General features: G+C 38.4%; 3 protein-coding genes across 3 annotated transcripts; 2 read left to right on the forward strand and 1 right to left on the reverse strand.

The window, feature by feature from the left end:
• Positions 1–23,577: 23,577 nt before the first annotated feature.
• Positions 23,578–39,559, forward strand: LOC139724731 (ubiquitin-conjugating enzyme E2 D4-like). The gene is made up of 6 exons (XM_071635853.1): positions 23,578–23,689; positions 31,717–31,780; positions 34,245–34,276; positions 36,070–36,147; positions 37,856–37,961; positions 38,763–39,559. Exons 1-6 carry the CDS (start codon positions 23,666–23,668, stop codon positions 38,900–38,902), a joined length of 444 nt encoding a protein of 147 aa, XP_071491954.1. The 5' UTR covers positions 23,578–23,665; the 3' UTR covers positions 38,903–39,559.
• An 8,460-nt stretch (positions 39,560–48,019) lies between these two features.
• Positions 48,020–52,392, reverse strand: LOC139724656 (UPF0561 protein C2orf68-like). Its single transcript, XM_071635786.1, has 4 exons — positions 52,286–52,392; positions 51,560–51,699; positions 50,667–50,770; positions 48,020–48,148 (listed from the first exon to the last, which is right to left on the reverse strand). The coding sequence occupies exons 1-4, from the start codon at positions 52,375–52,377 to the stop codon at positions 48,020–48,022; spliced, it is 465 nt and encodes a 154-aa protein (XP_071491887.1). The 5' UTR covers positions 52,378–52,392.
• Positions 52,393–52,752: 360 nt separating this feature from the next.
• On the forward strand, positions 52,753–60,719 carry LOC139724657 (uncharacterized). Its single transcript, XM_071635787.1, has 5 exons — positions 52,753–52,875; positions 55,184–57,316; positions 58,374–58,526; positions 59,350–59,436; positions 60,404–60,719. The coding sequence occupies exons 1-5, from the start codon at positions 52,771–52,773 to the stop codon at positions 60,560–60,562; spliced, it is 2,637 nt and encodes an 878-aa protein (XP_071491888.1). The 5' UTR covers positions 52,753–52,770; the 3' UTR covers positions 60,563–60,719.
• Positions 60,720–62,416: the final 1,697 nt, after the last annotated feature.

The raw sequence follows: 62,416 nt of genomic DNA on the forward strand, positions 1-62,416 counted from the left end.
TGGAGCTAACTTTGTAGCCATGACAGGTGCAAGAAAAAATCTCGATGAAAAAAACAAAACCCTATGATGGGCCTACAGATTTATACAATCATCAAAAAGTGTATATAATACGTCCGATTGGACTTTCTTGTTTGCATGAAAATACAAAGTGACATGAAACCTGGATGAACAGGCCTATTATACATGAACTGGCATTGACGCAACGCGGACATGATACACACGTGCTCGCCTCACACACTGTTCATATCGTACTAACACAAATCTCAGATAGAATGTATATCAAATGAACAAACTATGCCTACACAGGCAATTAAAGTACGGAAAATATCCAAAAACCTTAACCATGAACAGGTTCACTGATGAATTATAATATAGGAATTGCTACAGGACATCTATAAGCAAAATTCACAGTTGAAGAAGTGTCATGTAATTATGAGAATTAAAGCACGTCAGATTTGACACACCATGTCACTTTCCTCGCCTAGTAAGAACGCCAATTTATTGAAAAGTCTGCCGCCGCGGATACATCAAAGCTTTGCACGTAGTTATTGTCTAGCAGACTACAAACTTTCCTCCCTTTGTCTGGCATGGGAGCGCGCAAGTCAAATAAAAGAGCGAGCCCTTTTGTCGTCCTTTGAATGAAAGAGCGGGAAAAGCGCTGCACCACGCGCGTGTCAGCGTGCACAGCGTTGAAAGTGTCTGCTAACGACAGGAAGCGTGGGCTCAATGGTGGCATGATGTTAGGCTTTGTTTCACATTCAGTGCACAAAATCACAATCTGGTGATGGTTGTCATGACAGCCCTGATTTCACTGACAAAACTTCAAAGCAAACAGTCAGAGTCTTCATCAACTTAAAAATAGTAATAGTGGTAGTAGTATAGTAGTAGTAGTAGTTGTTGTTGTAGTAGTAGTAATAGTAGAAGTAGGAGTAGTAGTAGTAGTAGCTGTTGTTGTTTTTTTATATTACATTCTATCACTCTAGATGAACTCGAATTAAACATTTTCTGCCTATAGTAGTCTTTTTTAAAATAATATTTCAAACACCATGGGAAGGACACTGATACTATCAAGATGTTCCCATGAATATGACTTGTGTTTTAGTTTAGATTTCTTACTTTTCTACTAGTATTGTTATCAATGGGTGTTTCTTGCTGTTGCAGAACTAAAAAGTTTTTCAGTGCGGAATTAAAAACTGATTCTTTTGATTTTATTACCTTGGCAACACATTTCAGAACAAATAAAGTTACTGTTTTTAAAAAAATGTCTTTCTCAAATTGCCACATTATTGTAATTTTCTCTTTGCTGGCTGATTTTACACAAATTGAATGATTTGAACGTTTCCACTTAACTAATTCTCCAATAAAAAGATATGCAGTAAAATTCAGATATGTCATTTCAAGTGGTGACAAAAATAATGATATGAACGTTCTGCAGCGCAACTCCGTGAAATATGCCACTATATTTGTTTGAGTTGACTTTAATCAATATCATAAACTCAAACAAATGGAATGCCCGAGGTTTCATCCAAATGGGGATTGTCAAAAACAACAACAACAGACCTTGATGTCGGACTTTATATGACTTTTTTCTCGAAACAGTGATATTAGTCAGACACATATAAATGGTACTACAGGCAATGATGTATAATCATGTCCCTATTCTGTACTCACAGTTTTACGTAAAATAATCTTCGCTCATTTTCTTATATTATTTTGTTTTGAATCAACTGCGACAAATTATAAGTTAAAAGTCAGTTGCATAATGATGCAGAGCTGCAATAACTGAGTATTTCCATGAGAATTGGTTTGTAACTGCATGATTGTCAGTGTAAATAATTATCATTTTTGATGACATTTTCTTTTTTGCATATATATAAAATTGAATGTTAAACTCACGTACAGCAAAGAACAGAAGTTCTTCTGTGTCTAATGCTAGCGTATGACTCTTGTTGGCAATTGCAAATCTGCTTTTACGTTGCTTTGTTCTTCTAATTTCAGTTTGAACTTGGAATGGATGTTTGTGCATGAGATTTCGCAAGATGTTACGAAAGTTGCAAAGTTGTTATATCTTTTCACCGAATTGCCATTAAAATCATACACCGTATCCACCTTGTCTTGATTAATTACCCCCCCCCCCCCTTCCCGTCTTGGCGATGTCAGCAATAAGTGTGTTAAAAGAGTAGGCAAGATTCATCTTTTCTTTCTTTCAAACCGTCAACACATTATCTGATTTGCCAAAAGCAATTGTAACTTTATTTGACCCTGTCTTTTAGCTAAGGTCATATTCATACCAACATAATGATAATATGTACACATTTCTTTTGCTCTCAAATGAAAAGACAGTGCTGAAAAGGTGCTTTTCTTTTCTTTTTCTTTTTTTTCCACCATGCGTTTCTTCCAATAATTTACACGATAGCTATTATTTAAGAACTTAAAGAGGCTACTTTTACAAGACGTCCAAAATTAGACAATATAGTCGGCGTGAAGTAAGAACGGTTTGTATACTCAGTATGAAAACAAAGCCTACCACGCACGTGCCTCCCCGCAGTGGAGAACAATGATCATTGTGCCTCGATGACTCAAAGTTTTCGCTCACCGATATCTACAGAAAAATATTTTCTATAGAGATCAGCGTCTTAATTAGCCGAGTCATCTTTTGATTCTGAGTGTCAGTTGTGAAGAGAGAGTTGTCATTGTTCCCCGGAAGTAGTCAAAGAATAGGTCACTGCGCGTGCGTCTAGTAGCTTTCTATTGTGAGTGTTAGGCACTGATCTCTGTGTAGGAAGTCCTATATCCAATGGTGTAAGAGCAATGCCAATACTTCTTCTTTTTTGACATCGTATGTGTATCCCGTACAACATACTGTACAATCTAACATTTCTGTACACAAATACAAGCGCGTGTGCATCCCTGTATATAACACATTGTGCGGTAGCATTCTTTGATACAGTCTTGTGGAGTTGTGTAATTATGATTTGACTATGCTTATCTGGCAAAAGGTTTATAGGACAGAGTCAAACGTGTGTTATATTATTTTTTCTTCATCCATTATTCCAAACCACTCCAAAACTGATCACTAACTATCTGTGACATGAAAAGCATCATTCTTTCTCAAGACCAAGAATAACCTAAAAGAAAATGGAGTTCCTCGTTTTCTCGGAATTGAACCAACAAAATACCGTTATGATTTCACTCTTGCAAAACCTGAAGTTCTTATCACACACTATTGTTTCAAATAATTTAAAATGACGGAACAATTTCAATTTCACAGATATGGTAATAAAGTGAAATGTAGGCCTAATCTTCCTTTAAATGCAATGAGTGAAGCTATCTCAGTGTGATGTTCGGAAGTCAACATGCGAAAATCGGTGACGCATAATTTTCCGAGAATGCGAGAGCGTGCAATTAACTCTATCCTGAACATGTATTTTAAAAAAATGAGGGTGAGGTTTATATTATGGAGTTATCATACTGTTATACCAAAAAGGTGCTATCTAAAGGCGAGCCAAGCACATCATTGATTGTACATAAAAGAGCCAAAACGAAATACCCAAGAATATGATACCTGGAGTTAGCACAATTGTAATTCTTGTACTCACACGAGTCTTCTGTTTTGGCAACCCGTTATATACTATTGTATAGTAGCCATGATATCCTTTAATAATAAGTAAACACTCTTTCGTCAAGTTTACAATTCTATGACGCTATATTGCCATGTATCCAATGTGTATTTATAACAATAATGTTCATGTAACTTATCGAGATTCAAGAGATGTTTGGGTTTATCTTACAACGGCTCCCTCCCAAGGGAAACCCATATATCCTTTGTTCTTGTTAAGATATCATTGTAATTGATGTGAGTTACTACAGTATTAAAAGTTGATCGGTAATGCTATCTAATCTTTCAAACTAATGACTAATTGTAAATTTTCATCTATTTTCTATCAACCCGTTTTTTCCTTCTTTAATCTTTGCTTTCTTAACTTTGCTTTTTTATTCATGAAATCTCTTTGCAAATTGACCTGCTGATATATATATGAAACGAATCATTTGTTTCCCTCGTGTATAGTGTTCAAGTTTTTTTTTTAATCTTTTTTGTTTAAAGTGGGGTCCCTATCAATATGAGCACATTTTCTCTTGAGGTACCCTCACGACCTTATCCTTTCTTTTTTTGGGTAAATCTTTTTTTTTTCTTTGTGTAAATCTTCTTTTTAATTAACGGTGAACAAGATTTCAATCTAAAGATGTATATATATATATATATATATATATATATATATATATACAGAGAGAGAGAGAGAGAGAGAGTTAGAGTTATGAATGTTTATCAATTCATGTATGCCATGAAAATAATCGTTTGGCATAAACTCACTTAGAATGACTGAAGAGCATAAAAGGTGTCATTCAACAACAACGAAATCATGCTTCAGATGAGTTGATGTAGATTGTGCTGTGAAACGCGGGTAAACTCTGGTAATTTTTCTTTAGAGAAAGTAACACAGTATATGTGTGTGTGTGTGTGTGTCCGTGTGTATGTCATAGAAATTCAGGTAATAAGCCGTAATTCATACAAAGGTTTCCGCGCACGCGCCGGTGCTATCAAGGAAGTTTGCAGAGACAATAGGCTGATTTGAAGCGTTTAACCTTTGTAGCTGGAAAGCGCGCCAATCAAAAGGCGAGTTGCAAGCTTTTAGTGTCGTTCCATCAAAAACCCGGAAACGGCGGCGCCACGAGCGCGAGCGTTGACAACGTTTTGTTCTTGCAACAACAAAGAAACTTTTCGCACAACTATAAGTGAGAGTGAAAATCACTATACGCCTAATCTGTCAAGCGAGCGATGTTCAAGCTTAAAGTTTGAAGATCACTGAAAATGTTGTTCTCATATTTGTGTCCAGGGCCCTGTTGCATAAAACCCTTACCGCTGGACTTACCGCTCCTTTTTAGCGGTAAGTCTTCAAATTAGCGGTAAATTTTATAATCTGTGATGCTGATTGGCTGTGATGCCTAATTTTGACGGTAGTTACCATTGAAATTCAATGGTAAGTTTTATGCAACGGGCCCCAGGTGTGCATCATTTCATAATGGCAAATACTGATATTCTGGAAATGATTGTTATACGGTTCACCGTACAGGAGACGGGTCTTCAAAATTTCGTTTGTTTATGTTGTTTTGTGTCATTTTACTTGTCTGTTTCTGTTTGACATTAAAGGGACTGTACAGTACTGGTTGAGGTAGGGATTCATGTTTTAAACATTCCTAAGTGAGATAATGAAAAGCCTCTTATGAAATATGAAAGAGCATGTAATTTTAAGAAGGATTCAACGTTTTTCTGATGAAAATTGGTTTTCAAATGGCTGAGATATCCAAAAAAGTGCTAATAATAAAAGGCGACATGCCCCAACTTTATTAGTATCTCTTTGTTTCACTTTGTTTGTGGATATCTCAGCCATTTCAAACCGATTTTCATCGAATAAACTTTTGATACCCCCTAGATCTGCATGCTCTTTGACATCTCATAGAGTGGTTTCTGAATATCTCACAAAACGTTAAAAGCTAAATCTTCACCTCGACCGGAACTGTACACACCCTTTAAACCAGCCATGGGTGGTTCAGGTAGAATATATTTATTATACGAGTATAATGCCAAGTATATTTAGTCATAGATTTCCGAATAAAAAATCAATTGTAAAGATTACCTCATCGTATATTCTTGCTTGAAATTTCTAATACAGGAAAAACATGCCTCCAGGAGAAAATAATGAACTCTCCCTACCCTCAACTAGTACAAAATACAATGAAACGAAAAACTCGCAAATTCGAAATGCCTGGTATGTATTCCTGTATAGTCAAAGGAAAAAGGGGCTGTTGTATTTTATGTCGATCTTAATATCCAGCATCTTTCAGCAGGTATTCTCTTTCTGTCTGACCATTGAGAGAGAGAGAGAGAATATATATATATATATATATATATATATATATATATATATATATACACCTTATATCTATTTCCCATCTTTTTGTGGAGTCTTCATGGTTGTTTGAAACTTTTAAGGAGAACGGGATACAGAACCTCGATGTTGAACCAATAGTGAATAATTTGAAAAACATCGCCCAGACAATCGGGAATATTTTTTCTTTCAATGCCTTCTCAAATTATCTTTCTTTGAATTCGTTTCAATTTGTTCATTAAATTACCCTAGCTGTTCCACTTTGTGTACAGCACTCAACAAGATACAACAACATGAAGATTATCAATATTGGACATAGCGTATTTTGATAGTAAAGCGTCAGCGATGAAACAGAACAAAATAAACAGAAACACAGGAAAACAAAAACACGAAAATAAACAAAACAAACAAAAACAATTCGTGATGCCGCTACACAGGAAGAGACAATGAAGCACGCTAAGAAACCCTAATAAAAGCAGTGGTTGTTGAAAGTAATGATAATATAATGATAATAATAAGGTCTTATTTACCCAGGGTAGCCTCTTCAGTGTTACCACTGCTCTACCAGAGGGCCCTGCCATTATTATTACCCTAGCGTTGCCAGGTACCCATTTATACACCTGGGTCGAGAGGGACATGGTGGGTAAAAGCATCTTGTCCAAGGACGTAAGCACTGGGCGGGATTCGAACTCGGGTCCTCCGATCGGGAGTCGGGAGTCTTATCCACTATGCCACTAGTAAAGGATCCTTTGGGAAATTATTGGGCCCCATTGTTTGAAATATTTCAATTGCATAGTAAGATATGGGATATAAAAAAAGAGAAGTTTTGCGAGAGAACCAACTAAAGACGCATTAAGGATGAAATATAACATGACTGTCATGCAAAATCGCGTAAACGATTGAATATAGATTGTATATACAATAATTACTATAAGGATGGGTGAGTACTCGAATCTTCTTCCGAGCCATTGGTATGCGAAGTCCATGTTTGATCTGTTACGCATGTGCACTCCGACAATGCAAGTACACTGTACTGAACAACAGAGAACCTAAAATGCACCCTCTACTGATCATCTTGGAAACTATTAAACAACAGTGGTTTTTGCTCACGTTTAAAAACGTATAGGTAGGAGAACCTGTAATATCCCATTACATTTGGCTCAAGAGCGCTTTCTTGGGGCCAAAGTTGGTAAGAACTTTGATGTCATTCGACGTAGGTGGCGGCATCACATTCTGGGCGCGAATGCGTTTGCGATGGCTTTTGGGGAAGTTGTACGCCACAAGGCTAAAAATAGCTTCCGCCTTAACCCTGCCGGTTTGTTGTTATTATGGTTTGTTGTCAAGTGATGTTAATCTTGCCCATGTTAGGAGTAATGATGCATGTATGATGTTCTGCTATGTGCTGCGAATTAATGCTTTGATACCGCCCGCAGCCAGTCAGCAGTCCAGAGTGTGTGTGTGTGTGTGTGTGGGGGGGGGGGGGGGGGGGGAGTAGAAAGGTGCGTGTAGACGTTTTGTGTACTGCATTATTATGTAGTGCGCCCGTATACAAGATCACGCAGCTATGCCTGGCGGCAACAGATAATGAGCATGACTAATGACGCATTGCCAACCTGTGACAGTGACACGCAAATGCGTGACTGCAGACTTCAGAGGGTGTGACCGCCGCGAGAGTTCAACCACGTCACGTGGTATATTAATGGGGATCTGGGCCCATTAATGAGAATAGCTCTGTACATCAGGCTTTTCCCATCTTCATCTGAGCAGACCTATTTTTATGAATGTACTGTATTCATTCATTTGATTTCTGGAATCATTACGTTTACCCGATGTCGGCTTTTGGATTGAGTTGGCAGCGGGTTATCTGAGAATAATGTAGGATCGGACATGAACGGAGTGAGGCTCTTGACTAAAGGTTGTTTTGTTTCTATTGTCGAGAAGCGTAGACCTTCTGCCGCCCCACCCCCAAAAAACACACAACAACAAAAACAAACAAACATACAAACAAACTTATGTTTGCAATTACATTGTACAGACGAGATTCCAAAGACGTCACCAAGAGATGGATCAACTTGCTGAAGGGCAGAAACTGCGCATGCGTGGCAAACACGTAAGCGGACATTGTCCTACTCAGAGTTTGTTTTTGCCCGTCAGGCAAGTTTTTGACGTCACGAAACCTCGTCTATACACAATATAGCTCTTTCTCTTTTATTCCGTTATGTTTATGCATACTATATATATATTCAAAAATACATCTAAACACATTATATGCATTGTTATACTCAATTTTGGCGGTTCTTCGTATGTCACTGAAGGTCAACTTTAAATTTGTATAGTGACGTCATGGCCTTGTGAATCTACTAGTACTTTGGCGAATGTGTGTCGTCATTGATGTGAAATGGGAATGTATTGTATAGTACCTATCACATATGATTAAAGAGAATGATGAATGAAAATAACATTTCTAGAGGAAATAAATTTCTTCACTGAGCAGTCGATGTCAATATCAATTCTCATACATAGTACTGTATATGTTTTACATTGTAGGATTTCCCGCCAATTTCTTAAAAATGTGATCAATTGTCATTTTATTTCCATGTTCATTCTGATATTCGAATATTCGAAACTTTGGTCAAACGATTGCACGTTTGGTGCTTTCAAATTCGGATGTAAGCACTCAATTCGTATTTGGACATGAAATTCCAAATTTGTACATCTGATAATTAGTGCTATAGCATTAGTTTTGAGTGATCGATTTTCACAAATGAGCATTTTATTTCGTAATACACATAATATATAGGCAAGAGTGAATATCACTTCTTAAATTTCATCATCCTGTTCAGCGGATGTTTATCTGAACACTCCGATTTTTTTTTTCGTTTGCATAATATTTCATGTAAACTTGAATACAAATTCTTCTTTTCATGATCATCACATGTTTTTTTTCATATCATAAATTTACATCTTTATTTTCATTGAGACCGTTACATTGTTTTTAATCTTAATTTTGCATAATTGTTTTCATCATCGTGCACGTGTGATCGACATAGATGTAAATACACGTTTCAATTTTCAATTTCAATTCATTTATTTTCATTCTTCTTCTTTTTTCTTTTTCAACAAAAACATAACACAAGATAAATCAGGTTTTACATCATAAACAAAGAACATTTGTCTTGATTAATAAATGGTATCAATAAACATAGGAGCGCATACTGGCAAAAAAAAAATAATACAAAGTCATGCTTCAGTTGAAAAAAAAAGGAAGAAAGAATAGAGAGGTCCACTAAAAAGCAAAGCTTGTAGATTGTGAACCACTCATAAAACCTATAAATTACTTATTTACAAACACTTGTGACGAATATAATATACGACACGACGGGACAAAACAGAAGAAACGCAACAACATGACACAACTTGCCAGAATAGATGAAAAGTATGGAAGGAAAGAAAGAAGAAAAGAGAGAATGAGAGAATACCTACACGCTGAAAAAGGGAAATGGAACAGAGGATGGTAGAGAATGTGCTTCATAGAGATGGTGCTGCATGCAGCTGAGCAAGGATTGTAATGGCTACTTTTTTACGTAATAATAAATTCAGTGTTTGAATGATTGGTGGGTGGATGATGAACTCTGAGGTTAACAAATACTATAGCTGTTAATGAAAAAAAAACATGTCAGGGAGGATTTAATAAAAAAAGTTTCAACTTGCGCTTAAAAGAATACAAAGATGGGGAATTTTTTATTTCACAGCTCAGTGAGTTCCAAAATCTAGGACCAGTGTATATAAATGTATTCTGAGCCAATAAAGTTCTCAGGAGGGGTAAATGAAACTCATTAGATTGTCTAGTGGGATAATCATGAAAAGACTGGTTTCGTGGGAACATTGAATTAAAAATACTGGGAAGTGCATTTACATTGTAATTAAACATAAACTGACCAAGTTGAAAAAAATACAAATCTTTAATTTTCAAAATCTCATGTTTAATAAATAATGGCTCTGTATGGGAACGTGGCGGGACGCCACAAATACTACGAATAACCTTTTTTTGTAACAAAAGTAATTTATCTAGTAAGTTTTGATGGGCACTACCCCACGCTAGGAGTCCGTAATTAAGATAAGGTAAAATTAGAGAAAAATACAACGTCAACAAAGAGGACAATGGAATATGAAACTTGAGTCTATTAATAATACCAATATTGCGTGAAATTATTGTACTAATGTTAGTAATATGCGGCCTCCACGAAAGTTTATCATCCACTGTGATACCAAGGAATTTTATATGAGGAACTCGTTCTAACAAAGTGTTATCAAGAACAATACCTGTGTCTAAATCTTCTAAAGAATTACTAAAAAACATATACTTAGTTTTCTGAAGATTAAGAGATAGTTTATTAGCTCTTATCCACTGAGTTACTTTTTTCAATTCGGAATTAACTATGCGTACAAGAGTATCTGGATTTTGGTGAGAAAAGAAAATATTTGAATCGTCAGCAAAAAGTATAAATGAGAGTATGTCAGATGATCTACAAAAGTCATTAATATAAATGATAAAAAGTAAAGGTCCTAATAAACTACCCTGTGGGACGCCACATTTAATGAATTCTAAACTCGAGCTGTACTCGTTCAGAGATACATATTGTTTTCGGTTTTGTAGGTAACTCCTGAACCACTCCAAGGCCTTCCCGCGTATTCCATAATGAGACAGTTTATAAAGTAATATTTCATGATTAATTGTATCGAAGGCCTTGGAGAAGTCCAGGAAGATACCAATAAGATGAGAATGATTATCAATAGTGTGCGCAGCGTGGTCAATAAACTTTAAAAGAGCATGAATGGTGCTATGTTTCTGACGGAACCCAAATTGAGAATTTGTAAAAACATTATGCAAATTCAAAAAATTAATTGTTCTTGTAAATATCAATTTTTCCAATATTTTAGATAAAGATGAAAGCAAAGAAATAGGTCTATAATTACATATATCAGAATCATCTCCTTTTTTAAATAAAGGGAAAACCTTAGCTATTTTCAGAAAATCAGGAAAAACACCACTTGATAAGGATTTATTGAAAATATATGAAAGTGGGTCAGCAATTGAAGATATAATCCCCTTTAAAATAAAATTACTGATGTCGTCATAACCGGCACTTCGCTTGTTATTCATTGCGGTAACAATATCTATTATTTCATATTTTGTTGTTGGAACAAAAAAAATAGAACTGGAATTGGATTGACCTAAAAATTCAGAAAAATGTATATTTGACTGTGGTATTTTTTCTGCCAAATTCTCTCCAATCATTGAAAAATAAGAGTTAAAAATATTGACTATATCATTAGGATCTTCAAAAACTTTATTATCATGTCTTATTTTTATAATTTCTGATTTCTTTTTTGATATATTCATAGCCTGCTTCAACACCTTCCATGTATTTTTCATATCATGTTTATATTTTTCTAACTGAATCATATAATATTTTCTCTTTTCCAACCGTATAATCTTCGTTAAAATATTTTTATACGAAGTGTATTTATATTTTAACTTCTCAGTTTTTTTCATTTTAAATTTATAATATAACCTATTTTTCCTATTTATTGAACGAAGAAGAGATTTTGTAATCCATGGTAATTTGGGGGACGTTTTATAATTAACTGACTTTTCTTTTAATCTGGGAATATATTCATCTAAATGTCTATTAATTATCCCTGAAAAATTCTCAAACGATACATTTATATCATCATTATCATAAACACTAGACCAATCAGCCCTGTCTAGGTTAGCACCAAGACTAGCCAAATTTTCTGGTGTAGCTCTACGTCTGGATGAAAAAGAATGAAACTTATCAACACAATGTTTAAGGTCAAAACATGCTATAATGGGGAAATGATCAGTAATATCAGATAAAATTATGGAAGAATTTAAAATCTGCACAGAATTAGTAAAAATATTATCAAGGAGGGTGGCGGAATGATTTGTAACACGAGTTGGCTTCGAAATTAATGGCAAAAAAGAAGCTGACAAAAACATTTCAAGAAATTCTTGAGATGTATTATCATCATTCTTAACCAAATCAATGTTAAAATCACCCATTATGAAAATATCTTTATTAATAAAATGGGGTTTTTTTAATAAGTTTGATATACAATCCAGAAAATCTTTAGGACTTGAACTTGGGGGTCTATAAACAATACCAATCATAATATTTTTACTTTGCGGAATGATTATTTCCACAAACAGGGACTCTAAAATATCATTCATGATATTGAATTCATCACAAACACCATATTCAAATTTTTGAGATAAATATAACGCAACTCCACCACCCGTCCTGTTCCCTCTGTTATTAACAATAAAATCATAACCATTTAATGCATACGGCAAATTATCATCAGATGATAACCATGTTTCAGATAAGCCTATCACTGAAATTTGATGTTTATTTTGGTTATCTAATAATATCTGTAATTCATCAAAATGTTTATTAATACTCCTTATATTCAGATGTAACATAGAAAAAGTGCATTGTGAAAAACTCTTTGTAAAATCTTTGAATTGATCAACAGTGACATACTTAGAAGGAGTTGGAGTTAAGTCATGTTCAAAATCAAAAGCATTATATAAATCTTTTGAAGATGCGTTAACATTGTTGGCAATAAAATTATCAAAAAAAGCAGACGAATGTAACTGAGTACGACTTAATTCCGAAGTGAAGCGTCTAAACAAATCAAAGAGTTCATCATCATCAAGGGAATCAAATGCTGCATTGAGTCGATTAGCCATAAGGAGAGTCATAAAGTATATGAAGGCATGTCAACTGATGAGTTTGTAAAGGAATGAAATATAATGGCACAAGGGAAGCACTAACAGCCCCGGGTTCACGGATAGTACAGCGAGTAGGCAAATTCACATGGAGATAGATTTCTGGCAACATAAACAAAAACATAAAATACATAAACAGCATAGGAAAAGAACATAAATTACATAAACAATACAGGTAGAAAGCGTACACACAATCAGTCAAAGTCTGTAGAAGAACTTTGACTGGACCAGTACAAAGCATGTAAACGGACATAGAAATAGCTCCCGAATTTGAACAGATTTGCTGTTTGTAGGAAATAGTTATGAATATTGTCTAAAAAATTATTGATTTGTAGGATGAAAAAAAAAACATCTGTAAATTCATTCTGTATATCTCACCCTCGCTCCCGATTCCACCCCCTCCCGGTGTTCAACGCACTGATTGCATGTGTACAAAAACTACAGTTTAATTTGTAATGATTGACAAGATGGGAAAAATAGTGGAATTAAACGCACTCGCGTGTAAAAGGAGCAAAAAATAATCAAACAAACAGAGTGTTTTGATGAGGAGGGTGAAGAAGGCGAAGGTGGGACAGACAAGTATTTCATAGGCATGTGTTGAAAAAATCAGCAAGAAAAATGCTAAGGCTGTTTAAGCACACATACAATTCAGTTTTTACTGGGTGGTTGAATTTTCGTGCAACCAAGGCAGGCTAACGACCGTCAAGTTACACCCGGCATTGACTTACAGAATAAGAGAGAAAACAAATGCGTCATGTTACATGACAGGCAGAAAAATGAGGGGAAAAAATGTGAAAACAGTCCACGTGCACTGTTACAAAACAAGGAGGAGTATAATATACACAGGGATATACACGGGGGTATACAGGACTGGTCGGATCAGAATGTAGACTGAAATTGTAGCTAATCTGAAGGACTGGTAAGTAGCTGAGGTGACTGCCCTCGATTGGACATTGGACATTGTGAAAAAGAATACCACTGAAAACATTATGAGTATAACGACAAGTTGAATTCAAATTGGGATACACATGTATACCTATATATCATTAAATGTGTCTTATATTATGTGAATACCAATACGTGAGTGGAACAGGTTCACGTTAATTTGCTGACATTACGCATGTCGGACAACACTGCTGAAATGAGTAAACATGAACGTGCTATAATGATGATAATGATAACCCTCGCAGGGGCAGACGGGGCAACAGTTGTATGCGAACTGAATGCCAGACTTACAAAAGGTGATAAGAAACAACAACAACAGATCATTCCATAGTCTCAGGAAAAGCGTTATTCGTACATTACTGGATGCATAAATAAATAAACCGGTCTATTATTCGGAAAAAGATGTACTGTATGTCCCACCTCCGCTCCCGATTCAACCGTCCTGGGGTTAAACGTACCGATTGCATATATAACTTGTATTATTTGACAAAGTGGGGAAAAACAATCGAATACTAGGCGCTCACTTATGAAAAAAGAGCAAAAAAACAAGAGCAAAAAACAATCAAACAAACAAAAACCAAAGTGTTTGATGAGGAGCGTGAAGAGGGCGGAGGTGGGACAGACAATTATTTCATAGGCATGAGTTGTTCAGTCAATGTGAAACGCTGAGACTGTTTAAACACACATACAATTCAGCTCTTAAAAGACAGGGAAAATGAACTTGCGAACAACCAGAACAGACAAACGACATTCTCGGCCAAGTTTTACAAGACAATGTCTTACAAAAGAATAGAAAAAACGTGAAAACAGTTCACGCGTCATGTTATATAACAAGTAGAAAAATGTGAATACAGTTCATGCGCAGAGCGCAATGTTACATAACAGGGAGGGGTATACAGGACGGATCAATATGAAGATTGAACTTAGTTGATCTGGTTATAAAGGTAAGTGGCTGAGGTGACTGCCCTCAATTGGTGAGGGGGGGGGGGGGGTGTAAGGAATGAGTAAAAAGAGGATACACATAATGACCCTCTGGTTTTATCATAGCTCTGGTTGAAACTGGATTATACACATGATTAAAAAATCCATGGGCATTTTGAAAACGAATACCTCTGAAAACATTGTAAGTATTGGGATGACGACAAGTTGAATCCAAATTGGGGTACATTATCATCCAATGTACATAGAATATTAATAGCAAAGTCTTGCAACGTGTGAATACCAGTGCACGAATGAAACAGATTTAAGTTAATTTGCTGACATAACGCATGTCGGACAACTGCTGAAATGAGTGAACATGTCCGTACTATACTGATAACCCTCGCAGGGGCAGACAGGGCAACAGCTGTATGCGAGCTGAATATAATACTTACAAAAGGTGACACGGAACAAAAACAACAACAGATCATTCGAAAGTCTCAGGGGAAGCGTCAAATACCTTTGGATGCATGAATAAACCGGCCTATTGTTCGGAAAAGGATGTACTGTATATCCTGCACCTCCGCTCCCGATTCAATCGTCCCGGAGTTAAACGCACTGATTGCATGTGTAACTTATATTGTTTGGCAAGGTGTGGAAAAACAGTGGACTTCTAAGCACTCACGTATATAAAAAAAAAAAGGAGAGAAGAAGAATAAAAGTGTTTGATGAGGAGGGGGAAAAGGGCGGAGGTGGGATAGACAAATATTTCTTAGGCATGTGATGAAAAATCAGCATGTAAAACGCCAAGGCTGTTTAAACACTCATACAAATTCAGCTTTTAAAAGAGAGGGTAAGTGAACTTGCGAACAACCAGAGCAGACAAACGACATTCTCGGCCAAGTTTTACCGGGTTTTGTCTAGCAAAGGAAAGGAAAATATGTGCATGAAAACAGTTCACGCGTCATGTTACACAACAAGTAGAAAAAATGTGAAAACAATTCATACGCAAAGCACAATGTTACATAACAGGGAGGGGTATACACGATGGATCAAAATGGAGATTGAAGTTCGCTGATCTGGCTATAAGGTAAGTGGTTGAGATGACTGCCCTCATATAATGTGGGGGTGTAAGGGATGAACAAAGAGAGCGTACACGTAATGGCCCTCTGGTCTTATTCTAGTTTGGGTTGAAATAAGTACTATATGATAAAGAAAAATTAATGGCATTGTGGAAACAAATACAACTGAAAACATTATGAGTATTTGGAAAATTAAAAGTTGAATCAAATTGGGGGTACACATGTACATCCATAAAATAGACGAGTCTTATAGTGTGTGAATACCCGTGGGGGAGTGGAATGGGTTTCAAAAAAACACCTTGACCTTCAATGGAAGGGTACAGACCCTGAAAAGCTGTACAAAGAATGAGTGTTATTTGGATTCCATAACGTCTTGACAAGAGTATGTTTAACACATTATGAGTAATAGGGCAAACGAAACGATCTAAGGAATACACACAGGTGATATCGGTGAAGAGTGTATATTATGGACGAGTTCTATGCACTCTGTAAGCAATTTGGGACAAGAAAAAGAAATGCTGTACATCAAATACATGACTTTAGTTTCCGTTTTGGGGGAAAATTCACAACAGGAGTAATCATACTAGCCCGAAATTCAACTAGCATGAAATTGAACCTTTCAAGGACAGTTGATATACAGTACATACATTTCTATTTAATCATTTGCTAAACACGTTGGGTAAAAAGCCAGTTGGCAGTTGATTCGAAATGAGTATAAAATGATAATGGGTCATTAGAGCAAAATTCAGGGGTTTTTTTTTAATACTTCAGATTAAAAAAAAGCAAACATACACCACTCGGTATTTGTTTGCATGGGGTAATTATAACTCTGAGCATAAGGATTTCAGACAAAATACGAAATTGGAGGAGTGTGACGGACATGCTACGTATCACATCAGTGACTTTAGTGACAGTTTTGGAGTGAAACTTTAAACAACAATTTATTGAATTCTTAATACAGTCGATTTTGTAACTGACAGCAATAGCATTTAATGCTAATACGAGATGATTCAGTGTAAACAAAAGGTGGCTTTTCATTGTACCTTGCTATGTAATTTAAGGGTAATTGGTATATAATTTAGGGGTAATTTAAGGGTAAGCCACATGGCAACTGATTAGAAGTGAAAGAATGGGTCATTGAAACAAACATTCAAAATCACCAACTACTTCGGCGGGAAACCAAAAGCAACAAGCATACAGATACATGTAGCACTTATTGTACTGTTTGAAGTAATTATCAATTTCAACATGAGATAGGAAAAATGTGAATGGAGCGGAAATATCATCAATTCATATTAAAGAGTAAAACAAATTCGAATAATACTAATCTTACATGTTATTCCTTCCAGTCAGTCCAACGGTCGGCGTTCCCTCCATTTCGTGCACTTTTCCTGGTTTGGAGGATGACTTTGGTTCCAGCTACCTTTATCCTGGTCGATAGGTCATTGTTTTTCCTGATGTTGTATGCCATTGCTGCCAGTCTCCCTCTCTCGCGCTTCATCTTCGGGGGAAGATCAGTACGGATGGAGACTCGACTGAAGGGATTCGGGGCTGGAGACGCGTCACTTCCAGGAGGAGGGGGTTGCTGGCCTTGGTCACGGCGTTGGCGGGGGCGATGCTCGTAGGCGTTCAAGAGCCGGTCTCTATCCGTCATGCATGCGAATCTTATGATGAGAGCCGGTGGCTGGCGTCCAGAGTCATGGGGTCCACGATTAGCTGGGGGCAAGCGATGAGCATTGATGATGGGTATCGACGAGGCCTCCGTTGTAGAGATGTTCAGGAAGTTGGTAAGTACTTCAGTGACAACTTCATGAATGTTTTCGTTCTGTTTAGGTGGTACGCCATAGACAAGGAGATTTTGCTTCCTGTCATGTATTTCGCTCAGGATAAGTTTTTCATTCAATTCCTCGATTTTGTTGTCGATATAGCTACGCAGCTGAGGAAGGGTATCCCTCTCCACTGTGCACAGCCGATCAGAAGCATCAGTTAGACCCGTTTCCAGGTCAGAAACCGTCTTTTTCGTGCTTGCAAGGTCGTTCTTGAGCGAAGCTATTTCGTTCACTACAGAGTCGAGTTTTGTGTTTACCTGACTCGTGAAGGAGCGAAACATGTCCTTAATATCCCTCATGAATGAAAGAAGTTCAGGAGGCGCGGCAGCTGTAGCGACCGGCTGGTCGCTGGACTCGAGCAGAGACACATTGCTAGCCGTAGACGTAGTTGAAGTGTTGGCGGGCGAGGCTCCGCCCATGGTGCTGCTCGTGGCGCCACCAATAGATCCGCTGGTCCGCATAGCTTCCTGTGTGCTTGAATTTCTAGCTGCACAACCACTGAGATTTGACGGTTCCTTTCTCGTATTAGATGACGGTTGTTTAGGTTTTCCACTTGTCTGAGAGCGGAAATTATATTCCCTTCTCCTTACATCCATAATGTGGAGAAATATGATCCAAATATCGCGTATTTCCACCAAAATTCGGAATATGAGTGGGAGCTCTCTACAAAAGCGTTGCTGCTACGCCGACATCACGTGCTTACGTTTTTAACGTTCAATTCAAAATACAGTACAAGTATCATAATACACTAAATTCTTAATGGACATTGTAAAGGTTTGATTCGAATGTTCCTTTTCTGAACTTGTTTGCCTATAATGAATATGAGAATTTGAATATTCGGAATGAGCTGGCGACAGGTTGAGACGAGATTGAATAATCATTGCCGAAAATGTATATGAGCATTCAATGGTTAATGCACAAATGCAATTTTGGCTGCTACGTTAGTGATTTTGAAAGACGAGAAACGTTTCTGAATGACGATATTTCGGTGCCTTTATAGCGTGAATACTGAATGAAAATGAATGCTTCTAACAATTATCAACGTGAACTGAATGACAAAACAATGAATAAATTCGCCATTAGGAAAACCTTTAATATTCATGATTATAGTTCATTCCGATTTCTACTATGTTAGCATAATTACGCATGGCATAATATATATTTGGTTACTGTGTATTTTGTTGAATTTGAATGCTCCTTTTATTAACTTGTTTGCCCATATGCGAATTTAAATACCACTATGTACCTGGAAAGAGCTGGCGACAGATGGAGACGAAGTTGAATAACCTTTGCCGAAAATGTGTGCGCATTCAATGATTTGGAATGCGCAAATGCGAAATCGGTAGTTGAATTTGCCAATTTGAACGCAGAAAAACGATTATGAATGACGGTATTTCGATGATTCAGCAAATTTGACGAAAATGAATGCTTTCAATATAAAATTGAATGACAAAACAATAACACTGGCAGAGAAAACCTACAAAAATGCTTTCGTCTTCCTTCAGGGATGAGTAGCGTATAGTTGCTGTTTTTTCTTTTTTTCCTGAATGACAACGGGAAATGTGATATCCGTGTATAAATACGGATTATCAATATCTAGAATATCAATTCCTCCTTAAGACTGCAAAGAGATTCTTACAGTGTACCTCTCTTTCTCTCATTCTCCACAAAAATACAAGCTTATAGCTTTTTCTGTAGGTTTCTCCCACTAAAAGGAGTAAGATTTAGCTAATTGCATAATAGACACTTTTTTTTTCGTTCTCCCGAAGTTAATGTCATATATCTTAAGTTTTATATCTACACCAGGTTGTACTGTTTGCTTACTCTAGAATTAGTAATCTCTCTGATTTAAAATTGTCTGGTTTAAAACTGTTCATATATTGTATATGATTATCAGTCATTACGTTCCAAACGACAATTATGTTTTGTGTCATGTTATAAGTGAAAGTGGCACTAAATGTTAATGTCAATTCATGTTAAAGTCAATGTGGAAATGGAAAGAATATCGAGGATTCCGTGATTGAAGTGAGTGTAGCTGTGGGATATAATGATATCTGCAGATTCTTTAGGAGTTTTTGTTATATAACAGATAGCACCTTCTAACCACGCTGTGGTTCTCAAGTCCGCTGTCGCTGATATTCATACTGTGACGTTTTCATGCAAATGCTGTAAGGCGTATAAGATTAAAGGTATTAGCCCACTTGTAAACCTGCAGCAATTGGTCTCATAGTTAGCATGGAGTTTGGGTATGATTGCAGTAACACCTGTGCAAAATTTCGTTCCAATTAGTCCATTACTTTCATAAAAATAAATGAAAATGCACCGTATGCATGCGTATAACGCTCGCTAGCTCCGGTCCACGTACGTACTACATGCATGCGATACATGTGTAAGTTACATGTACGTAGCTAGCCCGCGCTCGTAATTCGATTTTGGGTCGGGTTGACCCGGTTTGAAAATTGATTTTAAAACGATGATTTTCTCTCTTTTATCGAATGGTATAGACAAAGAGCAACAGGTGAGGTATGTTACTGTTATAACTTGTACTTGAAGTCATATTGGACCTATTTTATGCAGTTTTGATTTTCGTGGGTTTGCAAATGTGGGCTAATACCTTTAAGCGTCCCATATACCTTGTTTTGCTATAGGCCCTATGTCATGATTAAAATTGTGTAAAAAGTTATTTTACACAAAGTACAATGTATATTTGTATAGCGCACCCCAGCCAGTATCCATAACATACACTGTACTGAGACTGTATACACATTTTAACAGTTGTAGACGAATATTCACTGCCAGTCATTATTATCAATATGGTAACATTGCCACTCACTGAGGAAGGTGGGAAGATTTCACCCATGCAGTGGCGAATCTCGTGTGAAGTATTATCACCTCTTTGCATTCAGCCTATGTAAAAATGAACGCACGCATCGCATTGGAGGATGAATCACAAAATAATGCAATGGTTCATGGCCTGTGATTGTGACGTCATACCAAGTCATTTCTTTTTTTCTCGGTGAAGTTCCGGGTTCTTCCCTCCGTGCGGCGTGAGCCTTATGGGATAGCTGTGTATGAGTCCCCGTCACGTAATGCCATTGTAATGCCATAAAGCACACTTCTTACCATTATGAAGCAGAATATCATCTATAACGTTGATACGTTGATATATCGACAACAACGTTGAATATACTGATGGCATAAACGTTTTTCTTTTTTTCCGAATTAATACGATTACGTATTTCGCTTCTTCTACTGCACCCCTCCTGTTTGATATATTCGATGGCAATAATGGAATACAAAAGTCTCAATTACGAATTTCAGAGATACAGTTAAACCATCCGTTACATAATTATCTCCGTTGGCTTGCAAGCAAATTTTCGCTGTATCTCTTCATTATCAAAGTCGAATAAAAAAGGAGAAATTAATTTCTTCCTTAGCATCAAAATATTCGAAATTTGCACAGATTCAACATTGGTTCAAGGAGGAATTATGGGGTACATTACAGGGGCCGGGGTGGAGGTGGGGAGGGTATACATCATTGACCCTGACCCCTCACCTGACCCCTCCCCCCCCCCCCCCCCGGCCAGCTGTATAATAGGTAATGTGAAAGAAACTATAAAATGCTATTTATAGACTTTATCCGTTTGAATGTGCATTAGATTTATGTCTGTTTACCATATGGAACAGCTAAAAAAATATAAATACACACTGTAAATAAATAAAAATACTATGAGATTAGAAGATGAAAAGCATGTAGGACTGGCTTCTTTTCGTTTTCTTATATTGTTCCGTTTGCACTTGGAGTATTTCAGTTATTTTAGCTATTTCAGTTTGATCTTGTTTCTGTATTTTCCATTCATTAATCCATGAATTTCTTCCATCTCCAACAAAAAGATATAAGTATTTTACAGAAATCAAATACATCACAATGCATGATAAAAGATAAATTTACAGAATATTGTGAGTATACGGTTCATTAATCCATTAATTTCTTCTATCTCCAACAGAAAGATATAAATATTTTACAGAAATTGAATGCATCAAAATGCATAATAAAAGATAACTTTACAGAATATTGTGAGTATACGGAAATGCTGGAAATGGTACAAAACTTACTGCAACCGTGTACAGTCCATTGTAGAAAATGTACATAATAAATTCACAGTACGTGTAATATAAATCACGATAATCTTTAAAGCGTTTGAACAGATGCACTAAGTGAAATCAAAGAAATCATAACAGCAATCCACCTATTTCCAATTCGAGAGAAAAGAGAAAAATAGCAGGAGTCCAACTGTCATTTTAAACAAGCAGGAGTCATAAAAACAGACAAAAGAAACATAATCATGTCAGATATTGGCTATTTGTCATTGAAAGTTGTATTGTATAATACTTAGGCCTACACACTGATGATTAATCTGCGACTGAAACTTGCGTTCGCACTAACTTATAACCAATTTGCAATAGAAACTTTTATTGTACTAACTTATAATCAATTCACCAAAATAGATCGTCGGGTCCCACAAACACAAGATTATTATTGTTACTTCCGAGATTCTATTTCATGTCGCTATATAGCTGGTAATGGTCACCACGTAATGGACCGGATACCGTCACCGCAAGATTGGGTCGAGATGTGTGAAAGAATACAGAGCGACAATACATGCCATTTTACACTACCTTCTTTGAGATGTTATTTTGACTGATGATATTCGACTCTCGACTATCTAAATACACTTGTAGTGACCCGCACATTTTTATGTCTTCTCAAGTATGATAGATTCGGAGCGCTTGGCGAGACCGAAAAGGTAGGGATCCTTTCGGGAAAATTCATTAGCTCTCCTTGGCAGCAACCCATCATAATATTGGCGGACGAAACGAGGAGTTGGTAACCTAAAAAAAAAGTATTTATGATAGAATCAGTATTAGAATAAATTGGTAAATCTTAATTCTGCTTTTGACAGCACATTTGACTTTTGTCGGAAGTATCTTATATTTCAAATATAAAAATTGTAACTTAAAAACATTGAAAATGTTTGTATCTCCTCGGTGTAGGCCCCTAGCTGCCGTCTTTTTTTAGAACAGTGCGGGATGTCGATGTTTTATTGTCAGCCAAATAGCGACGAATATCATTCTGATATATAATAATTCTATCTCAGCTTGGTAAAGAAAACAAAGGACTGAATACAGTTGTACCACCAACGCAAACACGGCAAAAACGAAACACACATCAAACAAGTTTTTCACATTTGAATAGACAAAGTAAACTAACAATCTCGTATAGAAGATACACGTATTACGATAGATTCGAAAAGTGCCATTTCATTCCTTTTGGGTTATCTAAAAATAGTATCCTCGACCTGATGCAGTTGAAGCGAGCCCTTTTAGCCCTTACGGAATATGTTTATAAAAAGTGTCTTATGAATTTATTGATTATGCTTTCCGAGACCTCCCTGAATAAAAAAAAAAAAAAAAAAAAAAAAAAAAATGTGTTAAACGTCAATCCTTGCAATGATCTCAGTGCCATGGAATTATACCGGTATTGACGGAATTGATGCAGCATCAGTGTACTTATAATGTTTGTGTATGCGACACCGATCAGGGAGGTGGGAAGAGATTGAGGGGGGCAGTTCCACTAAGATGTGATGATGTCATCGCGCGACCTAATTAACGATATTTATCAATAGCGCCATCTACGATTAAGTTTCCTTGGTGTCAAATCGTACATTACACTTGCTTGATAGTGTAGTCACGGTATCTCTACCCTCCTGTGTAATAAAAATGAGAGACTATTGTTACGTAGAGCTGCTGCACCTACACATTCACGGAGTAGCCGTACCAGATGTGTGGAATGGATGGCTGTGAAGTGCGCACGCTCGGGATTTACGTACGTGTAAACGTGTACTGAACGGTGCTATACGTAGGCGCGTTCGTCAATGCAATGCTTACGAGCGCGGTTTTCCCCACTGGTTGTATGCGTTGTGCGTGTGTCTATGAGAGATTGATGTGCACGCTTTATACATGAAGTAAGTGTTTCACGAAGATACGATTGTTACTGGCTCTACGCCCAGAAAGTGTGAGGAAAATCCACATTTCCAACTCCTTACAAACACAAATCTCACAAATATGGCGTTAAAAAGAATAGCAAAGGTAAGAAAATTTTAATTTCACTACCATATGCCTCTATTGTTGATTTGAAAGTGACTTTTCCCCCCATATTTTGGGGCATAACGTGGTCTTGTTCCGTGGGGAAGTGGACGACGGTGTGTGTTGCGCAGTAGACCATAAGCCATGCAATGCAATGGTAGGGTAGGTGGCACTGCACAGCACAGTTTACAGACTGGCTGCTATGTTGGGTGCTATTGTGAAAATCACAAGATGTACGGTGTATTAAAATTGCCATAGCCTACTCGTGCTGTGCGCTGAGGGTAATGACGACAGAGTGGGAGATACTAGATAGTCGTCAGGGAAGCTCCTAAAAAGCACAGATAATGCAAAGATAAAATAACGTGAAGTGATTGTAACAGTCAATAATTGTAGGTCTAACATATTCTTATCTGAGGATCTGATAAGACCAACTCAAACTGCAGATGGGGCCCATCATGGCCATGTTATGCAGAGAGAGACGTGCTGTGTCATTCCAATTCCATTCATTTTGAACTATAATTCTGTGTGAATGAAGAGAGTAGACATTTGTGACTACAGTTGAACCTCTCATATCCGGACAAGTCGGGACCGGGGCTCATCCGGATATGGGATTTGGCCGGATACGGGAGACTCAATGCTTTATACATGTACATATACATACACAAGTTTTAGCCCATTGTAGTACCACATGTAGTAATGTGTATACTGCAACCTTTTCATTGTTACATTTGGGGATGTTTGGGGATGTTCAAATGTCTGAGGGTAAGCAATTTGGAAGGAAATTTGATGTAATGTATGTTAATCATGTTGGAAGTAATATGTAATTCATGTGTGTTTGTGTAGGAGTTCTCAAGGAGTTGGGAATCCCCCTTTCCTCCCGTAATTATAAAAAAAAAAAAAATCACGGCGAGATTGCGTCCGTATAATAGAGAGATCCAGATAAAGGGAGGCCGGATAATAGAGGTTCAACTGTATTTGAAATTTCTATGGTCTTGCAGAACATGCCTAAAATTACTGTCACTGACTTGTATATAAACTACACCGAGATTGCGCTACGTTTAAAGAAAAAAGAATATCAGTTCATATGAGTTAACGTTGACAAAAAAGGAAACAAGATCCTACTTTTTCTTATAAACTTTACTCAGTACAGATCTGTTCATGATCATAATGATGACATAAATTGTATCCCGGGGTACCAAATAGAAATCAGCCATTTTGTTGAATTATTTATTTTGTATTTAAAGGTTTTACTTATACCCTGGGTTGCCAAAAAGTGGAAATTACTTTGGTGCTGGACCTAGCGCGCGCTAGCCACTGCACTGCACTGCAGTGCACCTTGAAGCACATGCTATTGCTAGCACAGCGTACCATGCATGCATAGTAATTGTAGTATCGAACATGCAGTAGCATGGGAATGACTAGTCTATGGACGCTCACACAGTGCATGCATTTCTCTGCGGCTGTCCTCGAGTGGACGTGCGGTGGCGCTACACAAGTCAAGGTGGTACCCCGGGGTACTGTGGTACCCCGGGGTAACGTGTGATGCATCATATTACACTACACACAGCCACAGGGAGTGTAGTTCATTGTAACGATGTACAAGTTTGTGGATTAGCCATTGTTGATGTTGATGTTGGAGTGGATATGGATAAATGTCACACAGGCGTAAATGTACCGTTGTATTATTTGATAGGACTGATGTCCAATGGAGCTTTGAACGATGCTATTCATGATCAGAAATCCCACACAGTCGGTTAGAATCCACATCGTCTGCATGATCAATGTGCAGACTCAACTGAATATTGTGAAGGATATTATGAGGCTGCAATGTACAATGTACAAAGTGTATGAATACTCTGGTTATGGGGGGGGGGGGGGGAAGCTGCACCGAAAGTCAACATTATACTAAACAGTAAATTGGATAAAATCATGATATGAGGCAAACCACTGTCTTTTTCATGTAGTGATTTATTTTATTGAGGTAATCTTATAGCAAATCCATCCATATATAAAATTTATAGTGTTATAAGCTCATCAGTCAAAAAAGCTGTGAAACAAACAAAAAAAAAGAATAGTGTTCAACTTCTCATTTATAGAGGTAATAAAGTGTTCTGTTTTTGTATTTCAAATTAAAGGAGGAAATAGGTAATCAAAAGTAGGTTTTATATTTTGATATTCTTGAGATACAGTGAATTGTGCGCACAAAATATTAGATTCAATACATACAGTGTAAGCAGGTGCTTCGCAAGTTTTATCACATCCAAAGAGCCTTTCAAACATCGAGAGGATAATATTAATTTTTCTTGAACTTTTCTTATGTGAAAAGCCACTCGGTCGTGATTTTGGTTGGCCCTTTTAGATTTGGGGGATACTACAAGTGAAATTTCCCTTTGAGTCTACATGTTACCCATCTGCCAATATTAAATGTTTGTAATGTGGTCAAGGTTTCACTCTGGGCCAACTCAGCTGTCCCTCTGAAGACCAGCCAATATTTTATTTTCTGATATTCTTCCTTGACCTGCGTTATAGGCAAGTTGCTACATACTGTAAAAGTGGAAATTTTCGTGGTGTTGAAATTCTCGCGCATTTCGCTCAACCAGCCAAGCTAGCGCAAAAATAAAAGCATGTAAATATTTTTGCGTGCCATTTGTTCCAGTACTTGATGTCTTGATTCCGTGGAATTAAAAGCATGTGAAACTCTTCTTACATGGCCAAGCGCGAAAAATTAGTTGCGCAAAAATATCAACTTTTACAGTAAGTCCTTGCCGGATCGCCTGGGGCAAGTGCAAATCAAAGTTGGGCAAGTGTTTTGGAACAATGAGAAAAAATGCTTGCCCAAAATGGGCAAGCAAAACGTTCTGAAGCCCCATTTTTTTTTTTTACTTTCCCCCTTCAAGTCCACAAAGTCAATCATACAGATGTCCAAAGATGACTGTTTAGTGATAGAACGCACTTTAATTTCATTTCAGCAACTTTCCAACATTTACATGAAGAAGCCCCAATGCAATGCATTACCAACACTTGATCGAACTAAGTTTGTCACTCCAATGTGTTAAAGTGTATGAATCAACGTATGCTGCTTATTCAAATGAGTGTGTTATATCAAGCCCTTTACTTACAAGCGATTTGTACATCATTTTCTGATATTTTTGGACTTTTTAGGGGGCACGTAAAATTCATTTTGAGGAAAGTGTTTTGCAACAATATGAAAATCTGCTTGCCCGACCAGACAAGTGGTAAATAAAAAAGTTATGTACAGCTGTACATGTACACATGTAGCACTCTGCTACAAGAAGTAAGAACTTCTCTTTTATTGTCTATAAATCTTGGTTGTACTGTGCCCAAATGATACCCATGATAATACTCAAATTCCTACAACATTTGGTCAGTAAATAAATAGATGTTATCCTCTCAAAATAAAGATCTTCTTTCCTAGAGTCAATTTATTTGCAATGCAACCAACAACTGTTTTTCGTGGAAAACTCGAGAACACAGAATAGGGGAAGTTGTCTATTTTGCTACAGATGCTGTATTCAAGGGCATGAAAGTTGCACACGCATTAATCGGATGTCATAGAAGTTGAAGTATCAGATGCCAACTTTTTCAGGGCCGCATTATGAAGGCTTCTCTGATAGCCTTTCACATTTAATGATCGAAAAGGGGGAAAAGTGTAACTGAGTGTAAGGACTAAATTTGATTGCTTCTGATCAAGTGATTCAATCCACACATTGTTTGGGCAGAAGCAGTTACCAATAGCAACGAATCAGTGCCAATGAAAGCATAATTAAGACTAAGAAGAAAAATGACACAAGTACACCTGTATGAATCATGCAATATGGTTCCCTGGAGGCATAGCAAAGTGGTGAACCATCTTGGATTACAGATGTATGTTTGACTTTTGCATAGATGTACATGTAGTAAGAAAGAAAATGAAAGTAGGATCTACAGCATGTCTCCTATCCCAGTGATTGTAGAAGAACATGTTTGCTATACCGTACACTGTAGTTTGAGGGGATTCGTGTAGATTCAAATTAATGATTGTCAATTGCGTCAAGTTGTTTTTCTATTGCAACTGATTGACAAATTGCCCACATCCATGTAAATAAACACAAATTATTCAGTGTTTTACCTGTACTAGCAGTAACCATCATTAAAAAAAGTAACAAATCATGTGCATGCACTTTCGTGGTGTATATGCCCATTATGCCATGATTTTTTATCATGGCTCTTACTGAAACACTGGCGAATCAGTGTTTATTTACAAATGTACATCAATGTATGGCAATTTGTTGATCAGTGGCAATCATGTAGATTGCTGTCTTTTTTTTAAAATGATGTAATGGATGGCATGGTCCCAGCAAACACAGGGAAGATGATAGTGACTGAGTTGGCCTTTTTCATTCTTAATACTTTCCAGGCTGTTCCATTCTGAGTGTCACTGCTTTTGGTTAAGATCATGGTTCTCTGCTGGAACATTTTTTTCAGCAATTTATCCAGAATATCACAAATGTATGGAGATTCCAAAACTCCCTCCCTCAGGGTGGTCCACAACTTGAAATTTTAGCATGTTGCAAGCTTAGAATCTGAGAATATTGCAGAAATTGAATATGCGCGGAGCGCACACGATGAGTACATAGTACGCAATATTTTGCTGCTTATCTCTCTTTGTGCTGCTTACATTTAATGTTCTCTCTCATGTTTTGCACACAAATATCTAAAGTACCTGGTAGTTTGATGTTTCTTATGTTTTGCACATGTTTTGCACATGTTTTGAATACTTTTACTTTGAGCTTGTGCAAATTCTTGAGGATGTTGCATAGCATGTTGCTGGCTTTTTAGGATGTTGCACAAGAATTTTGGCATGTTGCAGCGACATGCTAAAACCCCTTGTGGACCACCCTGCTCCCTCCCCCCCCCCCCCCCCACACATGTAAATGTAGGTAACCAAGCTCAAAGAGCTATGGAAGGGTACACTTATAATGATCATAGTAGACTTATACGCACAGTGTACAACATACTGTGGCATGCAGTATTCCATGAAATCAATGGATCTACTTCAACTCTATTAGGTACATTTCATTGGCTCAAGCTACAGCTTGGCGATTTAATGGCATATCATGTACATTATGTAGTGTTCAATGGGGTTTTAACCCACTGAAGACTAGTCCCCAGTATACGCGGGTAGGTGTCTATGGGGAAATGCATGTTATAGCAAAACCAGTCCATCCTCGACGGGATAGCGAAACCCAACAAAGCAATGATCAAGTGGCAGGAATATTAGGGGGAAAATTCGGCGTAGCATTTATGTTTGCTTTCACAGTTACATAATGTGTGTGTGTGTGTTTGTGTGTGTGTGTGTGTGTGTGTGTGTGTGTCTGTGTCTGTGTCTGTGTCTGTGTCTGTGTCTGTGTCTGTGTCTGTGTCTGTGTCTGTGTCTGTGTGTGAGTGTCTGTGAGTCTGTGTTTCTGTGTGTGATATCTTTCCATGTCCATACAGGTAATTGTGAAGTACCATTGTACTGTGATTAAATGTGCCTGATGTCTTATACCAAGCCCATCATGGGCATATAATGTCAGAGCTCTGGACCTAAAGTGAAAACAAAAACTATTACAAGCTGATCATTACCTCTGCCAAGGAAGGAGGCTGTGTTTTCATTGACTTTATTTTGTTTGTTAATTTGATTGTTTATTTGTTTGTCTGTGCGCAAAATAACTCAAAAAAAATTGTGACAGATTTGGATGAAACTCTGTAGGAAAGGCTGCCGATGACACAAGGAACAGATGATTAAGTTTTGGTAGTGATCAGGGCATTTTTATGGATTTTATGAAGGATTTTCGATATTTTGGCAGGTAGGGTTAATGAACTTTGGAGTTCAAGTTGCACAATTTTTTTTTTCCCTATGGAAGAATAAGATCAATGGTGGAAATGAGCTGCTTGGCAGAGGTCTGCACTCTTAGAGTGCTTCTCTAGTTGTAGAAGCAGAAGTCTTGTATCTTTTATACTTTAAAAAAAAAAGTTGTGAATACTTAGCATTAAAAAGTCAATTATGTGTGTGTTCTTAAAGTTGAATGCATGTGGAATTGGCAATGACTCCCTTATGACTGAGTACTATTTGTTTCAGTCATATTTTTAGTTCACCTTAAAGGGACGGTACTGTAATGGTTGAGGTGGGGATTCATGTTTTGAACATTCCTAAGTGAGATAATGAGAAACCTCTCATCAAATATGAAAGAGCATGTAATTTTAAGAAGGATTCAACATTTACATTGTATTTGATGAAAATTGGTTTTGAAATGGCTGATATATCCAAAAAAAGTGATAATAATAAAAGGAGACAGGCCACGCCTTTTATTAGGATCTCTTTGTTTCACCTTGTTTTTGGATATCTCAGCCATTTCAAAACTGATTTTCATCAAATAAACTTTTTATACCCCTTAGAATTGCATGCTCTTTGACATCTTATAGAGTGGTTTCTGAATATCTCGCAAAACGTTAAAAGCTAAATCCTCACCTCAACCAGAACTGTACACACCCTTTAAAGGGCAAGTTCACCTTAGAATACATGTGGAGTAAGATAATGCAGCAATATTAGTAGAAAGCATCAGTGAAAGTTTGAGGAAAATCAGACAACTTGTTTAAAAGTTATGAATTTTTGAAGTTTCAGTGCCACTATTTGCTGGATGACAGGACTACTGCAACAGCTTGTGATATCATATGCGTAGAACAATACAAAGGAAATATTTATAAGGAAATTTCAACATATTTTTACTTTTCTTGCATAGTAAAAGACTTGACTTGCCCCTTTCAGAAGGCAGGGGGAAGAATGTTATCCTTAACATATATGTCAGTAGCAAGTCGAGGAAATGTGTACTTTTTTCAAAAATATGAAATTTTGTGGAATTCTCTTTATATTTCTGTATATTGTGCTATGCATGCGACATCATAAAACTGAAGTACATGTAGTCTTCTCACCCACCAGTGCCTGCTCAGAGACTTTGAAAGTTTGTAACTTTTGAACATATTGTCAGATTTTCGTCAAACTTTCACTGCCGTGTTCTACTTATGTTGCTGCATTCACTCAATCCATCTAATGTATAGTTTCCCGTTGAGGACGAGTCCTGAGTATACTCGGGCAAGTGTCTATGGGAAACGCGTGTTGTAGCAAAATCAAACTGTTCTCAATGGGTTAAAGGGATTGTATAGTTAAACTATACAATCATGGTTGAGATGGAGATTCAGCCTTTAAGTTTTTGTGAGGTAATTATAAAACCACCTACAAAATATGAAAGGGCATACAATTCGAAGAGGAATTCAAAGTTTATCTGATGATAATCAGTTTTGAATGGCTGAGATATCCAAAAGGAAAGTAAAAAAAAAAAACCACAAAAACTTGATAAAAGGTGGGTCCCACCTTTTATTATGATTGCTTTGTTTTGGATATCTCAGCCATTTAAAACCAATATTTATCAAATAAGCGTTGAATTCCCCTTACATTTATCCGCTCTTTCATATGTAATAAGTTTCTCATTACCTAAAAAAAAAAAAAAAAATCTTCAAAAAACTTAGAAAGCTGAAGTCTCATCCCATCTGAAACTATACCATCCCTTTAAGGTGAACTTGTCCTTTAAATAGCATGACTGTGTTTAATGCTTGTTTAAGGTCCTCTGGAGATTGAAAATTGTTCTTAATGTATTTTGCCCCATTTTAATGTCACGCTGAGTGATGAGCAAGAGGAGTTCTTTCTTACAGTGCATGTTGTTAAAGTATAGTAAATTTTGGATATTACCCACTTGTGCTCCAACTCCTGTAGTCTTGTTTTACAGGTATAGTGGTTCACCTGGGGAAGTGTGAATACCAATATGTTTAATATGTCCTTATGTGTTTCTCTGAAAGAACAACAACACATAAAGACACTGATCACAAAAATTAAATTTGCTGGAATTGTAAGTGAAATGTGTATGTACAATGTATGTGTATGCTGATGATTGTATGTCTTTTCATCTTTCTTTCTTTTTTTCTGCCTCTAACAGGAATACAAAGACTTAAAAAATGATCCCCCACAAAACTGTTCAGCAGGTCCAGTTGGTGATGACAGTGAGTATTTGCAAAGCTATGTGAAAGCCCAGTGCTTTATAGAGCATTTCCCATTTGTTTGGTATTGTATGATGTGTGTGTCATGTCTATGATGTGGAGTACTTTCTATTCAGCACAGGTTTCATTGTGCAAGACGTAATAAGTTAATCAGCATTTACATAAAGTATAACCTGCACTGTCAAAAACAATAAATGTGATGGTGTGTCAGTTTACACAATAGTAAGCAGGGGTACAAATCATGTTATAATCATGTTATAAGTACCATAATATCTGTATAGCTATTGTGTAGGTTTAATTCTACAGTGTATGCTTGTCGTTTTATTGGTAATGTTACTAATGTGCACTACATTAGGTAGCTATTCCATGTACTCCTTTCTTTTGTTGTCTGCACAAAGTGGGGGCTTCAATTGTAGTTGAAGAATGACAAAAGTGTGCTGTCATTTCTACCCCCACCCCCTTCCCCCCTTGGAATGTCAATAGCCAGGTTTTGAGGTTTAGTGTTTGGGAATGACATTGTACATAATGTGGTTTTGTGTAGGTGGGGAAAAGTCAAAGCAAAGCTATTAGAGCAGTTTAGGTCTGTCTGAAAACTTTTGTGAGTCAGAAACTGAATGATGAGTTTGTCTCCTCAAATGTCACTTTCTGTTAGACTATCAAGCAAACTTTTGTGTCCGGTTCAAGAGTGCAGAGACTTTTCTCCAGAAGTAGAGAGAAGTGTGAATTTTCCGACAATCAAATGTTCTCAACTCCCTCAAAGTTTGTGCACTCCAGTGAAATTTCCAGAGACTTGCTGCTTTTGTCGTTATGGTCCTAAAGTATATGTTCATATAGACTTGGGTCCACCACCACCACAAAATGTTACTTACACCGGGTGACTTCAAGTTTGGTGCTAATGCTGGTGTTAGTGTATTTGCGGCTGGAGCACCAGCAATAATCCCGAACTTGAAATCAGTGGATGTTAGCAGGTTGACCTCAAAAGTATGATACATATCTATACTGTTAGTTTCGATAGCTGGTGTTGAATGGCGTCAGCTGAACCTAGGACCACTATTCTTGTTGGCAATTTAAGTGTCCTCCTCCCCCCCCCCCCCCATTGGCTCACACCAGTCCATAGGGATTATCAAATGTGCCATATCAAGTTCAGTGTAAGTATTAGCATTGCTACGTGTATATCATATGAGAGACCCAAATGGATGCGCATTGTCCCCATTGACATCAAGTACGTGCATAGTCTGTTAATGCAGTGGTCGCCTGTGGAACTTCCATGAACACTTTAGACATTGCCACATAAATCTGAGCCTGGGAGCAATTTTAGAGGAGGGATGAAATTTGTGCCATTTTGAAATGTCTTCCCCATTGACCAAAAACTAAGCAGTCATGACCACATATTTTCATATTTAACTCGAAACGAGCACCATCACGTTTTTTCGTCATGCAATTCCCTTGGGACTTCACAGTGATCTGAAACACCAGTGTAGGGGATCAATTATTTTGATCGGTGTTGCTTGTGTTAGTCTGACCATCGATGTTGGAGCTCAATTTGATTCATTTATTCGGGAGATAAAACCTGCGGCAGCACTAGCGCCGAACTTGAAATCATTCAATGTACATAAACTGGTCGCTGATGGCACCAACAAGGTCAATTATATTGAGCACTATATTCTTTTTTTTTTCCTTCTTTCTTTAATCGAGAGAATTATCCATTATAAACAAAACAGCATAATGGACAGGGATGCACTTTGACCTAAGCTAGTGGAAATTGTGACTCATAAAGGAAGGCATGTGCGGAAGTTAAGTGTAGCTTGCTGCAAGGTATATTAGGTCTCCATGTGACGGCTTTAGTTTCCACTCTTCTTTTGAATAATATGGTAACATGTATTTGGAAACCTTGACTGATAATGCTTGTGTGTGGTTGTGCATTGAAGATGAAAGGGAATTACTCGTATTCATTTCATATGTAGCAGCTATTGTGACCAGCAGGACTTTTACAACCAAATGTGTTTCTTTGAAAGGGAGGGTAGGAATTTTGCTGTCGCGATTGAACATTAAACATAATTCATCTTCTTTTCTATAGCTAGTAAAAGCATGTGTTTTCAATTTATTCGGCTAAAACTTGAAAAGGTAAACATCTCCATCAAATGCATGGAAGACTTCATGTCGGAAATGAATTTTCAGTCAGTATTATGCATTTATGATATATACCCATTAATCAGATACCATACCAGTTGGTGAGCTTTTAGATTTTCAATTGAGTGATTTGACTCTCTGTAAGCATTGACTGTATTGCTCTCGAGGCAGCTGGGTTATGTGTGATGTGATGGTGTAATAAAGCAAGGAGCTCCATCAAATCCCACTTAGAAGTGGATTCTAAATATACCAGGCATTCTCCAGCTGTCTGCCATACTCTTGTGTTTTTCACACTTAAACCTTTCCATCTTGTTTTTTGTTTCTTTTTCTTTTGCAGTGTACCATTGGCAAGCAACAATAATGGGTCCAGTAAGTATCAAACTTTAAAAAAAAAGAAAAAGAAAAAGAAAAATGTTTGATTGAAAATTACAAGGAAATGTTCCACATGTGAGCACATTGTGTTCTAGAATACCAGTATGCTTTGGCTAGATGCCATAGGGTGATAGATAGTGTGTGATGTAGTAAAGGTAGACTATTTTGTATGGCATGACAGACAGAGATTAGGCCCATGAACAGCCGCAGCATGTGTAATATTGTCAACAAAGCGGTGATTTTGCAGATGCTTGTCATGGTCTACAGCAGTGATGATGAGTGTATGCTGTGTCACTGACATTCCGATTTTCATGATAGACAATGTCAACCCCCGCCCCCATAGACTCCTCTCCAGACTCTCAGTCAAACTTTGCATAAGCCTCTCTCAAAGGGGCTTTTGAGATCTGGGGTTGTGATTACTATTCGTGACTGGGAGAAAGCCTAACCCTCACATAACTCCTACAGAAAGCTAACTCTGCATATGGTTTTGCATTTGTGTCTTTTAGCCAATACTTCAAATGTCTGTTTAAAGTTAAGTTTATATAAATAACTCACATTTCGCTTTGATGATACAAACAGTGCAATTCACAAGAAACAAGCGGACATGTAGAAACATTTGCAAACTTATACAAATAATATTTTGACCATTGACAAGCACTCAACTAAATTAGTATGATATTTTATATTAGGAAAAGAAACATGCATGATTTTTCAATGGCATAATATCAGGAATTTATTTGATCAGATAAGAAAGAAGAATGTGCCAAGTGAAAAAGAATCTACTAAAAACACAGCTTGTTTCAATAATCAGTAGATTTCCTGGGGAGAATAGTCTTGTTAGAATTGGGTGCCCCCACAATCTTTTTTTTTTTTTTTTTTTTTCTAAATCTTTGTCACAATCAATTCTAGCCAAACAAATGTGAGGCTAAGCCTTGGGCCAAATCTTGCCACAGTAGCACACACTTTTCATAAGGTAGTACATTCATGTGGGCAATCTATGTAGCATGCACTCATGCACAATGGGCATGCTAAACTCTGTAGCCCTGACACTGGAGTATTGTTATGCTAGTACACAACAGGTGAGGAAGTGGCTTGAATGAGCCAGTATACTAGCCTCTTGTCTTTCCTTTGATGCATTTGTTGAGCTGGAAAGCAAGAACTTTCAGTTATTCCCACAAGATCAATTGACATTGATGATGAATAAATTGTATATGGATCAATTGATAGTGAATGAATAAATTAATGAGTAAAAAATACATACATGTTGTATACATACATTAGGGCCCGACGTTAGCAAGGGCCTAGGGCCACTTCAAATTGATGTTGGACCACCAAATTCCCCAAAGGCTATCTCTTGGTTGCCCGATGTTACGTTTCAATTTAATTCTAGCCTCTACATTTCTTCGGACCACTAAAAATTCAGATCTAAAAATTTCAGTAGCCCAAACTGGCAACCAAAGAAAAAAGTTAGTGTCCTGTCGACCTCTGCACTACATAGAAACATGTACACACATGTTGTACATGCATACATAATGACTCGAGGAATTCATGAATAGATTCGCATAGATATCTATGTAATTGTTCTTAGGGCCCAAGAAGATTAAGTTTCAGTTTTGCAAATGGCATACTGTAAACTGTAAGGGATATCAGTATGAGGTTCCAAGTCAGAGTCAAATTTATTTTGAAGCTCATATGAATGTTATATGATATTCCTAGAGCACTTGTTAATATGTTTGTCTGTTTTCGGAATTGTAAGCTAATCTTTATTTTAATTCTGTTTTCCTCCACAGAGAGACAGTCCATACCAAAATGGTGTATTTTTCCTCACAATCCACTTTCCAACAGACTACCCATTCAAACCACCCAAGGTGAGCGATTGTCAGTGAAATTTGTTTGACGCACTGTAAAGTGTGATGTAGCCAGACATTTTGATTGTCCACATCCTCGATGGTAATGGCTGTCATGGCATATGAGAAGAGTATAGTCCATGGAAAGATGAGTCGGAGTAGATACAGTGGACTCCCATTATAACAAAGTCCTCGGGACCGGAAATTTTCTTTTGTTATAACTGAACAAATAAACAATAAAGAACAAGGAGCGGATAATTTTATGGCCTGAATTTTTACTTCGTTATAACTGTGTTCGTTATAACAGGAGTGTACTGTACGTTAGAAGAGTAATGACCTCTTCAAAGCTGCTAGTAATCATCAAAATTGTAATGCCACGGGTCCGTAGGGTCTTCTGAATATGACTAAAATTCTGCTGTCATATTCTACGTCTGTATGGGTTTCCCCTCATTGGCTGGGAAGTGATTCTGTCATAAATTGCTTGATAAACCCTCTAGCACCTAAACAACCTGCTGCTGGCTGCCTTTCTCGAAAATTCATGTTTGAGGTTGCGGGCATGTAGAAACACATTTTTTTTCATGCTTCATATCATCCATGGATGGTTACTGTATACGCCATATATTTCATGAGTCTAAATTTTCGCGAATCGGGACTTCCCGACAATTTCGCGAGTGGTTAAATTCGCGATTGTGAAGTCATGTACTGAATGGAGAAATGTATACGCATACGTCACATTCATATTGGCATTAGAGTCAATATTATCGCATCTTTTTAATTTCGCTAATAGCAGCTGACTTGCGAAATTCGCGAAAATAAAAACCTCGCGAAATATTCGGCGTATACAGTACATGGTATTCTGCATTCAGTCTCTAACATTAGTTTGCAGTTTGCTGCATCCTATCTAAGTGTGAAGAAGTTGGCTTAAAGTGTACCAATACCCTTGAAATCAACTTTGTGTACAGCCAGAATACACACACACACACACACTCACAAAAACCCAGCCATAATTCACCTGTAATAGCCCCTGAAAGTATACATAATTTCGATAAATCAGATCATATCTCTATAACAATTTGGCACTTGTGCTCCACGCATTTAAGTTCTGCTCGGTAAGTGCCGGTAATGATGTGTGCGCGTTCTAGCTGCGTACATTTTTATGAATAATATCAAGATTCCATGTCGATTGGATAGCTGATCGTGCACACGCAGTGCGTATCACTATCAGTCAAGACGTATTTGGAAAAAAATTTTGATAGCACTATCGTTAGATTGAAAGAATCGGGTGATCGACTAGTCTACTTCAAGTCATTTTTGTTTTTGTATAAGGTACTCTTTTAAAATTTACATTTAAACCACAATGAATAAAAATCAGAGTGACAAGCAATTCTTATATTTTACAGAGGGCATGTCTCAAGTATATTCTACAATGTAGCAAACATAATACCCTGGGTATTGGTACGCTTTGAGTGCTGAAGGGTAAAGCGAATATTCCAGAGCTGTGGATTATTTATCGTGCAAGTTTACAAGGCTTACCTGGACAAGTAAGCGTTACTGCATGTATCTCATGTATATTCTTCAGTTGACGTTGTGCCCTTGTGCCAGCAGTAGTCTTCCATTGACAGTGACCATTTAGTCTGCCCTGCATCGTTGTTTTTGCTTCCTTTGTCTCGTGGCCTCTCCTCAACATTTTTTTTTTTTGGTATTCTTCTCATTATTCTCCCCCAAACAGGTAGCTTTCACAACCAAGATCTACCATCCAAACATCAACAGCAATGGCAGCATCTGTCTAGATATCCTGAGATCGCAGTGGTCACCAGCACTCACAATTGCAAAAGGTAAAAAGATAAAAGGAGAAAACAACCCACACCAACAAACGGGTAATCTAGCGAGCAGGAATATAAAGTCGCCCTCATGAGCCCTGCTCACACTATTTGGAACTGAAGAACCTTGTACAATATATGACAAGGTGTTATATTTGATGTGGATGAAGAGTTGAGTCAAAACTTTTGCTAAGAAGCAAACTTTTTTTTAAAAATTGTAAACACAAATATTTTAATGCTACTTTCTGGATGTCAACCCGCACCTACACATGATTTTAAACCCAAGATGACATTTTGGTATATACACCTTTTGCACACTGTTTTTTTCTTCCCTTTCATCCATTTGTCATTTAGCGTCATTAGAATTTGCATTGTTTAAGATGTTGAAACCATATCAAAGCGAAAATTGGCCATTTTGTTGCATGAGAGAAAATTTGCACGTTTGTGCCACAATAAGACTGCCACATGATTAGCTCGACACTTTAGTGTACAGCAACTGATACGTGCACGACTCCGCAGCCAGCTAGCTGCAGTGGTAATCCTGTAACACATAGTGCTGGTTTTGATTGTGATGATGGCAAACTTCACACAAAGTTAGGTAAATGGCCCTCCATTCATGCACTCTTTTTCTCGTGTTACTCCTGATAGCTTTACACATCGTCTGCTGACATAGCAGCTTTTTTGCTGTAACATCTCAATGTCTCTCCTGTGAGTATGAGATCGAACCCTTTTTTTTTTTCAGGCCCTTATATTGCTTGTTGCTGTTGTTGTTTTAACCGAGTATTTGTTCTACTATCTCGGCCCTCCTCTCTGCAGTACTTTTATCGATCTGCTCGCTGCTAAATGACCCGAACCCGGATGACCCCCTCGTTCCGGAGATCGCGACCGCATACAAGAAGGACCCGGAGAAGTACCGCCAAACGGCACTGGAATGGACCAAGAAGTTTGCGATGTGACCTTGCTGTGTGGGTAGTCATTGCCAAGGATTCAAATATGACACGCTAAAGTTATACCTATAATAGTTAAACTGTCGTATGATTTGCATCTCCGACGTGGACGTTATATCCCTTTGGTTTGTAATTTCCGTTTTGATGTAAACAGCTAAAAGAAAAAAACAACAAAACGAAAAAGAAAGAAAAAAAAATAATGTTTTGCCTCCTCCCCATCCCCCCGTGAACATTCTAGGTTAAGAAAATGAAAGTGGAGTTAAATAATAGAACGAAAAACACAATTGGAACTTATTTGCCTTGTCCCTCATTCAATGTTTGTGCTCCGTGAACAAGTTTTATGAATGTGTAGAACTTCACGATCGTACATATCATAAACCCCAGTTTTATTCCACGCATTGCCCCGATGTGTGTTGAGCTGGAGCATCACTGGTGGAAACCGGAGCGAGAAAGAGGAGCGATGTCTGCCGGAAGTCGGCACATCGTCATGGCAGGGATGCGGGGCTGTGCTAAAAGTCTCCTGCAGAATCTGTGCAGCTGATGAACCCATGATGGTGAAAAAAAAAAACCAACTAAAGCAAAACAAGCAAACACGGGGCCCCAGTTAATCTTTGCTCTCAACACCGGTATGTCCTGTTGGAGAATGTTGAAACAAAACAAAACAAACAAACAAATAGAAGGGAGAATGTGGATGGGGATAGCAAAACACCGAGTGTGTAAATGATGATAATCCTGTGCTATTTGATAGAGGTGTAGGGAGAGTGGAAAACTTCATGAATTATGAACTAGGTGTGTCGTTTACCATACACGGGAAACTGTAATCATAAGCCAGGAGTTTTTTTTTTTGGGGGGGGGGAATTGGGGAAGGGATGGGAAGGTAGGGTGGGCGGGATAGCTAGCCACACTCACTGTCACATGTTTGATACAAGCAAGGTCCTTCCAAGTGCCTTTGGGCAGTTGTAGTTGGGGTCATTTCAGGGACGTTTGCACTTCGGATCTGCTTGGGATGGCTCCGCATGCATTCAGGATTTCCGATTTGTGTCAACAGTAGTTTACTGTGGGATGTGGCCCCATCACTGCGCTTCGTTGATTAAAGTAGAAACTATGATCTCCTGCTCTTAGCGCAACTAAGCCAGCATCGTCGGTTGGTACCGAGTGGTGCAGGCAACATTATTTTAACAAAAGAGTTAACCATGTTGAAGCGTGTCCAATCTAATTGCAAATTTGCTCAAGTTAGCGTCTGATGGTGTGTCAGTCTCTTCTGTGTGTATGTTATTCCTGCATCCCATGTATGGTTTCTTCTATGAGGCAAAATTGCGGAGATGGGATTTTATAGACAAAAACTAAAACCCCAAAGCGTTCTGTTGCACATAATTTGAATTGAGCAATTCTCACATTCTGCTGCTGTGTCTATAATTCTGTTGTATCACAAGTTCCAGTTGATGCTACTTTGAAGTGTGTACAGAAGGGGACGGTCAGTCTGTGTAATATTCTGTGTGTATCAAGTAGATCAAAGAACCAGTCTGAACCCGAATGGCTTGACCCCTACTTTCTTTTCTTTCCTTTTTTTTCAAGCGCTAACATTGCCCCTGATGTTAGAACTTTTCATTGGCTTTCACCAGGTATCATCAGAACAGATGTAGATGACGTAGAATGTGTTCCAAATGCAGTCAGTATGGCTAAGTTGAAGGTAGATAGTGTGTGTAATTTAAAATGATGTGATGTGAATGTGACATGTCCTAGAACCCAGTTCAAGAAAGTGGAAGATGTACATCAATTTCTCCAGCTCATGAAGGTCGAGCAAATGAGCACACGGGGTACTCTGTGTGGGAAAGAGTGTCAAGAATCGAGCACATGAGGTGTAGATGTGGAAGATTGCCGTTGAGGGGGGAAAAGGGATAAGAGTGATGTTGAATGGATTTAAGTTTAAAGTTATGTGCCATCTGCAGGCAATTTATTGTTGTGTAAGTGGAAGTACTTTCTTTGGGAATGTAATGTTGCAAAACAGAGCTGAGATAACGACTATGAAGGAGCTGCCAAGTCTTAGCTCCTAGGCTGTTTGCAAGGAGTAGACCCCCTAAACAAAAAATGTTTAGACAGAAATCTTCCCTTTATGGAAATTTGTAGAGCTTGAATGATTAAAGATTGATTGTAACGTCTTTGTTCCTCTTGTTTCATGATACATTGGACCTTCTTTTTGAAATTACAACAGTAATAAAGAGGATAAAAGTGAGTCCTTGCAGATGCGTGTAATGTGGTCTGCTATCCAATAGTGTATGTTAATGTTGTCGTGTCAACATCAGCAAGGGAGTTAGCTTTAGTCCTTACCACGGATCCCAAGGCAGACCGCTAGACTACAATGGCAGTATACTCTCTTTTCTTATCATTTGAATTGTCATTTGAAGTGCTTGGTTCATATCTACGTATATGTTAGCAGGTCCTTCATCTCGTCGGTTATACTCCTGTGTGATATGTGTAAGAAACTTGATTTCATATGCCATGTTTGTAGAAGTGTTATTTACCACTAAAATCATATGAGAAAATGTCTCCCTGTTTTTTTTCCCCTTTCTGCTGTCTTTTCTGAGAGAGAAAGAGACCATATAATGTGTCTTATCTCCCTTTTGGTAGGAAAGCAATATTCAAGCATACATATTCCCAGCCAATTCTTGCTTTGCAAAGAAAATATTTGGCCAAGTTTATTTTTTGTTTCCCCTTAAAAAGTTGTCAGTCGGGCACCATCATGTCTTGCATTGGAGTGCCACGCGGAAGTAAAACCTGAACACAGTTCGAGTGCTGAACTGCTGGAAAATTGTATTTGTGGTCCTTTATCACATGCCCCCTATGAACTAACAAATACCAATATGTTTAGTGTGCTTGATGTCAAATATATGTAATTCTATGCATTCCATAACTAATGTCCTGGATCACTTCTTTATGCATATACTGCAACGACAATCAACTCCCAAGATTTCATTTGTGTTTTATTTTTTTCTTCTCATTGTTGATTTGGGTCCATTTGCAGTTATTATGCCATCATTATCTCACATTAAGCACAACACATTGGTATCACCCAAAACTAGTAACATTGGCCCCGTAGAAATGATACTTGAGGTGAAATATGAATCTAGTTTCAGTGTGCTTTCATGGAATAATTACTAGGGTTGCAAGAAGGTTGATTCTCTAAATGGATCCAAGTTGGGTTTCCTGTGGTATTTGGTCACTTGGTTAAAGTATAATTGACAAGAATATGCATACATTGATGAAAACCAGTGGACATGTCTTTTTCTTTTTATTTTGCAGGTTGGGGGGGGGGGGGCTGGATGTTCCTTTTGTGGCACTTGTTCAAATGGGGTTACTTTCAGCAAAGGCAAAATGCACTGAATGGTGTTTTGTTGTCACTGTGTATGTATGCAAAGAATATTGTAACTTTTGTAGGTCAAACTTGTATTATATAGCTCCTTTTCTGTATCCATACAAAAAAAAAGAAGCACAATGATGGTCTAATAATTTGATCTTCTCAAATTATGTTTGCATGCTGAATGGAGGTGGAAGAGAAAAATTATACAAATTAAAATCGCAGGATTGTTGAAATGGATAAAAAGAATGTGTAGATCTGAGACAAAGTTCAATACCCAGCGAGTCAATGAAAACAACACGTATGCTAGTCTCAGCATGTAGGAGGTTGTGTATGTAATCATCTCCCTTTCCGTCATATGTATTTCCCATGATCTCGGGGCATAGTTTCAGTTGTGCTCTGCGATATCCGATGTATCCAAGAGTATCGGTTCCGCTATACTGTGACACAATGTACCTTTCTGTGACTGGATAAACATACAAGAGTATATTATTCAACTATCCCTGGTTTGCTTTCAGTAGTACATGTACCATGCTTGAGAACATCACGGCATGCCAAATACAGGGCCAATGCAAAAGCGTTGTTGCTTGTATCTGCACCATGTCTCTACAATCGCTGTCTGATATGTGTACTTCAGTATTACTGTACATTATCTTTGCTTCACATTATACACACACACACACACACACACACACACACTCACACATACACAAACATATAAATATATATACTTACACAGATGTTTGTCCCCCTCCCCCCTCAACTGTATATGTAGATTGTAATAAAGGAAATGCATTTGGTACCATTAATATCTCAAAATGCTGCATACGAGTCTGTTGTACATTCCTTGGCTGTCTGTGGTGTGTGGCAGGGCATAGACTTCTATCCTCTCATACATGCATTACTGAGAGCTGCACTTTCAGAGAGATGGAATATGCATTCCCCTGTATTGTAAATATGAAAGGCTGCTATGACACTTATTGAAAGCCGATTTGGCTGGCATCGCTATGATATACAGTACAGTGCACTCCCGTTATAACGAATACTCTTATAAAGAAGTAAAATTTCAGGCCGCAAAATTATCCGTTCTTTGTTGTTCTTTGTTCGCTGTGACAGTGGACTCCCATTATAACGAAGTCCTCGGGACTGGCAGTTTTCTTTCGTTATATTGAAATTTCGTTATAACCGAACAAATGAGCAATAGAAAATATAGAGCTGATAATGTTTGGACCTTAATTCTTACTTTGTTGTAACCGGAATCTTTTTACAATCGTGATCGTTATAACGGGAGTGTGCTGTACATCCGTACTGCCAATCAATGCTTTTTAGAGCAAATTCTTTGTGCAGTACACCTCTATCAAGCAACTTGTCCCTTTAACCCCAAATCAGCAAAAGCAAATCAAAACAAAATGGGACACGTGAACATCAATGAATAATGTACAGACATATGGACAGATTAGTCTGTATTTACAAAGGTACAGTGTAGTTTTAATCAAAACCATGATCTAAATTCAGTCCACGGACTAAAATGAGTGAAATATGTAGGCGTATCTGACACATGCAAGTATCAATGCGCGGCCATCATCTGATGTCTGTTGGCATATGCAATCTGACGTGCATGTCCGCAGAAAAAATTTGCTTAACCCTAAAAAGACTGGGGGGGGGGGCCTAAAAGGCCCCCCCTCGACATTTCGCGCGATTACTCTGCAACACGCAATGCTCTTGCCGCGATGCTCTATGACTTTTTTCTTTCGAGTTTCCCGCACATTTTGACACCAAATTTGTGACGCCCGGAGGTACGGTTCTGAAGTTACATAACTTTTTGTACATGCATGTGAGGCCGAAAATGGCTCAAAAATGTGATTTTGTGTACAAAGTCAATGCAAATTGAGTTTTTTCACATGGTTCATATAAATATGCTTATTTTTACTCTCAATGGCTAAAATTAATTTATTTTAGGAGTATTATGCTTCAAAAAGTGTCTGCCACAAATTTTGTAAAAAAAACAACAAAAACAAAAGGTCGAAAAAACAAAGAAATACATAAGAAATTCATAAAACAATAAAATAAATAAATTAATTTTGATACCAAATTTTTTTTCAAGTACATTTGCTAAGAATGCCATAAAGAATAATTAGACCAAAAATGAGCACTTTTGGAGCTTTATTTACTGATTTAGGTCAAAGAGTCTGATTTCTCGCATAAATTAGCATAATTAATCAAAATAAAATAAAAGAATACTATTTTGGAAAATTTAAATATACGATCTTGTAGATTACATCGCACACTACCATTGTACAAATTTCCGCGGCGATCGCGCGATCCACGGCCGAGATCTTAAGGGGGGGCCCTTTAGGCCCCCCCCAGTCTTTCGAGCTACCAAAATAGCCCAGTCTATTTAGGGTTAAACCAAGGAGGTTTTATACATGGAGTTCCAACTGGCTGTAATTATTCAAACAGTTGTCAGATTTCTATTGATGTACAAAAGAATTCCACAGGTACACTTGTGCCTTTGATGATCGATGTTCGACGTCGCCGTCTTCACAGTAATCTGAAGATTCATTTTGAACGTTATCATAATGTTGGCCATATTTTGCTTATTTATTTATTAAATGAAATGAAATTTCACTTAATGATAAAGCATGTAAAACAAAAGTCAATTCCGTCCAGAAATTTGCGCAAAAGTGTAAATCAGAGCTGTATCATGTGAAAATGTTTAAAATTGTACCATCCGGGAAAGCTGGTTTTATCACTTTTCCGCTTAATTTCCACAAATGAAACTAATATGGAATAATCTTCAAGTATAATTCTTTATTGATAGATATATCAGATTAGTGCCTGGGTATGCTCAGTCGAGTAATTTTCATCTTTATTTCAGCATTTTTTGCTCAATTTCTATTGGCGCATCCTCGTTTCTGTACCACCTACCTTTTATAAGAAGGGAGAGCGAAAAGTAATCACCATCACAAAGACATATCTTCCCTTGAAAGTGGCTGGTGATTACGCAATGAGACACAAGTCAGTTGTCTTCGTATCTGCGCGGCAGATCCTGTTTTATCACATGCTTCAAATATTTCTTAGTGGCGGCATCAAACATGGGATCAAAGGAATAACACTGTTGTTACTCCATCTCTAGAACCTCCTTGCTTAAACCGTGTACTGAATTTAATCCATCTTCGTGAATACAAGCAATAGAATTACAGAGAGAGAGAGGGAGAGAAATACGAAATTCGCTACTGGTAAATATATATTCCACACACAAGGAATAAGCAATACATACAAAAGACCACTCCTTGCTCTGCAACCGTGCTGCAGTCAGTTGGTGCTTTTATTCTCTGCTTCTAAATTTCACTACCAAACAAGCGAAATAACTGGATGCACAACATGTAGAAGGAATAAATAGTACCACATGATTCCCTTGGCCAGCTGGTGCACAGACTGATAGCCAGTTTCATTTGGTTGGTGTGATTTTTTTTTCCAAGAAAAGGTAGAAAACCCTAATGGAAAGAACTGAGCCCCCCAGCATGGAAGGGGCTACCAGTAATCTGACCGCAGAGAGAACTCTAGGGACAAGAGTTGCATTTGATTCCACCCCCCCCCCCCCCTTTCCAACACACAAACACCCACACACCCCTCCGCCCCATTGCTGGTGATGAATTGCAATGTACAACTTTTGTCATACGATTACCTCGAGGAAGTAATCCCTGTTGTAGCTTGTCACAGGAAGCTACACTCTGCCTAACTATACACGACCGTGTCGCTGTACACAAGTGTCGCATGTGGTTGGGCTACACTGGGCCTTAACATAGTTGCCATGCAGATTACAACGTACAAATCAAATCGTCAGTTAACTTGGAAAAATTTCTTCCCCTGTTCAAGTAAACATCATTCATCCTAATTCATTTGATGGAAATTATGAAGATGTAAATTTAATAATCCTAAATCTAGGCCAGGTTAAAAGGGATGGCTAGTAACCGATCAGTGGGAATCAGTGGGAATGCTGAGGGATGATTGTTCGAATCCTTGTGGGATTCATCTAAGAGTACATTATATGTCTACTGTTGTGTGAAAATTATTTGCTTCAGAATGGTTTCATATTCAAGTAATGTGCAGATTAATGCCCCGTCTCTGACCAGGCACGCTAACCTGGAAACATTAAACTGCACATTACTTGAATATGAGACCATTCGGAAGCATATAATTTTCACACAACAATAGATATATAATGCACTCTTAAATGAATCCCACAAGGATTGGAACAATCATCCTCCAGCATTCCCACTGATTCCCACTGATCATTACTAGCCATCCCCTTTAACCTCCATGGACATTTTTTTTTTTTTTATTTCATTTTTATTCAGCATCACTCTAAGCAAAGTAGCGAGCATGATAATTCAACAAAAATATACATGAATCTGTATGCATTGCACAGTCAAAGCCATCAATTATTTCTCCATGATTTTACATTACTCATGCCATTAGCGAGCATATTTACACCTAGAAACACGCAGTTCTCAAGCAAATAACATATGGACGGAAAACTGAGAAAAAAAGAAATTGTAGCTTCGCTTTCTTTTAAATGAGCTACATGTACATGTAAACACTTGTCACACTTATCAAACCAATGATAGCTCGTCCATCACTTGTCTGATTCTCTTCGAACTTCAAAGCACAAAATGAATGTATTTCCACATTGACCACTCACTTGTTTCACCGATAGCGTGTGAACAGGAGCTGCTTTGTCCTTTAACACTTCTAGCTCCTTAGAAGGACGGAAGGTACTTCGTCAAAATGTGCACCCGAGCGACTGCTCGCTTTTGTCCCGTTTCGAGCTCATCAGCTAACTTTAGATGCAGTAGGGCTATAAAGGAAGGAAATGAAAGCAGTGAACCAAAGTTCAACATGAAACAGCCAGTACACTATCAATTAGGAACTATCAATACCACAGTCACCTGGAAGTGTTTAACCCATTGAAGATGAGTCCTAAGTATACTTAGGCAGGTGTCTATGGGGAATGTGAGCTATAGCAAAATTGGCTTGTCTTCAACGGGTTAAGGATCACTGCAGTGTGGCCTGTTGTGTTTTCTATCAGGAGCTCTTCAGATAAATAATTTGTCACATCATCCATTCATTTAATTCTTTGTTTTCTTAATTAATGTATTTCATACTTTCAATCCACTACAACATTTTGCAAAGGTGTTGCAGACAGCATCTCGGTATAGGCCATCATGTTTGACATGGCAAAGTCAGAATCAAATCAAAGTTGGATCTTGGCCAACAATTATTGCAAACCGTCTCTGGCAGTGCTAGTTTCACTTGCTTGGATTTCATCATCACAACACACTATCCGTGTACTGTACAACCCTAAACAGATCTTCACACCTGAGACACTATACGATGTACACAGTAGGAGCGATCTGTAAACAGCCTCCACTGGCAAAGGAGTTGGGGTGGGGATGGGAGGGGAATGTGGTGGATTGAGGAGAGGTACCTCTTTTCCAACCCAACATCCAAGGGAATTATGATTCAGTCCTCCCCATCCCACCACTGGCAGTGCAAATTTTACTTGCTTTGAATTTCCTCATCAGATGCTACCCTGTACAGCTCCGAGGCAGATCTTTTCTCACGCCTCTGTGCCAAGGGTACCATCTGCACAACGTCTCCTCTGGCAAAACAGCAAACAAGTTGGGAATGAAAGAAATTGGTGGTGGATGGAGAGCGGATGCCTTTTTCTTTTTGCCTGTGCGTTGTCCAAGGGAGTACAGATGCGATCACCTCGGCCCCAGTAGCCCTTTCTTGAGCATCTCCTCTTCGATGATGGAGGCGAGAGCATTGATGAGCGGAACAGTCAGGCTGCACTGCCTGCCAAATCGCTCCGCCGTCTTTTGAGGGTCATCTCCCTGGTGGAAGGAGGATGTCCGGGGGAAAAAAAAAGGGGGGGGGGGGGAGAAGGCAGACATTAGAATGGGCAAAGTCAATTACTAAATATTAACACACAAAAATCCAAGACAAAATATACCATGTCTCTCTCTCTCTCCGCCCACCCACACACACACACACACACACACTTCATGATCATAGAATAGAAATGTTCTGAACATAAAAGTGGACATATTGGATGAAGTGTGAATGCATCTTACGATAGATTTTCTTCTTATTTCAATCTTTTTGAATTTTGGTCTGTGCATAGTGACAGTCTACATACAGCTTCTTTCCACAAACCAGTAGCTGTAATTCTTACGTATTCTCCAAAACTTTTATGCAGTTTTGTTACGTTATTTTTGTCTTTGTGTGAGAGAGTGAGAGAGAAAGGGAAAGAAAGAGAGAGATTGAGTGGAAGAAAATGTCTAAAATTTCCTCTCAAGACTGATTTATTCAGTGAATATGACTCCCTGTACAGTACCATTTCATTTCTTGGCAACAGCTAATTGAAAAACACAACTGCAAAAACTTTTTTGAAGAGTGAAACTCTATAAATTTTGTTAAACCCAGAGGGATGAGAGTGCTGGAGTATTATGTTGCATGTGAAATATGTTCTTATACTGTATAAGCTATTATTTTTGCATATACACGTAGATATTTTTCCTGAATAGGGAGGTCAGAGACATTTTCACAAGATGTTGTTTTCGAGATTTGACACCGAAATTTATTACAAGTGCACTATTAGCTTAACGTATGGCAACATTCTAATGTGTTGTTAAATTCGTTGTCAACCAGTGATTTGCGAAATTCATGAAAATTAAACCCATGCGAAAATAAAAGCTTATACAACAGAATGTCATGTTTTGAAAATGGTATTTCACCTAATTACTTCCTTACTACAATTTTAATCTTAAAACCACTTAAAATGAAACTGGGTTAATCAATGTCAACAAGCACCATGTGTCATTATATGGCAACGTGTGGTTGACAAGGGGAATTCAACCTTATTCTGGTTCTGCAGCAGCTAACACACTTCTACTATCTGCAGAGTACTTGTATTAGTATGTCATCTTTAATGGTAGTACCCCCCCCCCAGTTTTTTGCAACTTAGGCCTGTAAATTTCTAGCACTGCTGAAAAATGCTCATAACTCCACTATCATGACATCTTCAAATTTTACTACTCTACTTTCCAGAACACATGCTAAAAATTACTCCCAAGATTTGAGAGACATCAATCTGAGTGCATAGTACTACTGTATACGCCGAATATTTCGCGAGGTTTTCATTTTCGCGAGTTTTGCGAGTCGGGTGCTATTCGCGAAATTAAAGACGCGCGAAATATTGACTGATCCCCAATAATGTGATGTACGCGTGTACACTTCTCCGTTCAGTACAGAACTCCACAATCGCGAATTTAACCACTCGCAAAATCATCGAGAATTCCCGATTCGCGAAAATTTAGACTTGCGAAATATATGGCGTATACAGTATATGCCATATATTTAGCAAGTCTAATTCTTTGCGAATTGGGACTTTCTGACAATTTTGCCAATGGTTAAGATTTGTGATCCTGGAGTAATGCAATAGATGGAAAATCTGTATACCTGTAATTCACAGTGTATTCATAAAATAATTCCAAGAGCAAGATACTCCTACTAGTTACATTGTCCTAGTTCACAAACAAACATGATTTAGACATGCATGATCAGGTTCGCACACTTTGCATGTAAACTTACACTGCTATGTATGAACATATCAGGATTAGTGTTAACATTTTTGTGTTGTTTAATTTGTGAGTACAATGCACTCCTATTATAACTAAGTCATTGGGAGCGGCGGATTTCTTTTGTTATATCGAAATTTTGTTTTAGCCGAACAGTAAGGGGTATAAAGATATACGGATTATAAATCTGAGACCCGAATTTTTAATTCATTGTGACGAGAATTTCGCTATAACCGTGTCCGTTATAACAAGAGTGCACTGCGGCGCCCAACTTACACAATTCGGAAAAACAAACAAACAAACAAACTAACGTATACATGGGTGTATGCAAGGGGGGTCGGGAGGGTCGTACGACAACCCCAAATTTTCAAAAGGTCCACTTTTTGTAAAAGGCATTTTTGTTTTTTGAGGGCTTTTTACCCTATATACAACAGAAAAGTGACCAGGTGGTGTTCCAGCAAATCATCAAAAACCTCGTAAATCTCGTACTTAGTTTTAATATGCCATACCTTATTTCTAAGCCGCACTGCCATGCCGAAAGAGTAACTTTTGTATGCACCAAATGACCCCATTTTAAGATATAAGATATAAAATTCAAAAACTCCCTACCATGGGAGGGGGGTCACCCCCCTCCCACACCCTCCCCCCGCTCGGTCGCTCCGCTCCCTTGCAAAGGTAAAGGTCCAAACATTTTGATTACGACCCCCCCCCCCCCCCCCCCAGAAAATATCCTGGATACACCCGTTTTACAGCGATATGCACTCTGCTTTACCTTCCGCACCAGCCATGCCGAGACCTCTCCATCTGGGTCCTCGTACTGTAGCTTAAATACATCCTTTGGAGGACCATTGGCGGCCATTGACTGACCGCTACCATCTTAGGAAATTCATGACAAGCAAAGGAATTAATCATTAAAGTTGAAGACGATTTATTCATTGGCCAAGAACTCAATGGATTTGGGAAAACAAATTGAGCCGATGTGAAATGCCTGCACTGGTGGTATTATTTGCCAGTGTTAAAAAAATATTGAGTTCCAAGTCATTCTTAAAGATATCAACACATGCTCATATCTTTAGTTTATCATTGTACATCAAATGCAAATACTCATCTCATTCTATGTTGAAGTAACACAAGAGACTAACCAGCCATATGGCAGAAATCAGCAGTGACAATGTCATACGTTTTCTACTCTTGATGTAATTGATTCTAACAGAGTATTCAAATACATGTACGATAAACTTTAATAAAATGATATTTTTCTGCAGTAGTCCATGGGTAAACAGGTATTTGGTCCATAAAAGTGACTTTACAGAAGTAAATTGACTTGTTTCAATACACTGGTGTTCTGCAAGACAGTGATGCTGTGTACACAAGAAATATTTCAAATCATGAAAGACACTAATTTACTGATACTTGAATTACTAGATTTACAGAGTATGAATTGTGCATTCCTCAGTAACCAGTAAAGCATGTTACCAAATAACAACAAAAGGCTTCAGGAGTAGCAGTTAGAGATAAGAAAAAGGTCTTGATGAAAAAATGTTTTAAAATTTGATGCATTTGTGGAGGTTTAGATGCTGGGAAGTAGATAAACAACAATCAATAACAAGCAGATATGTGTTGCGCACTGCTTTAAGAGCAGAAAGAGATTACTGCTCTTGACACCTTTTGTGTTTGTTCCCTTGATTGGAGGAGTGTACAGTCCCTGCTCAGGACGCTTAGCATGGTTCTTGTTATCCCGGCCCGCTTTGGGATTGTGTTTCATCTGCTCCTTCTGTAGCTTCACTTCTTTGTCATAATCATCCCTGTAAGAAGAAAAGGAACAATATCTGATAGATTATATCATATCAGTTTCATTCGTCGGAAGTGCTCAGGAAAATGATAAAATCGACTTTCCAGTGTCAAGTGAGGGTACAGTTTCAAATACAACACTGTAAAAAAGGTCTTATATTTAGCAGGTCTAATTTTTTGCAAGTCACAACTCACTAACAATTTCGCGAGTGGCTAAATTTGTGATTGTGGAGTACAGCTTCTAGAATTAAATTTTAATATTTTTGTGTGTTTTTGAATTATTAGCAAATTGAAATAGCAATTAGCATCCAACTCCCGGGCTCCCGAAATTTGCAAGAAATATAAAAACCTCGCGAAATATTTGATGTATACAGTATTTCACAATATGATTTATATAAATAGCTCAAATTTACATTTTTTTTTTTGTGGGGGGGGGGGGAATTGTTGTTTCCCCCATTTATTCATGATGATGCTTTTAGCATCACCAAAACCAGTCAATGGGACTACAAATACAATAAAAATTACAAACAAATTTTCAGAGAAAGCTGTCTTTCATAACAGCTTGCTTGCAAATTGGGGGGAAAGAGGCTCTCTCCTTACCGATCTTGTTGATTTCTGATAATCTGCTTCATGAACCCCGAATCCAAATCAATTCTGGAAGATGCCCTGTCACCTGAAACATCGTCATCCATCTCACACAGCAAAACGAAGTTTTCTCTCAGGAGTTTCCACCACCAAGCACAGCTAGCTGCTGGCTCACGCCAATCGCACTTCTGTGTTCTGCATGCAGTTCGGTGCTTGTTATGTTGCACATGGACCCAAGTGTTGGGCGAGCGAATACCGGACAGAGTGCGTCATTATAGCCGAATGTTTGCCAAAACAAATCCCAGAGGTGACGGTCTGTGTGCAGTCTGCTGCGCGTAGCTCTCGTTCGTCGGCTAGGGGAACTGCACGCGGTGCTTTTTATGAGGAATTGTCCTCGCCAAAGAAGTTGAACAACGTGTGTGCCATGTGGTTGAATGGGCATTTAAATTCTCATAAAATACCTTTTTAACGCCTATCCAGGTCAGAAACTGGGTTTTGATATGGATACCGTTACTCCGAGTCAGTTATATCCTTTCGTCTACAGGTATTTGGTTCAAAATAAACTCGAGAAAGCTGCAAAATGGTTCCAGAAAGAAACCAAAACGGTAAGTTCGTACAACACTTTGTAGCAACTCTTGGCTGGTGATACACACGTACACAGACACAGTCCTACATACGTCGTTTCGTGTAAGATACTGTCTATGTCGAATTCGCTCTTCGCCTTGCCTGGAAAGGCACCACACCAAACTTATGATGCCGATGGGCATGGGCATGGGCCATGATATGACAATGATGACATGATCACATCTATATGCTGCTCCAAAACTAAGTGTGAAATCAAGAATAGATATGCGCTAGGTTCTAGATCTAGGCCTAGAACTAGTGTAAATTTACTTTCGCACTTGTTTGTCATAATGGCATGGCCTCCAAACATGCACAAACTGGTCTATTTCTAGCTAAACTCGCCCTTGACCAAAGAAAGATCGGTCTGTATCTGGTCGTCGGTCGGGGATATGTTCTGCAGAGACTGCATCTGGCTTCACGGATCCCCTCCTGAGGAGAGTGATAACATCAAAAAAATAAAAGAAGACTCCAGACAGACGGATCTTTCTGTCTAAAACTCGCCCCGGTGACCCTAGTTATTCAGTAACCTAAAATACTTGCATCTGAGTCTCCAAAGTCAAATAGAAGTTAAGTTTTCACGCTTTTAGTGTTTACAAGTGTCGGAAAATCGTTGGAAAATCTTGATCGCTGGAATTGCTGACACTCTGTACACAAGCACAGATAGATACGAATACGTTCAGCGCATGCATTAACAGGGTCTTTTTCTAGACTAAGGTGTTGTTGAAAAGCTAAATTTGTTTTCCCTTTTCCTCGGCCAAGTCTTCCGTTAGTGGTTGTAGCTTCATAGCAGTTGAGTGCGTGTGCAAGTGTATGTTGCCACTTATATCTTTCTCTTTCTTTTCTATCTTCTTTTATTTTCAGGTAGAATCTATTCCCAAATTTCCCCTTCCTTCTTATCAATTATTTGTGATTTTTCTCTTGTCTAACTTTCTCAATTTCCCATTTAACTGTCTACTTTCTGCCTAATTGTTCTTTGTTTCCTTCATGGGTTGTTTTTCCCTCCAACTTCTCAAGGGCCTTTCCTTTCTATCCTCGCCAATATCTTTTTCTTACATGTCGTTCTGATGATTCCTTTTTTTTTTTTTCCTTTTCAACCTGCTTTCTTTCCTTCCTATTCATCCAGTTTTGATTCATCTTTTTTTTCAATCTGTATTTTTTTTCTTTATAAGTAGTTGCTTTCCTCTTTTCTTTTCAAACATAGCCATCTCTCCCTTGCTTTCCTTTATAATGCAAGTTTCTCTTCTTTCTTTCCTTCCATCATCTTTTAGTGAACTCTCTATTTTACAAACCTTTTGTTTCATTTTTTGGTGGGTTTAACTTCTTGATACAGTGTATCTTTTCTTTCATTTCCTTCCCCCCCCCCTTTCCCTAGCTTTTTCCTTATATTCTTTTACTCTTGTCTTATCACCACATTTTTCACAATCTTCTTTCATTCACGTCGAGCACACACACTTTTGTTTTTGTCAATCTTTTATTTTTCTTTCTTTTTCATATGAACAATAATACACAACTTATTTAATTGCAAAAAAAAATACACATTTCATTATAACAACATAAATTCCACATTGTCAATATCAAATACAAAATTCTTGATTTACCTTTATTCAACATCAGGGTAAATTGAGGTAAATCAAGAATTTTTAAGACAAAACATTAGCACAAACATCCTCACAAACACACCCTCACACACATACCCTCACATACACACACAATACGAACAACCCCAATCTTCAATCGCTTCCGCGACTCGGTACAAGCTGAGAGAAAGGTGGAAAAAGTATTATCTTTTTAAAGACACCATAGAAGAGCTTGCTCTGGTCACTATGAGATAGCTACATTCAGATCAATCGTGGTGCTCGCTGCCGTGCTGCCGTGACCATGTTTTGTACACGGTGCTGCGCTGCCTGCTCCTGTGCAGTGCAGTTATCGCAGAGCGAGTAGCTGCGATCGACATGATTCCGAGAAGTAGTAAAGTGTCAAATGGTGAAAATTCCATTTCTACTGGACTTGAATCTCACTCAGATGCAAGTATTTTAGGACCCCGTTTACAGTGCGGGGCTGGGCCGAGCCGCGGCCGAGCCCAGCCTCTTCTTATTGATATTACTGTTCTCTATGTTTAATTTCATAAAATGATTGTATAGGAAAGTATCTGAAGTCATAGGAGAATAGATGGAAGTAGGTATGTGAAAGTGGAGGCATGAGCAAATAGTCTCACTGAAATGAGATGTAGAACTGTGTCTCTTTTTACATGGCAAGTTTATGAGATTTTCTTCTGTTTTCCTTGTTTAGCATTTGCCTGACCCAGAGCAGCCCACAGTGATAGACTTTTACAAAGCATGGCAAAGCCTGGAAAGGTCCAATGCGCTCAAAAGGAAGGTGGACAGTGGCGCAAGTCCAGCCAAGGGACAGAATCCAGCCAAGAGAGCCCGTCAAAGTCAAGATGCCAGCTCCAGTGAAGACTCGAGCTCGGAGGATGACTCGAGCTCGGAAGAAGAGGAAACTCCTCAGACGCCTGCAAGATTGTCACAGAAGTCAGGAGGAGTGCCGAGCAAGAAGAGAGAGGAGAGCTCATCCGAGGACAGTAGTGATGACAGCGAGGAAGAGAAAGCTGTGAAAAAAGGGACAGTTCAGGCTGGAAAGAAGAAAGCCATTCCTGTCCAAGCCAAGGCAAAGAGCAGTAGTGAGGATGATGATTCTTCAGAGGAAAGCTCTGAAGAAGAGGCACCAGCAAAGACTCAAACCACTGTGAGAGATGCAAAAGGGCAGAAGCCAAGAAGTCCGACAAAGGCTCCTGCAGCCAAACTGAAAGATGTATCTTCCAGCGAGGAATCGTCATCAGAGAGTGAAATGGAAACGGATCAGGTGAAAGCATGCACTACTCCCTCTGTGGCTGCACAGAAACCCACAAAGAAGAGTGCTCAGAGTAAAAAAACAGAAACCAGCTCAGATAGCAGTGATGAGGACGATGACACTTTGGCAAAAGCCCCAGCGACAAAGGCAACCGTAACAAAGAAGGGGGGTGCACAAAAATCAGCCACCGGTAAGAAGGCAGAATCAAGTTCAGAGGAATCTAGTAGTGACGAAGAGGAAGACAGCAGAGCGAAAGCTGCACCAGCCAAGAAGTCGTTGACGCAAACACCAAATGCAAGCAGAGCAGGGAAAACACCACTAAAGAAGACTTCAAAAGCACAGGAGTCCAGTTCTGACTCAGAGTCATCATCCACGGATGAGGAGGTGGTCAAGAAAAATGCTCAGGCAGCCCAGGCGAGGAAGCGAGGAACTGTGCCCAAAGTCCCTCCATCAAAGACAGTTTCAAAGTCCAGCAGTAGTGAGTCAGAGTCAGAGGAAGAAACAGCACCGAAGCCAACAGCTAAGCCAAGACTGCAGACAGCCAAAACTGCTGTGAAAAAAGCTGCTTCTAGTAGCTCAGACAGTGATTCATCTTCAGAGGATGAAACAGCAACAGCCAAAAATGTAGCCAAACCTCCATCCAAGGCAGCACCACAGAGACCCACAGCTTCAACAAAAAAATCCGCTTCAAGTAGTTCTGAAAGCGAATCATCCTCAGAGGACGAGAAAGAAAAGGCTGAAACAGTATCAAAACCTGCAGTCAAACCCAAACAGACAGCCAAAAGTGCAACCAAGAAAGCCGCATCGAGTAGCTCAGATAGTGATTCATCTTCCGAGGATGAAACGGCAAAGACCAAAAACGTAGCCAAACCTCCATCCAAGGCGGCACCGCAGACACCCACAGCTTCAGTAAAGAAACCTGCTTCAAGTAGTAGTTCAGAAAGCGATTCCTCTTCCGAGGAAGAAACCTCAAAACCAGCCCAAAAGACCACCCCACAGGCGACAAAGTCAACACCAGTCTCCAAAGCAGCCAACAAGCCATCCAAAGACATTGACATCAGCAGCTCAGAAAGTGACTCCTCAGAAGATGAATCGCCAAAACCAGCAGCTGTAAAGGGGAAAACACCAACAAGCAACCAAAAGAGTGCCACGACCATCAAAAAAACGCCAGCTCGTGAAACGGCTTCCAGCAGTTCAGAGAGCGAAACATCGTCAGATGATGACACTGAACAGACGAAGAAATCTGTGCCAAGTGTAAAGAAAGCCCAGGCAAAATCTCCAGCTGTAAAGCAGTCAGCAGCACAGGGTAAACAGAAAGCAGGTAGCAGCAGCAGCAGCTCAGACTCAGATAGCGATTCAGAGGATGACAGAGCTGCATCCGCGAAACTTCCAGTAAAAAAGAAATCAAAAGCCAGCGTCAAAAAGAAGTCTGCAGATGTGGCAAAGAAGTCTGCAACAGATACACCCAAGGTCAACGGTGTGAGCCTCTACCGGGACTCTGATAGCAGCTCGGAGAGCTCTGAGGCGGAGGGGAAGAAGGCACCAATGCAGAAGAAACGGGTTTTAACAAAGGTGAGTAAGATTTCTATTCAGTTTTTAAAATGTCTGATACTACGATGTCAGGTGTTTGTGGCTCTTAAATTTTTAGTGCCATCATACGTTAGGCTAAGTAGTAACATCCCCACAGTCCTTATGCAAATATGGCACATCGCCACTCCTGATACTGTAAAAGTGGAAATTTTCGCGGTGTTGAAATTTTCGCGCATTCCGCGCAACCAGAAACAAGCGCGAAAATAAAAGCATGCAAATATTTTTGCATGCGGTATGTTCCAGTGGTTCATGTCTTGATTCCGCGGAATTAAAAACACGAGAAACTCTTTTCGTCTGGCCAAGCGCAAATAAGTAGTCACATGAAAATATCCACTTTTACAGTACTAGATCAAAGTTTAACACAGAAATGTGATGGCTTTGAACTTCTCTTTCTAAAACTGCCGAAAGTTCAAGGAATGTTGTTGAGAAACTTCCTCAATTGTCCCTCGCCAAAGGAACAATTATTCAATACATGCAGATCCTTATGTATTAAAGGGGATGGTCTCATATTCAAGTAATGTGCAGATTAATGCTCCGTCACTGACCAGGGATGCTAACCTGGAAGCATTAAACTGCACATTACTTGAATATGAGACCATTCTGAAGCAAATCATTTTCACACAACAATAGATATACAATGAACTCTTGAATGAATCCCATAAGGATTGGAACAATCATCTCCCAGCATTTCCACTGATTCCCACTGATCAGTTACTAGCCTTCCCCTTTAAGTTTATTGGACCAGCCTTCATTGATCAAAAATAGTTTTTGGAAAAAAAAATCACAGGCTAGTCTGCTAAAAGAAAAAAAAAATGTGTTATGAGGAAGGGTATGTGGAGGGTGTATTGTTTTTGTTTCCCATTTGTAATTTGGTGCTGAAACAATTTTATCTCAAATTCTTTCAGGCCAGTGTGTAGGGACTCTTTAAGGTTAATCAACAACTCTTTCCCAAATCTCTCTCTCTTCATTCAGAAATGATTTTAAACCCATAATCCATCATTCAATTTTTTTTTGCAATTTTTTTTTTTGTTGAAACCAGAAACGGCCCAAGTCTTCAAGCAGTGAGAGTGACAGTGACGACTCTGATAACGAGGTCACCCCGAAATCCAAGAAGGCGGTGACAGAATCGGTCACGCCGACAAGCGCTGGCAGTACTGTTCACAAGACACCAAACACAGTACCAAAGGCAAAGGTATGGCATTTGATCACAGTATCTCAACTGGATGTTAAAGGATAGGGTTGGAAATATGAGATTTTCAGGTTGCAGTTTCATGGTACAGTATATCCCCACTTCATAGGTTATTAGTCTGGAATATGTACGTGTGGCTGCAAAGAGGCAATGTTGTCATCATCAGCATCCAACTTCCAGTGGTTTACACACAAAAAATGTGAACAAATCATGGGTTTTGTCAGTAATTTAGCAGCTGCTAACCTCTCTCCCTCATATTTGTCATCATTGCAAGGTTCATACCAGGGGCGGATCCAGGAATTCTGTAAAGGGGAGGGGGGGGGGGGGGGTTGGAGGGGGCGTGACTTATTATTTCTGGTGCCACTTCCGGCTTTCATTTCAATTTTTTTCTTTTTATTTCTTTTGTTTTTAACGAAAAATAAAGGGGGGCGTGGGCTGGTTGCGCCCCCCTCTGGATCCGCCACTGCATACAATGTTGATTATAATATGATGGGGAAAGAAACATCTTATGCTTTCCAATTTCATTTCATAAAAGATAAATTTTGTGAATATTTATGTACAGGTCAATGGGTGTCTTGTCGGGTAATCATGGTTGGTTGTGACCAACAATGAAATGGATTTAACTTAAAAATTTCCAAATTTTCTTATTTCATGTTGAGTTTTGTTGATTTTTCTCTTTTATTTGATTTTAGTCTGTATTAAAGCCAACCTGAGCATGATATCTGGTTCATTAGACTTGAAAGAGGCATCTGCATGTTATTTGATCCTCTTTGTTTTGTGTCTATGTCAATGTGTTCTTCTTTCTCTGCCTTGTGAATCATCGCAGAAGTCTCAGAATCAGCCGTTCCGGAGGGTCAAGGAGGAGGAGCATGTCATCGATCCCCGTCTCCAGGATAACTCCTTCGATGCCAAGGTGAGGCAGCTTCAAATTGCAGACCATTGCCGTGGGATATACATAGGTTAGGAGCCCAGCTCTCAATCTGAGGGTTGTAGGTTCAAATCCCATGTGGTGCTGTTTACAAAAGTATCTTTTTTTGTTGTGTTTCCTTGTTTGCGAAATTTGTGACTTGACCGACATTTGAGAAATTAACAACGTGAAAAATATTGCCTCCCATGACCCAGGACCCAGATGCGTTGTATATCATCTTGAAGGTGGGATATCAATGACTCACTAACCAAAGAACTTTTGTTTGTAAATACTCACCATGGATACACAATGAATGGGGTAAATGAAGCATCTGTGTGAAGCCTGGTGGGGGAGTTGATGTTAATTTTGTCTCGAGCTCTGGTTGTCTTTGTCTGCTATGGCATTTCTCTCTTGGGGCACATGTTCACCCATTGTGTGGGTGGCACTGTATGCCCTGGATGTTTACTGTATTCAATAGTGTCTCAGCATTTTTAAAAAAGTTCTCCTGATTCATAAGCTTTTGTCTATGATGTGTAACTTGTCAAACTTCATATCCGTAACACTTACTTCAGAAACAGAAAGAAAGCAGACAACAAGCTAAAGTCAGCTATGAGAATATAGGCTGGAGCTTAGGTATTAAACACACACACACACACACACACAATTGAAAACTGTAGTTGCATGTTTCTTGTAAAAAAGAAATGATAATAATTGATCCCAGTCACAGTAAAGTGTAGCCATTTTAAGATATTGCCATGCTACCATAGAGACTAAATTTGATGTCTATTATTCATCGATGTAGGGCAATTGTCGTTCAGTTGCAATAGAAAAAAAAAATGATGCAAGAATTTGATAAATTACAAAAGACATGTTTGCTTGTTTTGTTTTTGTTTTATTTTTACACTAGATTGAACAATGGTAGTCACAAATATCTCGTAAACTGTGTTTTTTTCGTGTAAATATCCTAACTCAGCGTGGTGCAAGAGGCTCGTGGGGAGAGCGTGCCAACCAGGATCTCCGAGTGGTCAAGGGCAAGGCGTTCCGCCATGAGAAGACCAAGAAGAAACGGGGCAGCTACCGTGGGGGCCAGATTTCTACGACCATCAACTCCATCAAGTTTGACAGCGACTGATCACTTGGCGCAGAAATTCCTGGAGCAAGTCTTTGCCATTTCTCTCAGACTCATCGTCAAAAATTTGCACAAATCTTGGTGAATTTGCAGCTGTAGGTGTGTCAAGAGTGGTTGATCGATGTTAAAAGCAAAATAATGATCGGAGGAGGTAGAAATACCAGTTGGCAGAAATATTACGGACGGGTCATTTTATCGCCAATGTGACAAATACCTCTCACCATCACATTTTCGTGTACCTGTTGGCACTCTTGTTAAGATATCACATTTGTCAATTTCTTTGAACTTAAATCATCACTTAATGTATTGTATGAGATGTTTTGATTGTTTTTTAAAACTCATTTTCAGTAGATGAGAATGATGAAAAGATGACTGAAATATTTGAGTCTGAATGTTCCCCTCTAAACGCCAGCTGGTATGAAGAAGATTCTCTCTGATATTTGACTTCTATCAGCGACAGGTAGCATGAGCATGCCTTTTTGTTGTCATGTGTAAAACTGAAGCAACAGGGTGCTCCCAAGCAGTTTGATTCAGAGATTTTTCCTTCTCGATCGTTTGCTTACAGAGATTTCATGATTTCTAAGGTCAGAAACAGATAGTTTAATGATCTGATTACATCATTTAGATAGTACTAAAGCACATCAACATGTTTAGGAGGGGTATTTGTTCAGAATTGTTTTGTTGTTATATTTTAGTGATTTTTTTTTTAACTGCCTGTGCCAATCTGTTTTATTTTTGTGTAGAAAGCCTCAATTGAAAATGCTTGAATTAGTAGGTCACGCTAGTAGTTTTGTTTTTATTTTTCCCTTTTATTTTCTTACTTTTCAACCTGATATATATCTTCATCATTTTTTATGTTGTGGGCAAATGTGATTAAGCACCAGAACAGAATATTGCACCCTGAAGTACTTGAAAAGGAGCCATGCAATGTTTTATACTGTGTCACAAATAACAGTACAGCATGCTTCACAGCTACTTCGCAAGGAGATTTTTTGTCTCGCCTGAACCACAGGCTCAAATGAGCTATTGCGATCATTCATTGTCTGTCGTATGTAAACTGTCTACATTCTTCTCATATTGAAGATCCCATGACAGCTTTTCTCCAAACTTGGCTGGTAGCAGCCCCAGGGGGATAGGATCTCAATTTGTTGGAATTTGATCCAAATCAAGGAATATTTACATGTATCTCCTTCTCTAGAACCAGTAGTGATAGAGCTGAGATAATGCTATGAGTAAGTACAATGTGCATTGATGACTGTAGTCTAAAGTTTGTCTATGATGGATCTGGGCTGGGGGTACCCCCCCCCCCCCCCAAACCTTGAGAAGAGGGTCACTCTAATGTCATGTCAAGCAAGTGGTTGTGGGTGTGCATGCATGTGTTTGTGTCTTTGTCTGTGTTGTGTAAATTGTATTTGTGAGCATTCCGCACGGTGGGATTACGACAAGCAAGACACTGTTAAGCCTCACATAGACAATCAAATCTTGCACATTTATTGCACCCCTCTACCCCTCTTTCAGAAAAAAAAAAAATATGTGTATAAAAAAACTTTTTAAGTTGTTTGAAGGTGATCTAGAATTTTTCATGAATTTGTCCCATACAATAAATTTGCTTATGCAGAAATCCAGAAACAAAATTCAGACAGTACAGCGTACCTTTGTAATACACACATGTTCAGCAGTTTTCTTTCTACTCTTTCCCTTTCTGAGTGTTGTATACTGTCTATGCCATATATTTCGTGAGTCTAAATTTTCGTGAATCGGGACTTCCCGGCAACTTCGCGAGTGGTTGAATTCGCGATCGTAGAGTCCTGTACTAAACAGAGAAATGTATGCTTCCGTCACATTCATATCGGCATT

This window comes from Diadema antillarum, unplaced genomic scaffold (assembly GCF_040938485.1).
Source record: "Diadema antillarum isolate AM-2024a unplaced genomic scaffold, OU_Dant_1.0 scf00000226, whole genome shotgun sequence".
NCBI lineage: Eukaryota > Metazoa > Echinodermata > Echinoidea > Diadematoida > Diadematidae > Diadema > Diadema antillarum.

Excerpts from the sequence above, each read along its gene's own strand:
- LOC139724656 (XM_071635786.1), bottom strand. The coding sequence starts at position 52,377 with ATGGATGACGATGTTTCAGGTGACAGGGCATCTTCCAGAATTGATTTG. Across the intron at positions 51,700-52,285 it reads ATCAGAAATCAACAAGATCG|GGATGATTATGACAAAGAAG; the intron begins GTAAGGAGAGAG and ends TTCTTCTTACAG. Across the intron at positions 50,771-51,559 it reads CAAGGGAACAAACACAAAAG|ATGGTAGCGGTCAGTCAATG; the intron begins GTGTCAAGAGCA and ends GAATTTCCTAAG.
- LOC139724731 (XM_071635853.1), top strand. The coding sequence starts at position 23,666 with ATGGCGTTAAAAAGAATAGCAAAG. Across the intron at positions 23,690-31,716 it reads CGTTAAAAAGAATAGCAAAG|GAATACAAAGACTTAAAAAA; the intron begins GTAAGAAAATTT and ends TGCCTCTAACAG. Across the intron at positions 37,962-38,762 it reads AGCACTCACAATTGCAAAAG|TACTTTTATCGATCTGCTCG; the intron begins GTAAAAAGATAA and ends TCCTCTCTGCAG.
- LOC139724657 (XM_071635787.1), top strand. The coding sequence starts at position 52,771 with ATGGATACCGTTACTCCGAGTCAGTTATATCCTTTCGTCTACAGGTAT. Across the intron at positions 52,876-55,183 it reads TCCAGAAAGAAACCAAAACG|CATTTGCCTGACCCAGAGCA; the intron begins GTAAGTTCGTAC and ends TTCCTTGTTTAG. Across the intron at positions 59,437-60,403 it reads ATAACTCCTTCGATGCCAAG|CGTGGTGCAAGAGGCTCGTG; the intron begins GTGAGGCAGCTT and ends ATCCTAACTCAG.